Genomic DNA, 69,999 nt, shown 5'->3' with positions numbered 1-69,999 from the left:
ATGTTATAATTTTTTTTTTTTAACAATGACACACACTTTATGTATACGTATATGTGTATGTGTATGTGTGGGACACTTCATTTACAGCGATATCGTTGACTTGATTGCAAATTATTGCACAGATACCATTTAAACTGAACTGAGCTGCATGATGACATCACTGAATTCAATGATGAACTGCCTTTATATTTAACTATTTTGTATTATTGACACACTGTTTTCCTAACAGTTGCTTTGACGCAATCTTTTTTGTTTTTTAAAGCGCTATATATAATAAAGATGATACTTGACTATATATATATATATATATATATATATAATTTTGTATTATAGTGTTATTTCTATACTAACATACAAACTATACAACTAATATATATATGTATATATATATATATATATATATATATATATATAACATACAACTAATATATAATATTAATATAATTTAAATTTAACATAAATCTTTGGCATTTTATTTTTATTATTTTTAATATTTCTATGAAGCTTTATTTTTATTTCAGTTTTAGTAATTGTAGTATTTCAAGTTCAACTTTAATTTCAGCTTTATTTAGTTTTATTTACATTTTTCTTGTAATATTTAAATGTAAAAATAAGTTTTATTTAATTTTATTAACTAATATAACTAATATAAACATACATAATTAAATTAAACTACTATGAAATATTGAATTTGATTTATTTTCCTAAATCAAAAACAAATGCTGTCGTTTGTTCAGTAGTCCATGGTATGATTTTTAGAGGCATCAATAATTGCAGTGACATCATAAGCATATAGCGTGAGTTGCGTGTAAGAGGGTAATGACAGGCACTTCCTTTCAAACTGAAATTACCCTCTGAATATGTTCCACATGATTTATTCTCTGCTGGGACATAAACCAGAGGCTGGCTGTGATAGCAAACACCACAAAACGAATACTTGCCTTCTGAGAATTGCAGATTTGGGGTATTTAGAGAAACCTGCATGAAAGCTTGTCTTTGTTACATTTAGCCTAAATGCATTTTTTACATTCACAAAGCAAGCTTGTTTTAAATCTTTTGCTCACTTTGACATGTAATGCTACCATTTCAGCCTACTTTGTCATTCTCTTTCAATTCGGCAGTATAATTTTAAGCTGTATTAAAAACATTATGATGTAAATTGGAAAATGGTAAATACTAATTGCAAATAGCAACTACTGCAAATAGCAAACAGATCAAAACAGTATTATAACAAAATTATGACTTTACAAAAAATAAATAAAAATTGCAAAAATAAAACAAAAAATATGAGAATGGATGGTAAATAATTCAGTATTTATTTATTTTTTTTTTAATCATTTTCTAAATTTATTTAACATTTTTATTTTTACAAACTGTAAATACTACAGTAATTACAACTTTTCAAAAGTTATTTTATATTTATGCTTTTGGATATGGATCTTACTATACCTGACTAGACTTATTATTTAGCATTTTAGACTCATTTTGACCACTAAGTATACTTACTTAGTACTTTCTGCAAATGTAATTTTGCTAGTGTAATTGTTATTTTTGCAATTGCTAATTATTTTAAGGCTATATTATTCATTCATATGGGAATTGTGACAACGGAAGTTTCATGAATGTATAATATGTACAAAACAATCCCACACGCTTTTATGCCTTAAAGGGTTAGTTCACCCAAATATTAAAATTATGTCATTAATGACTCACCCTCATGTCGTTCCAAACCCGTAAGACCTCCATTTATCTTCGGAACACAGTTTAAGATATTTTAGATTTAGTCCGAGAGTTTCTGTCCCTCCATTGAAAATGTATGTACGGTATACTGTCCATGTCCAGAAAGGTAAACTACCCGCTGGGCCATTCTTCCAGCGGGTAGTTTTAGCAAGCTGAGACAATGAAATGCCACAAGTAATATCATTTGCAGGGTTGTCTTGAGAGTGTATGTACGACCATGACTGTGAGTCAGTAAGATCTTGAATCTCTGCGATTGTAGTTCCCATGAACACTTTAAAGCCAGTTTAAAACTGTGGCAGAATCAGTCCAGTATTTGAATCTGCTGAAGTCTAGTGTGAGCTCTCTTTGCAGAACGGCTACTCGTTATTTAGCTGCCAAGAATGACACCTATATTTGACCTTTGTTATCTTCAGTGCAGAGGTAGGCTATAGAACCATATTCCCGGTCCGAGGTATCACAGAATATGAGCACAATTATTGAACTGGACAAAGGATCTACCTTTGTATTTTTGCATCTGGGCACATGACATTAGAAAGGTGTGGAAGCTCATCTTCCCACGTGAACCATGCGTTTCTGAGGTCAGTGGGCAATATAGGGCCATCCAATATTTTTTCTTTTTTTGTCCCAGAGCCTTTGTACTATGATCTTTGATTGGTAAATGGGGTGATGAATCCCGAAGGGTCATACTGACTGCAAAGGATGCAATATATGTGTTGCATAGTCTGCTTAGCTTTTACGACATGGCCATGTTTGTATCAAAATGTGTCAGATCTGCACTGCATTGGTGCCGTACAAACTCACCCTCGGCTAGCAGATGTTGAATGTCATCCACTAAATGCCTGGCAGTATCAAGAAAGGGGATATTTGCAACAAATTATCTACATAGAAGCAACGCTCTATTGATACACGTACCTCACTGTCTGGTTGGCTGGGATCGGCAAAATGTTTCCAGAAAGCAAAAGTTGCACTGCACAGGCTGCAAGTGGTACCAAAAGGGAATACTGACCATTGGTAGACATCAGGTGGGTTGGTTGTGTTCAGGTCTCGCCACAGGAATCGCAAGAATGCTTGGTCTTCTGACAGGAGATGGACCTGATGAAACATCCTCTTTATGTCACTGCTAATGGCTACTGCATGCTTTTGGAAATGGAGAAAAAACTCCCATCAAGTTCACACCCAGAGTCAGTCCTGGAAGAAGGTATTCATTAAGATTTGAAGGAGCAATTGAATACAATCCTGTTCTTTCCATTGTGGTGGACCATGTGGTGCGGAATGTACCACCCTTGAGTCTGTACGGCTGTGGATTGGGGGATTTTCTTTGAATAGCCTGCCTCTAGCAACTTGCTTATCTCAGACTTGTACACAGCTGATTTTCAGTCCATCGCAGATGACACAGGACTGCTTCCTTTGGAGCAGCTAGAGGTGGAGGACTAGTTTTCCACAGGAGGGGGGTAGCATATCTTTGCACACGAGTTTCTACTGTGGTGCTGGCAGACTGGGTGATTTCCTCTGTTGCTTCTGCTTCTTGCTTTGATCTTGTCACAAGCTTTTCATTGCAAGCTTTCTCCTTGACTGAACAGATCATTATGTGCAAGGCTGATGGATGTGAAAAAGCATTGTTTCCTGTGGAGGATGAGTTTGAGGAACTTTGATGGGCCTTATAGTTTTCACCACTGCCAGACCTCCAGGGGGTCCCAACCAGACTGGCTCAACAGGTGTGATCAGTTGTGGGTAATCTGACCCAATGAGCAGTAATGGCCTCCCATGGTCAACTGACTGAAAGTGACTGAGTTGCTGAGCTACCTCATGAAGAAGTATGGTGCACTCTGATCCATCATCTAGCAGGGCATATGTATCCAACGAAAGGTCCCCATTGCATATGATGACTCTGCACAATTTCAGGAACACTTTTCTTACTGCTGCCTGATTATCCTTTGACACTTCTTACATTTCGCCACTGTGGTGCTGGCAGACTGGGTGATTTCCTCTGTTGCTTTGGTAGCATTAGCACTTCTTTCATTGTTGACCTCAAGCAGAACTTCTAGGTGTATCCTTTGACACTTCTTACATTTCGCCTGAAAGAGTACCTGCTTGTTGATCATGCCCACATTTCCAGCATCTCTGATTCAATCTGATCCAGGTCAAAATCTGCTCTTTGGTCAGCAGCTTAAATTTAAACAATGATTGAGACAGTGTTGTGTTGAAAAAGGTGCAGTATTTGTTTGGTTTCTCTTGTAATTTCACCTCAGAAACTACACTTTGCCGAGCCGATTCTTCCTTGACAAATTGCCTTTGCTCACTTCGATGGAAGATGGCAGTAAGTTTGTGTGAGACTTTCAGTACTCTCTGTTGTTCTTTGTCTCTCTCTACTTGAGTCAGTACTGAACTGGGTACCATCCTCTTACACCCTCACCTCATATTCCAGTTATTCTGCTAAGTCTAACAAGGTTAGGATAGGTGTCTTAAGGGGATTGACATGCTTTACAAGTTTGCTCGGAGATTGTGGGGCAATTCAGCTATTAGTCAGGAGATGTGAGACCCACAAGTCAGTTCTATACATCCGGGAATTCTTAACTGATCCAGCATTCCAACCAGGGCCCGTATCTTCAGAGCAAAAAGCATGAATGCTTTGGTGTCACCATTTCTTATGCAGTGTCCATATATCAGCCCAGCAATGCACTAAAGTTCTGTTACAAGTTTTGTTAGAGTTCTGAGAACCTGCATGGTATGACTGTAAGGGTACAAACAACAACCAACCACAAAATAAAGCCCAGGCCTGGTCCTCTCTCATCCTTCACTGTCGTCGCTCCTCTTTTGTATCCTCCCAAACTCCTCCGTGGGACTCGAGACTGGTGAGTGGAGCAGGTGTCACTCCATTCCCACGGCTCTCGGCCCCGCCCCAATCGCCACAGTGAGAATTAGAACTAGGAAATGATCTCAAATATTTCCACAGCTGCACTGTATCCGAAGTAAGGCCTGCAGTGTAACTACAACAGCAGGCTCACATTGTGCTTTCACAATGAAAGCCTTTCAACAGAAATGAAGCTCTGTACAGAAAACAGCATTACACAGTATTTCTTTTCATAATGCAGATAAAATGTAAAATAGTCAGACCCTCTGGAGTCGATTAACGCGTATACGCGTTTTGGGGTATTTACCCCATATAAAAAAATATATAATTTACACTGTGCATTGATTTAAACAAGTTTCCCTAACATAAATCCTGTCTGGTTTTATGTATTTGTTCAAACTTGGATTTTTTTTTCCCTCTGATACCGGGACCTTTGAGCTGATAGAGACTGTGTTTGGGAAATATGACTAATATATGCCTCTATGCAGGGTCAGGAATCAGTTCCCTTTCAGTCGGTCAGTTTCAATGTCACATCAGTGACCGACAAATGGGGATCTTCCTTAGAGAAATCAATCTACTTCGAGTGTAAACTCTAGGGAGCTTCTTGTGTTTGCGGACGGTGCTTCAGCGGTCGTCGTTCCTGTGTCGAGTGGGTTGCGCACCTCAGGCTGCAATACCCCCTGTCGTGCTGCAAACGGCCATTTCCCCTGTGCGTGTCAGCACCTAAAAGAGCATTTCCCTGAAAGAGCCTATTTATCTAAAAGAGCTTACACGGGTGCATCTTTGTAAAACAAGGTGACCCAGAGAGGGACGAAGCTGCTCTTTGGGGGATGGTGAAGGCACCTCTCCCTCCCCTGGAGGAGGGCCGGGTGGAGAATCTGGAAAATTTAGACAAGATAGCGGTTTTCTCTGTGCCTGGGTCCCGGGAGGGCAGGGAGAGTCGCAAACAGACCGACACCAGACCACATTCATCCTCCTCCATCGCCAGCAGGCAGCAGCGGGCAGTTAGAGAGCGTCAACAAAGGCCCTACTTATGCACCCTCTGCCAACCTGTGGAACCAGGTAAGCATTGCACCGCACACTCATACCCCTCTTCGGTCCACTCACAACCCACCCGAGTTAGGTCCCTGCGTTTCACCACGCTGCCCCACTCCTGGTACGACGGTGGTTCTGCTGGTCCCGCTTGCACCGTATCTGGGTACCTGGCTAGCGCCACCCAGCCCATCTCGCTGGCTTCTGCGGGCCATCAGCCTTGGCTATGCGATTTAGTTCACCCGCGTCCCCCCAAGTTCAGTGGCATCTGCTTCACGACAGTGAAGGCAGCCAATGCTCCATTCTTGCATGCGGAGATTGCAGTCCTACTGGTGAAGGATGCGATAGAAAAATCAACATTCCATGCAGGAAGGGGTTTGAATACACATTGCAGAAGTACGTAGTTATCATATCCTGAATTCCAACTGTTTCTCACATGGTTTTCTATGTATAGTTTTCTGTTAAACTTTTCTCATTTGCGCAAATGGTTTGTTCAAAACACTACATTCATCCAGGAACAAAACATTGCTTGCCTGGAGATGAGTAATTGGAAAACATTATCGTTACTGACGGAGCAAATATAGACAAATTTACAGTCATGTCTACAATGTATCATCAACATTCCATGCGGGATAGATTTTATATACAAATTGCAGAAGTACATAGCTATCATATCTTGAATTCCAACAATATCTGACATGTTTTTTTTCTTTTGTATGTATAATTTTTCTGTTTAACCTTTCTCAGATTTGCTGCATTGCCAACACTCTCTAAAAATGAATTTAGAGAATGTGAACAACCCTTACACCAGTATAAAATAGTTCCACCACATAAGAATGATTCACTTTGTTTTGCCAAAAAGAAGATTTTTGCCACACTTTAGAAAACACATGGTTTAGTGTTCGACACAGTGTTCTCTTGTTTTAGGAATGGAGGGGAAAAATGACCAGAATGAACAGCAGTCTAACTCTTGCAATGATAAATAAATAAGAGTAATTTCAGTCAAATATATTTGAGTTGTTTTTGAACAACTGTCAAGATTTCTTGCTGCACAAATTGTCCTTGACCTCTTAAAAAAGTGTGCTTTTTTCCACTGTGTGGCAGAAATAGTCCAGACGCCCTCACAGCTGTCCACTGACACTGTTCAACAGCACAAAAACAGAGGAATAGCTGGAGGCCAAACGGATTAAACTACCAATCTCATAGATTGAAGACATTTCATTGCAGAGCAGAAAACAGAACACTAATAACAGCATAATTTCTGGAGCTCTGAAAACAGAATGAATATGCAAGACCTGCATTAGCATCCCTGCTGAAACAACAACAACAACAACAACAACAAAAAACTGTTAAAACCAGCCTAAGCTGGTTGGCTGGTCATCCAGCCTTGTTTTAGCTGGTCATAGCTGGTCAGCAGGCTGTTTTTAGAGAGGCCACTTCTTTAGGTGGCCAGGCTGGGAGATCAGCTAAAGCCAGCTACTTCCAGCTTAAACCAGATAAGACTGGCCAACCAGCCTAGGCAGGGTTTAGGCGTTTTTTTTTTTTTTTTTTTTTCAGCAGGGATATGGACGCACATATAGGTCGTTTAGATTAATATGATCAAATATAGGGATACGGGGATTTTGTAATGACACTTTCTTTAGGTTATATCATTACACCAGTAGGTGGTGACAAAGGACTGTCTTTATGAGTGAGTCACCAATCATGCAAACGAATCATTTAAAATACTGATTTGTTTAGAAACAAAAAAAAGAAAAAAAAGTTTAAAAAAGGTCAAACTGATTTCGAAATAGTATCACTCTTTCTATTTTTGTCATGTCTTTATTTGACAGAAATAGTATGGTACTATGTTATTTCGAATTAAACCACGTCAGGAATCATTCACGGAAACAATTAGTTTATAAACACTTACTGCATTTGATTGTCCTATCGGGCATGCACACATCAATAATGTGTCTTTTTTGTTAGGGATGCATGATAAATATCGAAACGATATTTAATGCGCATCTCGTCAGTAAAGCCGGTTCTGTAATAAGCGTAAATCTCTACATGTGCGTGCTTTCCCATGGAGCAGCATTTACTACACAGAGCTGTTGTTCACTGACAAGCTGCGCAAAACATGCACACAATATGATCGTGGTCCCTAATTTTTGTCACTAAACAACGATTAATTACTGTATTTGCATTATTGTAGGTTGGGGTAGATGTAGACATTAATAAAACACAATCTTATAGATAGCTAATTTTATTCAATGTTATTTTTTGGCTGTAACTGTATCCCTTTTAGCAGGGGATAGACACTTTACTATCCCATGAAGCCACAGGAGAGGATTTATGAATGACAGTGAGGTCACATGATAGTAACAACATGGCAAATGTAATATGTCCGAGTTTCATTCATACTACCCATCTGCATACTCAGGGAAGGTTACTTTTAAAATGTATTTCACTACAGATTGCAAAATACATGTTTAAAAAGTATTTTAATAGTAATGTATTTCATTAGATAACACTAGTTTTGTAACTTAATCTAAACACATTGGAATACTAATAAGGTAAAGTCATTTAATAGTAATGTATTTCATTAGATAACACAAGTTTTGTAACTTAATCTAAACACATTGGAATACTAATAAGGTATGAAACACTATGTCCTCTAGTGAAAAATGACATCCGCCAAACATAGGACAAACATAGGTTTTTTCTCTGCATATAATTTTTTAACAACATCAGTTTTCCACAATATTTATTGAAGGAAAAAAATGACGTGAAAAAAAAAATAATTGGATGAACAGGGTAAATTGTACTTAGTTTGTGTCCTGGGAAACAGTACTAAATGAAAATATATGATCTTTCAACAAACTAAGAAAAAATCACACATCATCCTCTTCAAAAGTTTACACCCCCTGCTCTTAATGCATCGTGTTGCCTTCTTGAGCATCAGTGAATCACCTTTTTTTAACAGTGTACCTCAATTGTCCTCAGTACAATAATTATTATAAAAAAATCAAACATTCATAATAAGAAAGAAAACAAAAAAACATAAGATACCTGAAAAACAAATAATGAGAACAAAACTGAAGATTTTTAGGATGCATATCAAAACAAACATATGTCAGAGCCAGAAAATCAACAACTGATGTTTACATTAATTGTCCAACACAGTTTAGATTAAAGGGATACTCCACCCCAAAATGAAAATTTTGTCATTAATCACTTACTCCCATGTCGTTCCAAACCTGTAAAAGCTTTGTTCGTCTTCGGAACACAATTTAAGATATTTTGGATGAAAAGCTGGAGGCCTGTGACTGTCCCATAGACTGTGTATGAATATTCGTCGTCAGAATACTCCATCTGCGATCGGACGTGCAATCTGGGTTATATGAAGCGACGGGAACACTTTTTGTAAGTGAAGAAAACAAAAATAACAACTTTATTCAACAATTCCTTTGTCAACAGTCTCCTCTGTGTCTCTCCATATCACCGTATGCTCTTCTGTATCATCCGCGCCACAAGGATACGCTGTTTTCTTTCAAGTCAAAGCTAAATACAAGTAGAAACAGTGCATTCTTGTGGTGCAGATGATACAGAAGAGCATACGGTGATATGAAAAATACAGAGGAGACTGTTGACAAAGGAATTGTTGAGTAAAGTCATAGTTTTTGTTTTCTTTGGCTAAGTATTGGAGTATATGGAGTATTCTGACGACGACTTTCATACCATTTATGGACATGGAGTATTCTGACGACGACTTTCATACCTTTTATGGACCTTGACTCTGTTATTTGCTAGGCAGTCAATGGGACATCAGAGGCCTCCCCAGTCGTGAAGTAAGTTAAAATTCAAAAGTACTAAATTACACAACACAAGTCTTATTAAACTACTTTGTGATGCCTACAGGATTTATAAAATAGCCTTGTTCGTAGGTTGCAGGAATATATTCATGTTTAAATGAAATAAATGACATTAACATTCAAGTAATGTAAAATACTTTTCAGATGTAACTGTAATTTGATTACCGCCCATTTAAAATGAAACTATAATGAAGTACAGATACTCTTTAAATAGAAGTAAGTTAAAATTCAAATGCTCCCCAGTCGTGAAGTAAGTTAAAATTCAAATGTAGTGCTGTAGTGTAGACAGTACACGATTTTGGATGCACCGATGGATTCATTCAGAGCGTTAGAGTGAGTCACTGAATCATTAAACACTAGATTCCTTCAGAAACAAAACAACACCACTGGCGTGGAGATGAGTAACAGGAAAATATTATCATTACTGAAATAGTAAAAATAGACAAATTAACAGATAATGCAATACTCTAAATATTTTTATAAATATATTAGTCTGTTATTTTGTACATTACGGTAGTAAACAAACTGCCGTATGTCAGCTTAAATTAAATGTCAATAACAGTCCTTGTTGGTCAAATTATTTTAGTTTATTTACTGTGTAATTAATATAAAAGTTTTTAAATGGCTTGAATAATATAATGTAGGCTGCTGTGGGTAATTGTCATAACGGAACATAATAGCTACTACATCAACATCCTAGGTGGAGGCTTACATGATCGCTTTTCTCTCTCTCTTTCTTTCTTTTTCCTCTGCCCACCTCCTTTGAGGAGTCGCCTTGTCCCTCCTGCCTGCCCATAAAAGTGGAAACCATGCTGCCTGAAGCCTTTAACTGCATTTCTCCTTCTGTCTTCTGGATCTTCTTTCCTCACTTCTCAGAGATAAACCGAAGACAGAGACAGAGAGAGGCCAGGAGAGAGAGAGGTGAGTGCTGTACATATGTAATGCGTGCTGCAGGGGGAAAAATAAATAAAATGATGAGTAACTTGAAATACTGCTCTAAGTCTTGATATTGATCTGAATGGGAGTGCACACTTAAATTCTTTCTTTCTTCTTCTTTTTTTTTTTACATTTGTATTTTTTAATCCATCATTTTGGATTTGATTCTTTCATTCATTCATTCATTCTTTTTTGGATTTGCCTATATTTTTCAGTATTTCCACAATTTTAAATTGCCTATATTGTGCAGTAGGTGCACAATGTTTCAGGGTTTCCATTGTTTGAAAAAAAAAAAGTAATATTAAAGAAGAGGCCTGACAAAAATAAATGGTATTGAATAAAATAAAAAATGGTGGTCATTTTTATTGTGAATCATGGAGTGTAAAATATGTTGATGTTATTAAAATGTTTTGGAGATCATTTCAATATTAGATTGTAGTGTTTGTGTGTATATATGTATATATAAGATTGTAGTGATTGTCAGCTCCAGTTCCTTAATGATTTCATTACTGCTTCTTTTAATATTTGAACAATAATTGGTCCTGAATATATATACTAAACCAAACAGAAATTTGTCAGAAATGTATTATTATTATTATTATTATTATTATTATTATTATTTAATGAAATATCTTAAAATCATGATAAAGCATAGGGTTTATCATTTTTCTGGCATGGAAATCACAATATACATATATATATTTGAGTATATTATATAATAATATATAATAAATATACTAAAACAGTACATTTTTAAGTAAATTTCATTCTTTTTTAAATAACTTCCAATTGTGAAAAAGTTCGGTTATTAAATAAAATATAAAAATATGACAAAATATGAAAAAATATTGGTCAAATAATTAAAAAAAATATAAATATATATAAAAATAAAAATATAAATATATAAATAAATATATTATATGGTATAAATTAATGTAATATATATATATGTTTCTTTACAGGAAAACCATTCTGAACAAAAAACTGCTTACACAGTGACATTTTCAATACATGTTGAACAAAATTAAAAAACCAATAAATTTGTTTTTTTTTTTTTTTTTTTTTTTTTTTTTTTTTTTTTTTTTTTTTTTTTTTTTTTTTTTACACAGTGACATTTTCAATACATGTTGAATTACAGTGAAGAACTGCTTATGATTCAGTCAGTGAATGAATCATTAGACTAATTCAATTCAATCATTAGACTCATTAGATCGTTTTCCATTTTTAGAGTTGTTTCTCTGCAGAGCATCTTTTACCTCCATACATTAACCTTATGACCCTCACAACCCTGCTGTGTCTCTTTCTCTTTGGATCTTTCCTGAGTAGCTTGATTCATTAAACAGTCACAGACGCAGCCTGACCTGTGAATGTTCCTCCTTTAGTTCCCTCCAGCTTTTAACAGATTGATGTTTTATAACTTTGTTTTTGATCTGAATGAAGGTCATGCACTCTTACACAAATAGGAAAACAAGGGAAATCCAAGGAAGGCGAGTCTTGCTTGCGATTTTGTAGGATTTCAGATGGATTGGCTTGCTTTATTTCCTAGAAATGTTTTGTGACAAGTAAAAAGTAATTATTATTATTTTTTTCTCAATAGCACGTACTGTAGTTTGGATCCCGAATGCAGTTATTGTCCTGACCTTTATCTGAAAGCCAAAAGCTGTACGTACAAATCTTCCCTTCGTAGATTATAGAATTACAGGTCTTCCCTGGCAGTAGTTTCTCATGTCAAATCAGCATCATACTGAAACAAGAACACCAAAATGTGGCAGAGCAACGGTCCTCTGTTTAAGGAGAGGTTTGGCTCGCCGCTTAGATTTGGTTTCTAAGACGCCAGATATTTGAAATCTGACAAGACTCAGGGCTAATCAAAAATCTATACTTTGTCTGGAAAACTAGAAAAGCCCAGAGGTCTATCACAATGATAAAAAAAAACAAAAACAAATAAAAAACATAAAAAGCAGTTTGATCTTGTTTTTTTTCACTCTCAGAATTGAGTGGTAAAAGCTAGATATTGCAACTTTTAAAGTCAGAACTGTGACATAAACTCACAGTTTCAAGTCCAATTCTGAGGGAAAAAAAGACTATTTTCTTACAATCACGATTACTCACAATTTTAACTTTGTAACACAATTAAGTATGGTCAGAATAGAAAGATATAAACTCTTAATTCTGAGAAAAAAGTCAGAATTGCAAGATGTAAACTCACAATTGCGAGAAAAAAAGTCAGAAATGTGAGAAACAAGCTTTCATAATTACAATATCACCACCAAAATAAAACATTGCCAGTGAGTTAATTTAAGGAATTGTACTGGTCAATCCTTTTTTATCAAAGAATAGCTATTTAATGAACCATTTAAATTGTTGTTTGAAAAATGTTTGTACATTTCTAATTGTGATTTTATCATTTACATTTGAGTTTTGACTTAGAAATACTCTACAACAGACTTCACATCTGCATCAATATCTCACTTAGACTATTTATTTTTCAAAGCACTTAATAATCACGTTAAAGGGGTCATATGATGTTGCTAAAAATAACATTATTTTGTGTATTTGGTGTAATGCAATTTGTTTATGCAGTTTAAGGTTCAAAAAACATTATTTTCCACATACTTTACATTATTGTTGCTCCTCTATGCCCCGCCTTTCTGAAACTTGCCGATTACAAAGCTCATCGTTCTGAAAAGCGAGGTGTGCTCTGATTGGCCAGCTATCTAGTGCGTTGTGATTGGCTGAATGCCTCAAGCGTGTGACGGAATTGTTACACGCCTTACCATACTGTGATCCCGTGTGTCCCTTGACGAGACAACACTAATAAAACCCATTACAAATGAAGCATTAGTTGCATCCAGTGGGGACATAATTACTTATTATAATGACTTATACTGTCTTTTTACGTGTTGCATTGCATATCGTGCCGTGAAACATAAAACCATGTCTGCATTTGTGATTGGAGAAACGACAAACAACAAGCTCTACTTTACACTGCTCAAAACTCGCGTTTGAATCATCAGTGGCAAATTTTTTAAATATGAAAAAGTACTTACAGGCTGTGAGTCAGAAGCACCAGACTGTCCTTGCAAAGGCAGAACTGCCCCACTTTATAGAAACAGCCTTTGCGTGCAGACGGCATTGTAGGCTACTTTCCCAGGTTCATAAAACAGTCCTCCATAAAATGTGCTGCACACACTTGAATATTTGGTTTGAACAGTTCTGGAACAAGGTTTTTAAATACAACTTAACCACTGATTTGTAGTTGTGTCCTCTTTTGGAAGACCAAACAAAGGAGTTTCACTTTCTTAAGGTAATGCACAGCATCTCCATGACATGACGGCGGTGTTGGCAAGTGGAAATATTGGTTTAATTAAGCCATACGTGTTTGAACCAGAAACAAGCTGGTATGCTCAATTTAAGCAAGGAGACTGATGGGTAACTTCATGAGGTAATATTATCTGTTTTCTCTGGTTCGTACACGGATAATGACTGATAAAACTGTTTTTACTAGCGGACAATTACAGTGGATACTGTAACATTCATTAAATTTACTTACTTGACGATGTTGTGTCCTCAAAATGCCTTGAAGACTCAAATGCAGCCAATTTTGCGATTCCAAATCGTGCCTGCGATCATACGTGTATGATATGCGGTTGTCAATGCAGGAGAGGTGCGTCTGACACCGGGCTACTTTTACACTGCTGTCATGGGTTATTATTCAAGTTAGTGGTTCTAAATACAAATAAATAAGCGCGAACAGCACATGACATCGTGAAAATAGGGGGAAATATTAACAGTTAGCGAAACATCTACAGAAAAAATATAACTGTTACCGGATAAACCTGGCTGCCTTCTCACTAGACCCTCTGCTTTGCAGCACAGTTAATGATATGCTAAGGATAGGATCCCTTGACGCGATTGGTTTATAAAATTTTGTGACATAGCAACAACAACAACAAAAAAAGGCTGTTTCAAACCGCATTTCTGTGACTGCCTTTGGGAAACTACAGTTTTAAGAAAATACTCAGCAATGGTGTTAATAAATGGATTGGCACATGGTTTGTCTAAAAGCATGTTAAAAACACCACATAGACAAATAAACAACATAAAAAACTTGATTTTCACCACAGGGGGACTTTAAGTACTAAAATAACAAACCAAAACTGAAATAAAATTAATAACAACTATGTAGACATTAAAAAGCTAATAAAATTGACAAAACACACAAAAATATAATCACAAATTTGGGAAAAAATGGAAAATGGAAAATACAAAAGCAGAAACTTCAAAATATTAATATACATATAGTAATGTATTAATGGTACCAAAATAACACTGATAAACAGTAGATTCTGTCTTAGTTAGTTTTACCCCCTTAAACCTGTGGCTACATATTTGTTAATATACAATCAACCCCAAAAACATTTTGAATGTAGTAGAACTGAATGATCATTCTATAAAATGTGTGGAAAGAGAAATGTCATTGGTGTTATTATTTTATTTTATTCTTTTATTTTTGATTTTATTTTCACAAGAATCTTAGTGATACCAGAGTCTGCTGGTAGAAAAATAAGTTTTGGTACCAAGTTCCTGAGATGGAAAAATATGATTTTCTCAAAAGGTCAGCCATAACCTTTCCAAATTAAATGATGGGAAAAAAAAAAAGTTTAAAAACTTTATTTTTTTCCTGTCATTTTCAGGCACAAATGGCACCCATTCCATTTTTCATAGAGCACTGTAAAAAATGCAATTGCAGATTTTCCAGTTTACGAACCATTTGTTGGTTGTTACCATTCTTGAGGTTAGTGTGTCTAGTTTTGAGGCCTAGAATATGTTTCAACCACTTTTTTCCTGAATATCTTAGTCTTGTAAGTTGTTTTACAAGTAAAGACAATGTTGTCTACTTATTTAACTAAGTTGCCCATTAACATCAGCATTTGTAAACAAAAATAAATTTGATTATGTGATTAATTTTTACACTTTTTTTTTTCATTCAGGCAAAAAATAATAATAATAATAATAATAAATCCCCAATGACAGTAATGGTTTTTCAGTTGCTGTGACAATCATTTTTCTATTAGCAAAATAAGATAATCAGCATTGCATGAACAAACAAATTTACATTGATTGACAAAGTATCTTTACTGAGCAGAACTAAAAAACTATTGTTGAAAAACTCAAGTCTTACTGCATCAAGTTGCCTTATTTTACATTTTCTCAACTATTTCTTTTTTACAGTGAGGAGACAGAAAGGATTTCTGCTGCCTCATCATGGCTTAAACTGCCCAAAATCTCTGCCCAAAATCCCCATAGACTAAAACATATGGTTACATGAAAAACTTCCCTTCTACCTGAGAGAGAAAAGCGAGTGTGTGAGTTGCTGAGTGAGTGAGAGAATGTGTTTTACAGCAGGCATCAGTTCTGGCTCACCATCCATTCTCTTAGCTGATTCTGCATTCCGCTGTCCTGAGGAATAATTGCAACTCAACCTCAGTGTATTTCAGCTATATCACTGAATATCAGTACAATGGCCAGTTAATATTGTGTAACTTTAATATAGCGACTTCTTTATAAAAAAAGGCAAAAAGTTTTCTTTATGGTGCAGGGGTGTGGTTAGGTTTTGGGTTTGAGTTTAATATAAAACAATACTATGTGGTTTATGGTCATTTAAATTAATAAAGGAAAAATAAAGGTTCCAAATCATTTACATTCATGCATTTAGCAGATAGTTTTATTCAAAGCGACTAATAAAATTGGTCAAGGAGCTATCAATATTCGTTATATACAATGCTTATTTGACAATTAGATTAAAGCAAGCTAAAGTAGAAAAACATAGTTTTGTTTTTTTTTTAGTGTGAAAGTGCGTTTAGTGGTGAATTGATTTCAGAAGAGGTGTGTCTTCTGCTGCTTCCTGAAAGATGTGATGGTCTCAGCACTTCTGGTAGAGATTGACCACTCATTCCACCAGAGAGGAACAGAGAGGGTGAAAGTATTGGAAAGGGGCTTTTCACTGCGATGCCATGGATGAACAATTTTTGTGCCATTAAAGATCCTTTAAGTGAATAGTTCTTAAAAGATTTTTTTTTTTTTTTTTTTTAATTTTCAACATTTTAAATAAACCAACTTTGTTCAACTTTGGTGCATTTGAAAGTTTCCATGGATGTTAAAAGTTCTTCATGAAACCATGGATGCCAATACAAAACCTTTATTTTCAAGAGTGTAGGTAAACTTGTAGCTATGTGTGTGTGCTTCATGGGAGAAATGTCTTGAAAAACTTTCTCACTCTTCCCACTTTCAGAGAAAGCTTGACCTGTAGTAATTGGTAGGGTGGGAACATAGAATGGTCTGCTGTTTACTGTCAGCACGTCATTATCACTGTCATGGTGACTGTTCTTCTAATTCAGTAGCCAGATCCGAAACAGCAGCTCCGCAATATTGCATCATGAATCCCTTTGTCAGCATAATGGAAAGCAACACCCTATATTTTGTCTCTCTCTCTCTCTCTCTCTCTCTCTCTCTCTCTCTCTCTCTCTTTAATCATTTAAATATATTCATTTTTGCAGACACTTTTATCCAAAGTAACTTACATTGCATTCAAGGTATACATTTTATCAGTTCAAGCATTCCCTGGGAATCAAACCCATGACCTTGGTTTTGTTTGTGTAATGATCTACAGTTTGAACTATGGGAATGCATCTGTACTAAATTAACATTATTATTAAAAAAATAATAATTAATACACATCCATTCCATCTCATTGGGTTTCACTTGGCATGTTACAGATGCTTTTTATCCAAAGTGTCCTCTGATAATTTTATTACATTGACTATCACCCAAAGTGCAGAGATTCCTTTAGTCATACAGGCAGTTGCAAAAAATGAATTTGATCATGCTGGCTTGCTTTTGGGTTTGACACAAATTAGCAATATTTAGCCGATTCAATTTTTTACAGCATAGCAAGTAGATCAATGTATGTTCAATATAGACACATTCACTCTATATGAGGTTTTGTTAATTAATTTATTAATTTACCAAAAACTGTTGTTTACAGCTGCTTTTTAATTTAATCTAATAATTTATTTTATTTTTTGAACATAAGAACCCTGAAAGTGTCTCAGTGCAAAAAGCACTGGGTTCCAATCCCGGACGAACCCCCAATTTAGGTTTAACATTTGGACACAACTTTGGACAATTTAAGATTAAAATGTCTAAATTTCATGACAAATCTAACCAAACTGTGCTTTATTGAAAAACAAAGATGATTATAATAATTTTACTTTTATTTAATATTTATTATTTATTATAATATATAATATTTATTTTTAAAATTAATATATATAGACACTGCTGGCAGAAATCATAGAAAAGCCCTAACTAATGTAGAGCTGAGCATATAACCTTCTTTCATGCCAGCAATGATTATATGGTTGACACCCAGCATGCTCTTCTTTATTTGTTTATTGTGAATTGAAGTGAAACATCTGGAAGCAGTCAGAAAAGCAGGAATGGAAATTTGATTATATTAGAATCGGGGCAGGGCGATAACAGAGCTGTGGCATGAAACCAAGCAGACAAACGCTGCGGTTGTAAATTTTGGCCAAAAGAGTGGAGGAAAACATTGGTTCCTGCTCTCTGCAGTGGACGTGTAGGGTTGCTGTTGTTCTGTCATGCTTGTCCTTGTGGTTTTGACCCTCACCTGTCAACATATTTCACATTTGACCTTTGGTTTCAGCATTGAAATCTGCAGGATTTTTTTATTTTTATTTTTATTTTTTCTGGCATGCCTGAACATCCAACTGTAGGCCAGAGGGAACAATGTGATAAGCTTGTTTCAGCCTTGTGAATTTAATAAATATAAGCATAGATATTCAACCAAGCCAGGTTGTGAAGTTGTTGGTTTCAGAATTAAGCTTTGGGAAGCCATGTTTTTTGTCCCATGACCTCTCCTGAATTACTTCTCCTGAGATTGTTTTGGCATCTCCTTGGTGATTTATGCTGGGTAGGTACCATGAATGCAAATAAGAGCTATTGATTATGGCATTCTGTATCACTTAATATTTTTCAGACATGGCCAGCAGTAATTGAGAAATTCCAAAATAAAAAGACACATTTTATACCCACAAAACATTTAAAAATATAGAACATTATATACACCCACACTTACACTCCACACTCACCAAACAAACACAGTGAATGAGTTGTTTTTCCAAAGTTAAGAATTCTAGGCTGAGCGTAGTCAGCACTAATAATGACACAAGATCCTCTGAAAACAAATCACTAGGTGGAGTTATAAATTAGGGAGGCCTGAGGAATTAAATTAATTTCTGAGGAATGAAATGTTTGTTTTGTGTTCGGTGCCCAATGGATGAGGGAACTAAGGAATGAATGAATGTGATGTAGCCTATGGAAAACTAGGAATGCCCCTTAAAAATAACTATCTATTGAATAAATTATTTATCATTTCAAAAATAAAATGTAAATAATCACTAATGACAAATTGTTTCTGCATAAATGAGTGGACCAAAATTCCTCCACAGCACTGTAACAGACTCATTGCAAGTTATCACAAATGCTTGATTGCAGTTGTTGCTGCTAAGGGTGGCCCAACCAGTTATTAGGTTTAGGGGGCAAACACTTTTTCACACAGGGCCATGTTGTTTTGGATTTTGTTTTCCCTTAATAATAAAAACCTTCATTTAAAAACTATATGTTGTGTTTACTTGTGTTATCTTTTACTAATATTTAAATTTGTCTGATGATCTGAAACATTAAAGAGTGACAAACATGCAAAAAAAAAAAAAGATATCAGGAAGGGGGCCAATATATATACAGTACATACAGAACTTTTAAGAGGAAATGTTTAAAATTTAGCACTAAATAATACATTAATGAATTGCATTTTTTATAAATTGCATTTCTGCTTGCTTAATCCATTTTCCATAAAAAAATGCAAATATGCATTTTTTATTGATTAATAAAAAAAAAAGCTTTATACTGTTGCATAATATATTGATAATTGTTATTGATAGTATATTTGATTGAAACTCTGTCATCAGTTTTAAAGTGTCCAAAATTATTCAAAGATAATGTAAAAATTCAAATAAATACAATTAAAAATTGTAAAAATGTATTAAAAATTTGCCTTTTTTGTGTGTGTGTGCTGTAAATGGTCATTCACGATAGTGTATTTTTTTTTTATTCATCATCATTCTTCTTCTTATTATTATTTAAATACATACATTACTGCCTTAAAAAGGTGTATGCTCTCCCTTATAGAAACTAAATACAGAATAAGGTTTGAACAGATGATACTGGAGTAGGTTTAGAGATGTAAAAGACGTGGAAAGTACCTTTGGAGTCACAGTTAACCTGACTGGCAGCATCCCAAGAAAAATGGTTTATGTGTTACTTTGTCTTTTTGGTCTGTTCATGTGGATCAGTCGAGATCTCCATTTACAGTAGCTCACAAAAGGAAATCAAAGCTCTGGCATCCAACCCCCACACACTGATCCCAATACATCTGTATGTATTAGAATCAAAACCCGGCTCACTAAAAAGCATTCCAGCTTTTAAGATTTTTCCACACTCAATCAAATCAGGATGCCTCCTCCATTCTGGGGTCGGTTTTGGTTTAGGCTCATATTTTGTATTTTAGCATAGCTATCGGTTGGGTGCGAAAAATGCCAACGCTTTGTATCTGAGTGGTTGGGTTTCCCATTCATCACAGCTTCAGGACAGACCTGAGAGGACATGGTTCTAAAGACAACAGAAAGAATAAGAACAAAAGTAAAAAAAAAAAAAATAGATTTGTTTGTGCGATAATGTTCTGATAATTAGACAGCATGATAATGTGTGGACTTTTTTGCATTTGTGTTACTTGCAGGAAATAAAGTTTTGTAAAGATGCCATCATGTGGTAGCAGTTTACATATTTATGACTCATCAGCTGATGATTTTTAAGGTTTATGTCTGATGCAAAAAACAATGAATAATGGGTTAAGGAACAATGCTAACAGTTTGCTTTCTCTTCTGATTTGAAGAAAGCAAATTGTTAGCATTACCACTAATTTCAAAGGCAGTTGCTCAGGATTATTTGCAGTCAGATGGTGTATGTGTAGTTAAGGCCCCTTGATCCACACACACAAACTTCCAAACAGTATTCATATGTGAGCAGTTACTGACATCTAATGGTCATGTTTAAGTATAACAAATGTTTTGCTATGTTAGTGCAAACAAAACTCTTTTTAACACAGAAATAATTTAAGAAACTTCAAACATTATTAACTTAATTGTGCTATTTTTTATATTTTTGTGCTGAACTTTTTGCATAGAATATATAAGGAATAATGTAAAATCAGTTGGTCATTATTTTAAGATCCTATCTAGAGCTGAAAATTAATATTTCAAGTCATAAATGAATGTATTTATATGTTGCTGTTCTAAGATAAAGTAATGCAGTCCATATACTGTGCCAAGTCGAAATATTACGATAATAAAGTCAAAAAATTATGAGAATAAAGTTGAAATGTTTCGTAAAAAAAAATAATAATCTAAGATAACGAGATAAAAGTTCATAATATTTCAAGAATAAATAATAAAGTCAAAAAAAAAAAAGTCGAAATATTACGATAATAAAGTCAAAAAATTATGAGAATAAAGTTGAAATGTTTCGAGAATAAAGTCGAAATATTACGAGAATAAAATCAAAATTTTTCAAGAATAAAGTCGAAATATTATGAGAATAAAGTTGAAATGTTTCGAGAATAAAGATTAAAGTTAAAATATTTTGAGAGTTTATTCTGGCCTTTTGCACATGCAAATGGCCCAGATTGGGAGCACCGGGAGATATTCCAAAGTCAAAATCTGTCAGTTTTATAGCAAAATAATACAATTCTCAGCGCTCTTTAATTACAGATCACTGTATCGGTTAGAGAGGTTGACTCCTAACCCTAAGGTTGTGGGTTCGAGTCTCGGGCCAGCAATAGCACGACTGAGGTGCCCTTGAGCAAGGCACTGAACCCCCAACTGCTCCCCGGGCGCCGCATCATAAATGGCTGCCCACTGCTCATGGTTTAAATTCACCTCTGTGTGTGTGCACTTTGGATGGGTTAAATGCAGAGCACAAATTCTGAGTATAGGTCACCATACTTGGCTGTATGTCACATCACTTTCATCACATTTTTCTTTCAGATGAATTCAGTCGGAGTTATATAAAAAATTGTCTTTGGTCTTTCAAGCTGTTTAATGCCACTCAGCGGGTGTTGCATGCATCAGTCCTAAAGAATTAAAATAAAAAGCACCCATCCATCCGGGTGAACAAAGGCCTCCTCTAGCGAATCAATGTGTTTTTGTAAGAAAAATATCTGTATTTAAAACGTAAAAATCACTTTAATGTAGCTTGCGCTCACTGTTGTAAACAGAAGCAGTTCCGGGTGGATGACGTATGAGTTCGGCTTTGCGCATACGCAGCTCAGAAGTCATGCACACGGAAGCACAGGGGAGAGATCAAAACAAAACAACAGTCATTGATTGGAAGTAAAAAATGAGTATTTGTAAAGAAGAATGTCAGAGGATTTTGATATAAGCGAAGAGGAGACTGGTTCTCCTTTGCTAAAGTAAGGAAACTTTGCTTCCTTTGCTCCTGTTAACAAACGTTGGTTTTCACGAGACTCCCCGGTGCGTGAGCAATGCCGAGCTCATATGTCATCAGCCCGAAGCTGCTTCCATGTACAACTGTTGGTGCAAGCTACAATAAAGTGATTATTACGTTTTGAATATGGATATTTTTCTTACAAAAACACATCAATTTGTTACAGGAGACCTTTGTTCACCCCCTGGAGCCGTTTTTTTAAATGGATGGGCGCTTTTTATTTAACTTCTTTTGAAATGTTGCATGCAACACAAACTGAGTGGCATTAAACAGCTTGAAAGATCAAAGACAATTTTTTATATATATAACTCCGACTGGATTTGTCTGAAAGAAGAAAATCATATACACCTAGGATGACTTGAAGGTGAGTAATTTATGGGCTAATTTTCATTTTTGGGTGAACTAACCCTTAAGGTGTCCTCCCAAGTTCAAAAATACCATTTATTTATTGTTCTCCCATAACTTGATTTGAAACAAATTAATACATAAGTGTTATTATGAAGTTCAAGTTCAAGTTCATTTATTTATATAGCACATTTAAACAGCCGCTAGACAGACCAAAGTGCTTTACAGAACAAGCATATAAAACAGCAGCAAAACACACATAAGCACATAGAGAACAACTAAGCTAAGATTAATTATAAATCAATAAAACAAATGTAAAATAATAAGAACAGTCTAAGAAAAGTAATCAATATGCTAACGAGAATAGATAAGTTTTGACCAGAGACTTAAAAACCAGAGAGGTTGGGAGCCGTTTCTGATCTCTAGAGGCATGGTGTTCCACAGACAAGGTCTTGCCACCGCAAAAGCACGCTCCCCTCTACGCTTAAGTCTGACACGAGGGACTACAGCAGCGCCTGGCCATGGGATCTGAGACTTCTAGACAGAATGTACGGATGAATAAGTTCAGAGAGATAAACCGGTGCTAGGTTGTGTAAAAGATTTGAAGACAAAGAGAAGAATTTAAAATCTATTCTCTGCCGGACTGGTAACCAATGTAAAGATTCTGAGGATGGGGAGAGATATGATCATATTGGCGACAATTATGGATGAGTTCTGGCCGCCCAGCATTTTGGACTAGCTGAAAGAAGCGGGAGATTTGAGAATCTGATATACCGCAATATAGTGAGTTTGCAATAATCCAAAACGTCCGACACGTGATGAAGGCATGAACCGCCATTTCCAGAGTTATTGGAGTGAGAAAGCCTTTGATTTTATAGTAAGCGAAGTTGGTAGAAAAGGAACTGACTACAGATGAGATGTGTTTATCAAACTTTAAAGACTGGTCAACAAGAACACCTAAGTTCCGTACTCCTGTAGATTTAAAGCCCATGTTGCAGGTTAACCACCACTGTCGATTAATGGGTACATAAAATCACTCAAGATATGTATATCATTTTTAAAATGTCCAAAAATGGCCTTAAAGACCAGTTTTTTTACGTTTTTGGTATTAACGGGTTTTTTTTACGCAATTCGGGTGATGACGTCACGTTGGGGAGAAGTCGAGGAAAGGTAGTCGCAGCCTAGTATGATGCCGCGTTCCAGGCAAGCTGTAACCCGTGTTTTTCCAACCTTAAACCCGTGAAAGTGCACTGGAACGGCAGTCAAACCCGTGACTTCCCACCCGTGAACTCGTACTAGATCGATGTACTCCGAGTTCCGACGTCACACAGGACGTGAAACAACAATGACTATGGATAATACTGCCTACGGACGCAGTGTTTATGCAAGTGGTACATGTTGAAAAAACGATTTTAGGACAATGTAACGTTGCGATAAAAAACTGGGATGAGGAAGAGGTGGGCAAGAGCCAACATGTATGATGGCCCGCAGCCCTATAACTTTGAACCAGCCAGACGTGAGAGAGCAAATGAGGAATTGCCAGAACTGATGGCCGTCAAAGCCAATTAAAATGCATGGTCCGAGGAGAATGAGTGGAGAGTTGGTGAAGTTGTCCCTGGTGAGTTGCTATCATTTAGCAATGCAGCAATGAGCACTGGAGCTAGTCTACGAGCAGCAGTGTACAATAAACGACACACACACATATATATATATATATATATATATATATATATTATATATATAATATATATTTATATATATATATTATAGAATATATAATATATTTTTTTTTTTTTTTTTTTTTTTTTTTTTTTTTTTTTTTACTGTCATTGGATAGCACCGAGTTGACAAATAAACGTTTTCTTTATATCTAGTGGCAGTGAGTCATCATGACGTTAGTTCAGATAAGTACCAGTAACCTAGGGCTGGACAATATATCGAACGATATGACCATGTTGCATCTCGTCAGTAAAGCCGGTTCCATGATTAGCGGTAAATCCCATCACCTGCTTTCAAATGGAGCTGCAGTTAATACACAGAGCCGTAGTTCACTGACAAGCTACGCTATAAATCGAGTTTATTATCAAAGGCGATCATCTCTTCAATAATGAACTCGATTAGCGTAGCTTCTCAGTGAAACTACGGCTCTGTGTATTAACTGCAGCTCCATTTGAAAGCAGGTGATGGGGATTTACCGCTAATCATGGGAACCGGCTTTACTGACGAGATACACATGCGTCATATCGTTCGATATATTGTCCAGCCCTACAGTAACCTTTGTCATAGTGTCGTACTGGTGAACTTTGTCTTTGTCATCTAGAAATAGAAAGCATCATACTAGCTATATGGGCGTTTCTAAGCGTTTATTATCTCTTCCTCCTAGTGAAAATGTTGTTGCAAACGTAGCCGCGTGTCCTGTCGCTATGTTTTGGCTGGTGCTTGTGTGGAAACTGCGTTGGAAAGATGGTGCTGTAGGAAGTGAGTGCGTTTGGTCGCTGTTGGTCGATATCTATCCATCGATCTATCTGTCTGTCTATCTATCTATATCTATGTATTTATCTATAATCTGCGCTATCTGTCTACTACTCGTCTCTCTAGTCGCTCTCAAGGCGGGCTTTGGTAAATTCTCTCCCCAATGTGACGTAATGCAATGCATTGTGGGGGAAAGGAGAATCGTTGCAAACCGCTGTAAGATAGTACCTACTTTTTGGTATTTTATTCCATTTTGTGATACCCAACAACATAAAATACAATGGATAACAGTTTAAATGTTCATTACCAACAAGCAAATTGCACAAATTCGTTGAAAAATTAACCATGCAACACGGCCTTTAAAGGGATATAGACTCCCCAAGTCTGGGCATGTGCACTGGGACCATTTCACTCGGGCTGAAAAAACAATGACCTCGGTCTTTATCATCATTAAGATATGTTAATGACACCTACTAGTTGTTTGGAAACTACTGCTGACCAGTCAACAATGCAATTTTATTATGTTAATGACACCTACTAGTTGTTTGGAAACTACTGCTGACCAGTCAACAATGCCAAGCAGTAGTATAGATGCTATTAGTACTAAACAAATGTATAAAGAAGTTCACCAAACATTTCTCTGTTCCTTGTTGTGTGTAGTATCGCATATACATTTGAGCATTGGAAAATGGTTTAACATTCATAATTCATGGTTGTTTTTGTTGCAAACAATGATTTTCTGATAAGACTTATTTAGAAAAGTAACAGAAATTAGTAACAGAAATTTTCCAGAATTAAGCATTGACTATATTGACATTTTAGGCACTGTAAAATTAATAAAATTATTCAGCAATCTGAAATGATAGTTGATTGGTCAGTTATGGAATGGACAATGACCACATGGGTGTCAACACTTTAACCTGACTTCTCTAAAACAATAGAAGTCCTTTCACTACACTTTGGTGTCAGCCCTTTATTGCTAGCTTTCCTGTCATTTTCCAAAACAATTAAACTTCTCTCCTATGCTCCATTCCACAGGACATGGCTGGGCCTCTCCTCTCTGCCCGCTTGTTTGTACTTGTGGAGCAATTCTGTCTGCTATATCATATCCATGCAGGGGCATTTTATGGTCACAAGTCACCCCCCCAACAGCACCAGCCTCTGCCACAGTTACCTCTTCTGTCACATGGCAATGAGGGGATACCCCATCAAACACCCCAATACCATTACCATGGAAAGGAAACGGCACACTTACCATATGGAAATGAGATGCCTTTGCTTCCACAGTATGCAAAAGAACGTCCACAGATACCCATGCACATGGGTAAACCTATTGTAGGAAAAGGTTGGTAATTTATCAAATTCCTTTATAATTATTTTGCTTGCAGCTTTTATAAAATCATATTCATTTAGAGACTACATGGAATCTTGGTACTTTAAAAAATTCACTCCACATGATCATTTAAAATGAGCTGTAAAGCACTTCAGTTTCCGCGTTCTGTCTTGCACACAGCTGCATCCGCACAGCAGATGAGCGCAGATGGACAAGCTCAACACATGTGCAGTACCACCTAGACTAGTTCTATCTCAACATTCAGCTCGCACCTATGCTGCTGTACACAGCCCGTCTGTGCAGTCACAAAAATTGGGCTGTACACTGACATTGTGTGCGGACATCTGCAGACACTTCTGGTGACAAAAATTGTGTCATGCAGACAGTGTGTGGACCATTGTGGGATGAGGATGTTGATAGTATACTTTGGGCTTAAAGCTGCAATGTTGACAAAAGCTAGTTGACAGAAACCATTTTTAATCTTTCTGATAAATTAACCTCATGAATACACCTGCCATCAGATTTTAATGAGGTTTATGAGGGTGTTTTTGAATGTATGTGTGTGTGTGTAGATTATTTGTAGTTATTTTTTTGTTTATTGTAATTTTAGCTCTGTTGTATTCACTCAGTAGGTAAAATTCATACAATTGATTTATACTGAACATATTTTTGGTCCAAGAATACATTTATTGACTTTTTATTCATTATTTTAACTTTCAGAAAAATAATGTGTGTGTGTGTGTTTATGAACAAGTGTTGACCGTTATTGTGACCATGACTGTTACTTTTTTGCAGGTGAAACCATTCCAAGAGGAGAGAAAGGTCCTCCTGGTGAGCCTGGTCCTAAGGGACTTCCAGGGCCTCAGGGCCCTCCTGGACTTCCTGGTCATGGTATCCCAGGACCTACAGGTAAACCTGGTCCTCAGGGTCCACCAGGACTCCCAGGAATTGGAAAGCCAGGAATGCCGGGTTTACCAGGAAAACCTGGAAGTATAGGTTTACCAGGACCGAAGGGTGAGTTGGGACCAATTGGTGGCGAAGGGCCAATAGGAATGCCAGGACCTCCAGGTCTTCCCGGGCCACATGGCTTACCAGGTGTGTCAAATCCAGGTGCACAAGGACTTCCAGGACAACCTGGACCTCGTGGAGAACCTGGACAAAAAGGATTCCCTGGTAACCATGGTCTCCCTGGGCCAAAAGGTGAGAATGGGATTGGCCTCCCAGGACTGCCAGGAGTAAAGGGACATCCTGGACCTCCAGGACCTCCAGGACAAGTAGGACTACCAGGAGTTGGCAAACCAGGACTGAATGGACTACCTGGTGCTCCTGGAGGGCAAGGTAAACCTGGTGCACCTGGAGAACCAGGATTGGCAGGAGACCCAGGGGAGAGAGGACCACCAGGACCATCAGGACTACCAGGCTTTGGCAAACCTGGTTTGGATGGCTTGCCAGGGAAACCAGGTCTTCCAGGTGGAAGGGGCGAGCCAGGTCCCTCTGGTTTACCTGGAAATCCAGGCTTGCCTGGTTTTGGCAAACCTGGATATCCTGGCCCTAAAGGGGAAAAAGGGCATGGTGGTTTACCTGGCCCCCAAGGCCCTAAAGGTGAAAAGGGTCACGGTGGTCTTCCTGGAATGACTGGACCACCAGGGCCAAGTGGCCTTCCAGGACCTCCAGGTCTCTTAGGACAACCTGGAGGTATTGGTTTCCCTGGTCCAAAAGGAGAGGTTGGTGCAGTAGGACCTAAGGGACAACTTGGTCCAAAAGGTGAACCAGGGCCTCCAGGATTTCCAGCCAAGCCAGGATTCCCAGGAGAATTGGGGCAACCAGGACCTAGAGGCTTACCGGGTCCCATAGGACCTAAAGGTGAAAATGGACATAAAGGCTTACCTGGCCTACCTGGAGCCCTTGGAAAGCCTGGCGCAAAAGGAGAAATTGGATTCCCAGGAGAGAAAGGTCACCCAGGGTCTATGGGAATCCCAGGATTAATGGGTCAAGCAGGACCAATAGGCCCACCTGGTCTACCAGGCCCAAAAGGGGAATATGGACCACCAGGAAAACCTGGAATGCCAGGCGAGGGAAAACCTGGGCTTCCAGGCCCATCAGGCCCACCTGGTATACCTGGAGCTGGTGGGCCCCCAGGTCAACCTGGAATACCTGGTCCTCCTGGCCCACCTGGCCTACCAGGACCTCCTGCTCAATCTCCATTTATCGGGCAAATCCTTCCTGAGACAGGTCCTGGGCTAGATGGGGCAAAAGGTGGTTACAAGAAAGAAAAGCCTGGAAGAGCCGATATTGATAGTAATGGCATAGAGATGCCTGCTTTTACAGCTCAGCTGACAACACCATTTCCTCCAGTTGGGCAACCTGTTGTCTTCAACACGATTTTATATAATGGTAACCAGAATTACAACTCTCAAACTGGCATCTTCACTTGCAAAATACCTGGAATTTACTACTTTGTTTACCATGTTAATTGCAAAGGAAACAATGTATGGGTGGCATTGTACAGGAACAATGAGCCAGTTATGTATACATATGATGAATACAAAAAAAGTTACCTGGATCAGGCATCAGGGAGTGCAGTGCTCCCCTTACAAGTTGGAGACACTGTTCATATCCAGTTACCATCAGACCAAGCTGCAGGACTTTATGCTGGTCCATATGTCCACTCATCATTCTCTGGATATTTGTTATATCCCATGTGAATTTGTGAAAAAAAGTCACTCGTATAAAATCAGTGCTACATTTTTCTAACGTTAACTGTATGTGCCATCAGTACAGAGCCAGTTGTTATGTTTGAACTGAAAAGGTAACTGACAATTAAGTCACATAGATTCAGTGATTTTTATAGCATATTGTGGTACAGTGGCAAAGGAATATATATTAAAATAATGTTAAATGTATGTTTTACACATACACATACTTACATTATTTGAAACAGTCTTACATTATCCATTCATCCATATGGTTAGTACTTTGTTAGAACTCTTATCACATTATTTATTTGCATATTTTGTATTGTTTGATAGTATATTGATTGTATATAGATGGGGTCACATTGACTACATATCAATGTAAAATGATGTGATATTGATATATGTCATATTGAAGAATGTTCAGATTGTTGGATATGCACTATTTTTCTGCTGTCTTAGTTTCTCATTTTGCCATCTCAATGAACTTAAAGAAAGTATGTGAGCACATAAGTGTTATGTTTTTTAGATTTTACTTTTTTTTAGTGATCTCATTAACTAAAAATGTCAGTAAAATACATATCAGAAATGTCCCGAACCTTACATTTAGGTTTTTTCATACCCAACTGATTTGAGTAGACTACATCAGGTCATTGTTTATCAAAACATACTCAAAGTACAATATTATTATATAAAAGTTGATAAGGCCACATGGACACTCTAAGTTAAATTCAAATAGTCTTAGGAACCTCTCTGTAATTTATTTTTAGTTTTACTACTGATTGACTAAATTTGTATATGTGCAAAAAGATGGTGGGGCACAAAAAAAGAGGAATTTATTCTGTTATTTTTGACAATGGTGCTAAACTGTTAAACATATATGGAGTAAAGATTTAATGTCGTTGTTGTTTTTTAATAAATTGAATTGACTGAAATTGTGTGGATTTGTAATTAGGGAGTTCCACAAAAAATACAGAATCCCTGCTTTCAGTCTTTATGTTGACCTAAGGAATTCTGGATATTATACACTTAGCCAGACACTGAGCTGAAGCCCTCCATATCCCCTAGTCCACCAGTCAAGACAGGCAGCAGAATACTAGCTTCACTGTTCACTGGATATAGTTGAATTGTCACTCCCCTGCAATTAAACCAATTAATGTTGTAGTTTTAAAGCTGGTCCCGCCTTCTGAAGGTTTGCTGTGTATGAACACATCCATCAGGTGCTAGAAGCAAAAGGCTAATTAGGCACGTAAAGAACAGCTCCTAATTCAGGTGTGAGAGTTGTCCTTATCTATTTTGGAGAGATTGCAACGTATTGTAAATATAAAGTTGTTCTGTCGATCAGCGTCATTTCTGGACAGAACATTCACTGCTTTATTACGAGCGCCACTGACACGCCCACTATTCTAGACTGTTTATTCTGCCTCTAAATAGTCCAATCAGTGTCGAGTCGCATTTTGTGTAGTACCACCTCTTTTTTGGGCGATTTCTGTCAGACTAAGAATCGCCCCGAGTACTCTCATTGACTACCTTTTTTTTTTCTAACTGCAGGCACAGCAATGGTATCTCAATAGGCGCTTTTCCACTGTCTGACCAATGCTGGCCAGTGCTTTAAACGGGCCGGACGGGGCTAAGAGCCTTGGACCTGTAGCACCGAGGCCAAAATAGCTCTGCATTTCCACAGTCGGACCGGAAGTTCTACTGCACTTCACCAAAACCCGCCCTTTACACGCCTCTCAGAAAACCCTACCATTTCACCAACAAAGAGAAGTTATCAGAAAACTAGTAAGAAGTCGTCACTGGAACTAGTGCGATCATAAAAAAGAAAATGATAAAAGCGGCCCTTAGTTTGAATGCTTTGTTAAATATTTAAATTAAAAAGCATTGATGTTTTACTATAATAAGTGATACATTGATCATAATTAAGTTATCATGATTGAAAATTATTCACACAGAAATAAAGCATTATGAACATAACCTGCTTATTCAGTCGAGTCTGTTCCTGTTTATTTGTAGCAACAGTAGCCTATATAGATCACATTTAGAAAGAATGATCATTTCTATATTTTTATTAAAGCTCCCGAACAAAAAACATGATTATATTTTTATGACATAGGCTAAGTGGAGATAAAATGTTACTAAATAAATACACGATTGTGATAGAGAATAAGAAGCTGACGCTTATAAATATTTCTGCCTTGTATGGTTCTGATTTCTTTCATATGGTTCCCATTTACCTCATGTATGGTGTTGTGACGTTAATAATCCATAGTCGGATGCATGTAATGCTTATAAATATATGGTGAGTCTATATATATATATTTCAAACACTCGCTGCTGACTGAAAGTGAATTTTGAGCATAAATAAATTCACCCCATGCACAAAAGATTCAACTTATTTTAAAAAGTTTTTAATGCTGGTGTTATAGCTGTTAGCTTTATGAAATTATCTGCGGCACTGACGCTGACGCTCTCCAGACGTGGAGAAATAACGCCTTTGTTCATAACCACTCCTCTATCCCCAGGTGGCCCGCTTTGGCCCAAGGTTTTCGTTGGGCCAAAAAACCCAGGCCGTTGGCCCAGAGGAAGCACCGACGAGGCACAATCAAGCCCCAGAAGCGACAGTGGAAACGCGACTGGCCCTGGTACTCACTAGCATGCCCGCTTTTGGCCTGACAGTGGAAACGTGGCTAATGAGTTCCGGGAGGGCTCACACTAACGTGCTTCCGTCATCATGCGTAACCTTAACTTGTGCAAGGATTGGTGGAAACAGTGGCATCCTATAATGTGCCTCGGGCAACAGCCCTCGGGCACCGCCTTAAAAAACTATTTTGAATTTTTAACAACAAGTCCTCCTGGACGGCAGCGGCCCGAAAAAAAAAAAAATCAAAACACCTAAATATAAATAAAAAAAAAAAACAAAAAAAGAGAAAAAGTTCATTAAAATTAAGCCAACATAAAAAAATAAAAGACATCAACACCAAAGCCAACTTAAATTCAGAATGTACAGGTCCTTCTCAAAAAATTAGCATATTGTGAAAAAGTTCATTAGGCTGGGGGATGTAAAAAACATTATACGTGGATCTAAGTTGTGACAGTCCTTCTGTCAACACGCACACAAAAAGGTGTAATGTAAATCAGAAAACATGGCAAAGGTAATCAGTCCATCAGCAGGAAACACGATATAATACACAAGGACTGTGACACAGACAGAAACAACCAGGTAATACAAATGAGCTGCGTGCATGATTAATGACGCAGGGGACAGCTGAGTGCAATGAGCAGTGATGAATATAAGTAATGTTGTAAATAGTGAGTGTAACACCCATAAGTGATCATTGTGTAGAATACACAGTGATTTCTGAACTTCAGTTATGTTCCCAGAGTGCTGTATCAAGTCACCTCAGTGGGAAGTCTTGAAGTTGTTGGCAAAAAACGCTGCACAACGAGAATTGACCGGAAAGATTGTGGAGAAGGACCGATTCCAGACCTTGGGGGACCTGCGGAAGCAGTGGACTGAGTGGGGTTGGTTTGCTTGCGTATAGAAACATTGCACACGCGTGTGCTGAACGCAAAACAGCGGCAGGAAGCGCCTGACCTGGGCTACAGAGAAGCAGCACTGGACTTCAGTCAGGGTCCAAAGTAACTTTTTTCGGATGAAAGCAAAATTTTGCATGTCATTCGAAATTGCCAGAGGTCTGGAGGAAGACTGTGGAGAAGGAAATGCCAAAATGCCTGCCAGTGTACAGTCACTGTGGATGTCTGGGGTGCCATGTCAGCTGAAAATGCAGCTAGCTAAGGAGCTTCCAGCTGAAAAGCTTTATGGAGATGAAGATTTCAAGAGACCTGGCAACCTTGGGTAAAATGGTTTACCCCATAGAGAATTATTGGAAAGTTGAGAGACGCAAGACCCAACACTCTGGATGAGCTTAAGGCCGCTATCGTAACAGTTTGCCTCCATATTTTTGAGATCAAATAAATCAGTATTAAAACAAAAGACCTGAAATATTTCAGTTGGTGTAACAATTGAGCACATAAGAGACTTCTTTCAAAAATGTAAGGGAGCATGTAATAAAAATTAAATGTGTCCAAACTTTTAATGAATATAAGTAATTGTAAATAAGTGTAATGAGTGTAAAAATGTCTTCACTAAATTGATCTTGAAGTAAAATGTTTTTTTGGAAAAACCACATCCTGGCTTCAAAATTACGCATATAGTATAAAGAGATTGACTGTTGGACAGTTTATTTTTGATAGGTAAATGTTGAGCATAGGACTTCTTTCATCCAAACTTTTGATATTGAGTGTTTCAAAAATGTATAAACAGATTTTTTTGTTTTCAAATGATTGTGCGGGAGGCCTCCAACATGAACTTTGTCAAGGGCCTCCAAATGTCTGAGTATGTGTATAAGTTGTATCAATCCTCTCAAATCAAATGTTTAGGAACTCTTTTCCTAATCGTTAATTGTTCCCACTCCGCGCCAGTGAGGGCGATATTGCATTGTGTCCAGACGAACGCACATATAGAAGAACAGCTACTTTTGCTCACGCTTCTACTATGTTCTACTGTAAGCTTGCTGGTTCGTGTTGAAATAAGGTAGGTATAAAGTTGGGGTGTTCATAATTATGATGTATATGTGTATGAGAAATGTGCGTATTCTTATCTGTAACACCGATTATGACTGTGAATGAACTTCTGTGGTGTCTAGTAGAAAGCATGTTGTTACTGGACCTGTAGGAAGCGTCAGCAAAAGCCGTAGAAGTTGGACTGAGTGACTAATAACTGTGATCTGAAAATTCATTGTATTAGAATCGAAAATGCATTCTCAAGCAAAGGTTATTACGTTATTTGTAAACTCTAATAATTAAATCATGCCACGACTGGGTGAATATAGTATCGACCAGCTTTTTTTTTTTCTTCGTTACAAGGACGTGAACAAACAAAAACTACAGCGATTGCGTCTAATATTTTAAAAGCTTTTGCATTTAACTGAAGTAGGATAAACATTAACGTTAGGCAGCTTCGCTTGCGGAAACGGAGGCTTTACAGTTTTGCTTGCTTTAAGTCAACATATTATACAAAATGGAGAGTATTTACGGAAGCGTATAAGATTGGTCTACTTGCACGCATTGTGTCGTTATAAGCTATTCAGATGTACTTATTTGTGCAACTGTTTGGTCAAAAGCAACACTTATTGTACAGTTCCACGGTAGAAATATTTAGCAATATATGCTAATCTGTGGTGAAATGGTTATTTTTTAATCCACATATGTGTTTATATTGCCTCATGTATACTTCCACAACGAAAAAAGTGAGGTAAATTTCGAGCTTACCTTTACCTCAGGTTGTCGACGGAGGTGGGTTGCCATGGCATCACGATCAGGACCGCGCGCTACCGGAACAGACGGCAGCGACTTTCAGCACCGCGAGCGCGTGGCGTCACACTATCAGATGAGGTATGTGTTGTGAATTGATCCTAAAATAAAAATATGATTCGTAGCAGTGTTTTAGTCTTGTATTTACAGTGTCCCGTGAGTAACATTTCCCATGTAAGATTAAAGGGATACTTCACCCCAAAATGAAAATTTTGTGATTAATCACTTACCCCCATGTCGTTTCAAACCCGTTTGTCCTCGGAACACAATTTAAGATGTTTTTGGATGAAAACCTTGAGGCTTGAGACTATCCTATAGACTGCCAAGTAAATAACAGTGTCAAGGTCCATTAAAGGTATGAATGTCGTCGTCAGAATACTCCATCTGCCATCAGACGTGCAATCTGGGTTATATGAAGTGACGGGAACACTTTTTGTAAGCAAAGAAAACAAAAATAATGACTTTATTCAATAATTCCTTTGTCAGCGGTCTCCTCTGTGTCTCTCATTATCACTGTATGCTGTGTATGCTCTTCTGTATCAGCCGCGCCACAAGGATGCGCTGTTTTATTTCAAATCAAAGCTAAATACATGTAGAAACAGTGTATCCTTGTGGCGCAGATGACACAGAAGAGCAAACACAGCATACAGTGATAATGAGAGAGACAGAGGAGACTGTTGACAAAAAAAACAAAATTTTCGTTATTTTTGTTTTATTTAATGATTAATGACAAAATTTTCATTTTGGGATGGAGTATCCCTTTAAGTCCAATAAGTGAACTGTTTTAAAATCCACCATTATGTTCACATGACTGTGATAGTATGATAAATGAAAATAAACTTGCATGATCATTAACCTGTATAATTATATCTTATATATGTAATATATTAAGACATGAAGTGGGTATATATATGGGAAGGACCCCTTCAAACTACTTATTCCATGGTCTGTTGGAATTCTTGATTCTTATTGGCTGGCAGGTATGCATTAAAACCGTTTAATGCACAGGTAGTTCCAAGTCAGTTTAATCACAGTTAATGCACTGCTTTAATTGACACACAAATGCACACACACGCCACTCACACACAGAGAGAGATCCCGCTGCACACACAGAAGCGTTCAGGAGTAGGCCAATAAACTTTTATTAATAAAACCGCTTAGATAATGGATCTCTGCATTATATTTCTCAGCAACCAGGCGGTAAAATCTCTGTTTAAGTATCTAAACACACAATTTCAATGTTTGTAGAGAGAGACTCACAAACGCAGGTAATTCACACACACAACTTTCATCTTTCTCTCTCTTGATCAAATTATCAATAATAAATTCAAATAAATGCGATAATTCTTTCAAATAAATGTGATCTAACTAGGGATGCTCCGATCTGAATTTTTGCAGCCTATACTGAGTACCGATTTCTTGTCATGATGATCGGCTTATACCGATTCTGATGCTTCAAGTCAGAGATGGGCACTCAAGTTAGTGACTCGGATTCGAGTCGCATTTTTATAGACTCCAGACTTGACTCGAGAAAAAGGACTTATGAAAATTTTAAAATCAACTCGAGTCTTTTATCCTTAAATACTTATATAACTGATATTCAGAAGGCGGACCGTATTCGAACCCCGGCATCCATCTGGACCGCGAGCCATAACACAGCACCGGTTTAAGTGAGCAGCACGTCAAAACAGCACAGCGGTTCAAATAACAAGCGCTCAGGTAAATATCTTTCAGTGCTATATCTTCTAATATTTTTATTAAAAGCCAAATGCGCTTTATCCAGGCTCTTTCAGCTCCATTCGCTTTCTCTCTCTCTCTCCACGATCAGCGTATTGTATTACTGTTACCCTTTACTCCGACGAGGTTTTGTACCGTCCTCCATGCTGTGACAACTCACGAAAGTCTATTTTTAGCCAAGCAGCGCTGAGAGCCACTTCAGAAACGTGCCGCGGCTTGCTGGTATAAACACAAGCACTGACTAGAGCAGCTGCGATCAGGTCTGGTTCCCGTTGAGCCTTAAGTCACCGCAGACGTGTGCAGTGATGCGCAGATCATCTCTAACGTCACTGAATCTGCCGTTAAAAATGAACCATCCATTAATCATATCATCATACCAAACATACAGGATAAATAAATTTTTCATTGTTTCTCGAAACGTCATAGCATTTCCACACCGCGATGACATGACTGCAGCGCTAAATCATTATGTCCCCATGCATCATGTATGTCATCACGCGTTGACGTCATCAAATTGCGATCGGTTCGTGAGATGTGTAGTGAGTACCGATTGAGTCATAAAATGTGATTATCGGCCGATACCGATCTCCGGCCGATCGATCAGAGCATCCCTAGATCTAACTGCACTATTTCATCTCTGTGCCTGATTTGAAGCGGGCAGAATGCTAGAGCTAACCCTGATAGCACACGTACATCTCAGAGACGTCTATTAGACATCTGCATTTACATCTGCAAGACGTATTTTTTAGAGTGTTTGCTCATGTGATACGTCTATAGGATGTCAAATAGACATTTAGAAGATGACTTTAAGATGTTTATGATTTAGAATGCATATAAAACTGACATCTTACAGACATCTTTTGGATGTTTGTACACATCAGATGCTTTCCAGATGAAGCAATCTTTAACAGACATCTTATATACATGTGCTATCTGGGAACGAGCCATAACTGATGAAAATAACCGTCACTTTTACCCATTCAGTCAAATATTGCGCTGCAAAGAGCAATACTTTTTATAACTTGGCAAATGACCATGGAATAAGCAGGATAATCAACGCCTTGCCGTGCATTAAAGAATTTTAAATGCACTTTGCTTTGGGTGGTTCTTTGCCTCCACATCGTGCATTTAAAATCCTTTAATGCACATCAAATAGTTGATTATCCCTTACATAAAAAATGCAGTTCCTCTAACCCTGTTCTCAATCCCCTCAGTGTGGCTCTGAAGTCTGAGATCAAGAAGCTGAACATCGCTCATGCAGTGGTCTGGTTGCTTGTAGCAGCACAGGTTGTGGTCAGTCAGCTGAACTTGGTATCCCATAAAGTGGTGGCCTCTCCTTACCAATGGGAATATCCATATCTTCTGAGCATCATACCTACCGTCTTCAGTTTCATGGCTTTGCCAAAAAACAACATCAGTTACCTGGTCATCTCAATGATCAGCGCCGGGCTTTTTTGTGTCGCTCCTATTCTTTATGGAGGGATGGAGATGTTCCCTGTGGCTCAGCAGCTTTATCGGCATGGCAAAGCTTATAGGTTCATCTTTGGCTTCTCTGCTGTCTCTATAATGTACTTAGTTTTGATTATTTCACTTCAAGTACATGGCTGGCAGATCTACTACAGCAAAAAGCTGCTGGATGCCTGGTTCACTAGCACACAAGATAAGAAGAAGAAATAAGAGACTGCTGGAGAATAATAGTTTGTCAGCTGCTTATGTGTCTTTATTTTCTCTCCCCGAGGGCTCTTCGATCACATACGTGTTTATGATTACCTGACTAAGTACTTTGAGCCTAAGAGGAGATCAGATGCATTAAACCAGGATGTTCAGTGTCAAGCTTCTCATCCACTGGCTCTCGGCCCAGATCAAGATGTCACTGAAGTCCGTTCCTACTTAGGTTTGAACTGCTGGCTTTGTAATCTCTCTCTGTTTCCACCACAGTTCCACATGCTGTTTAACAGATACCTCAAGTCATTAAGGGATTCATCGGGATCTAGGTATATCTGGAAAATGTAAACTCATTGATGAACCAGGCGGTGTGTGAAGAACCACAGCAAAAGTCTATGTACTAAAATAGCGTATGTCAGATATTCTGTTCTTTTCCACTAATCTGCTATCAATAAAATTCAGAAAATGTTAATGATTTTTTTTCTTCCATTTTTTGAATAGATCAACACATACATTTGTTTGAGGTTGTAATAATATGTAATGCATCTAAACAACAAATATATATTTTTTGAAGTAATAATAATAAAATAAATGAATATGTTGTAACGTTGTCAAGCTGCTAGATGGCTATTGTAATTCCACAGTTCTTTATAGATGGTAACTTTGTATTTGCTCCGGATTAGTTCTCTGGTTTGGCTTTATATAAAGATGAAAAACACAAGTTCATAAGTATAAATATTACTTTTTTTCTTTTTTTTTTTTTTTTTTTTTTTAAAGCTTGTAAAAATGCCTTTCCTTTTTTCTTCAACTGAATGAAACAATCCAAGAGTACTGTTTCATAGAAATGCTCAGCAGATAATTAACTAAGGTTGGCGAGTTGTTTAAAGCGACAGTTGCCTAAAAATGAAAATCGTGTCATCATTTACTCACCCTCAAGTTTTTCTAAACATGTATGAGTTTCTTCTGTTAAAAGCTAAAGAAGATATTTTGAAGATTGTTGGTAATCAAACAGTTGATGGTAGCCAGTGACTAATATTGTATGCAGAAATAAACAAAACAAATAATAAAAAAAAAAAAATACTGTGGAAGTCAATGGCTGTTGTTACCAGCAGCTGTTTGGTTACCAACATTCATCAGAACATTTTCTTTTGTGTTTAAAAGAAGAAAGAAATTCATAAAGGTTTGGAACAACATAAGAGTGAGTAAATGACAACATTTTCATTTTTGCATGAACAGTACCTAAAGATTTGACCTTAGTTTTACTGTATGTGTTTGCTTGACAGAGCTCTTTATAAGAAAACATGATCTGTAGATGTTGTCAGTTATTTAAAATAGATACTAGAACTGTACTGCATACAGTAGGCTCTATCCACAAGCTACAACGATTGATAAAAATAAATAAATAATAAATAATAAGAAATTGTCTGTTCATTAGTAAACTTAAAGTAGTTCAGACAGGATGCTGAGGAAAAACCTACTGACCTCCCGGCATGAAAATTCAGGTCTTGCTGTCTGAATGTTCATTTATTGTCGTCAACCGGTGTCCAGCACGTGCACGGCTGCATAGTCTTAATATATTTATATACAATAAAGGCAGAAGCATTTCTTTATCATAATAGTTTTCTGCTTTTGGCCATTAGTTTGCATTATCAGTGCTAAGATGTGCTGTTAATTTGCCTGTTGTTCAGTGGCGTATCTGGAATGACAGCAATTTGCATCTACTACAAGGCTCACTTTGAATAACAAAATGAAGAAGAGCAATTTATCTTTAAACGTGTGACACATGCCAATCTTTTACATATAATTTGCAATACATTTAATGTGGGCCGTTTACTTGGACGTGAACGAATATATCAAGATTATTTGAGTTTTTTTTGAACAATTTCTTAACACAAAAATAATAGTCTCACAGAGTTATAACAACCATAATAATAATAATAATTAGCCGCTTCTTTAAACCTAATTACAACAGCAGCCCATGTAGACTGCACATACTTTTTTACTGCACAACAGATGAATGACGAGAAGAGGGGAAGGTAGTTTCAAGTATTTTTGACAAACTTTTTTGAAATATTATTTAAGTAATTATGTCCAATCACATAGAAACTATAGCTGGATATCCGCCTACCTAGCAAAATACGGTGGTGGACCAGGGCTATCAGCCAGAATGCACAAAATATATTAAATCATACCTAGCAAATTTTGATCTGTGGTGGACGTGCGCGCGCCCTGCTTAAAAATAGAATCTCTCCAGAATATTCAACAAAGATTTGATCTTATGTAAAATAGATATTGGGTTTTTGAGTCAAATACAAATGAATTACAAATGATATTCACATAATTTTTTTTTTACTACTACATTACTTATCTAAACGCAGCGGATTAACATGATTAGCCTAGGTTAATAAATTATTAGTGTATCAAATCATAAATCAAAAGCTTAAATATGTTACAACGAGGGAAAACGAAACAGCGCGGGGGCGCACCTGTATTTTTCTTTAGTTGTTGTATTTTTTATAATAGTTATTAAAATTTTTGGATTAAAACGGTCGGCAGACCCTTACACCCCAAAATTTTTTGTAGCTAAACGGAGCGCTAATTTTTCCTGTACTATCATGCCATCCCCAGATGTACAGTACTGCACACGGCTATTCTTGTAGGATGAGGGTGTTTCTTCTTCAAACATCAAAGAAAGTTTGAGCCTTTATAGATCTGGAATGAGTAGGTTATTCAAATTTTAATTTTAACCCTTCGATTTGCACTATCCATTAAAATAGCATATCAGCTTATGACAGCTTGTCAATAATTACACAAGCTCGTTTTACTACACTTATTTTCAAAAACGACTAGTTAATAGCATAAAGCACTAGATAAGGGCAAAAAGGGTGTTCTGTCCTTATACAGATCTGCCAACAAGTAGGAAAATGATACGGTCTCTCTATTTTTATTTTTTTTTGTAGTAAGTTTAATGATCTGTGTTCTTTGATATCTTAATTTGCCGCAGTCACCGCTGATGCTTCTCTGCAAGCTTGCTTTCTTAGGGGGGGTAGGGGGGCTCTTTGACGACCTGCCCAAGAAAAAAATGGCCATTTTTGCTGTATCCGTAGTGTCTCTCATCCCCCCCCCAACATGTTTCTTGTCATTTTTGCAAAACATTGCACATTACCGTGTCCATAGCATTCCATCCCCCCCACTTTTTTTTTCTTCTTAAAATGCAAATATATCATGTCAAACTGGACATATGAGATCCTCCTACATAAGTCATAACCAGACATTTTCAAGAACCAGATCTGGATCATTAATAGGATGATGATGGATCGCTTCATGCTGCTGCTCATATTTCTTTCAGGTAAGGGTTTATTGTAACATTACAGATTAACTTTCAGAAAAATATTTTCTTAAATTAATTTTTTTAGATGTAGGACAGGTGATCTGATCAGGTGATATATATATATATATATATATAAAATAATTCATATTATATATATATATATATATATATATATATATATATATATATATATTATATATATATATTGTGTGTGTTGTTTATGTCAATAGTGATGAGACTGTTATAATAGATTTTGATACAATTTAAAAAGTTTATTGTGTTTTAAAAAATATATTTAACCAAAAAAATGTTAGTGAACCCTGTTGTTTTGACTAAAATACCTGATTTATTATTATTATTTCAATTTATATTCATATATATGTGACTAAGCTTTATATTTAAACATAATATCACTACACTTTTACTTTATTGTATTTTTTTGGCTGCCAGATACTTCAGATTCTCCAGTTTAGACTGATTTGCATGTGTCACAGTGATTTAAAGAATTATGTGCTGGAGTTTCACTTGCAAATGATGTCTATGTGCAGAGTTTTCATCAGGGTGGTCTGTCTTTATGGTTTGCCATACTTATTATGCAGGGAATAGGCAGCCCACCCATAAAATACTGTCTTAGCCCTGTTTTGGGTGCAGAAATAAACTGCAAATAAACCCACTACACCCTGTAGAAGAACCATTTTGGTTCACCAAAGAACCTCCCAGTGAAAACTCTTAAAAGAACCATTAAAGTGTGAATTAAAATAATAATAATAATAATAATAAAATTATAATCTACACTTTTAAAAATATAAGTTCTTTATTGGCAGCTTTGTTTCCATGGAATCTTTCGATTGCACAAACTGTTCTTTAAAGTGGAAAAGATTCTTTAGATTATTAAAAATTTCCTCACTATAAGAAAAAAAATTAAACAAAATAGTTCTTTTAAGAACTGCTGACAGAAAGGTTCTTTTGGGAACAAAAAAGGGTTTAAAAATGTTCTCTGGGTTGCGGAACCCAAAATGGTTCTTCTATGGCAGTGGTTCTCAATTCCAGTCCTCGCGTACCACCGCTCTGCATGTTTTGCATGTCTCTCTTATTTAACACCTGATTCAGAAAACCAGCTCGTTAGAAGAGACCTCCATGAATGAACTGTGTTCCGATTGACATGAACATTCATTCACGAATTTGCACTACACCATTTCCTGCAGCGTCTTCACACACAGATGAAACTTACTAGAGAAGTGTGACATAATATACCTATGTAAATAAATAGGATTTAAATTCACATCATGCACACTTTAATGCCCTTTGAATGGAACATATACACTCCCTTTGAATTGGAATCATGGAAGAATATCCTGTGACGTCCACTTCGTAGGGCAATAATTATCGAATAGAACAAATGTCTGAAGTGATAAGAGAAACATACAAAATGTGCAAAAGGGTTGTACACAAGGACTGGAACCACTGTTCTATAGCATCACCACAAAAACCTTTTGTAATTGTAAAAATCTTTTGGAATTGTAAAAATCCTTCTTCTTGTATAAAGATACTTTCGTGCAATGGAAAGGTTTCATGGATGTTAAAAGTTCTTCATGGAACCATGGATGCCAATAAAGAACTTTTACTTTTAGGAGTATTATTTAAAGTGTTTAAAAACAATATATAAAATCATATTGTACCAAAAATATAGTGCTGATCTAAACTGAATAGCTTTCTTCTGTTTGAACAGCATTTATAAATGAGAGGTTACTGTATGTCAATGGACAAACATCTGCTACTACTACGCTGCTTACTACGACTGAGGCCACTGATCTAAACACCACTACATCTGCTCCTATGACCACCGTACCAAATACTACAGAAACAACTACCAGCCCTATTACCACTACTACCAATCCTACTACCACCCCTGTTATCACTACAACCACCCCTACTACCACCCCTGTTATCACTACTACCACCCCTATTACCACTACTACCACCCCTACTGCCACCCCTGTTATTACTACTACCACCCCTATTACCACTACTACCATTCCTGCTACTACCTCTGTTATCACTACTACCAACCCTATTACCACTACTATTAATCCTACAACCACCCCTACTATCACTACTGCCACTGTTATTACCACTACTACCATCCCTATTACCACTACTACCACCCCTACTGCCACCCCTGTTATTACTACTACCACCCCTATTACCACTACTACCAGTCCTACTACCACGCCTGTTATCACTACTACCACCCCTATTACCACTACTACCAATCCTACTACCACCTCTGTTATCACTACTACCACCCCTACTGCCACCCCTATTACCACTACTACCAATCCTATTACCACTACTACCAGTCCTACTACCACCCCTGTCATCACTACTACCACCCCCACTACCACTAATACCATTCCTACTACCACTCCTGTTATCACTACTACCACCCCTATTACCACTACTACCATTCCTGCTACTACCTCTGTTATCACTACTACCAACCCTATTACCACTACTACCATCACTACTACCACACCTACTGACAATACTACCACCCCTACTACCACCCTTGTTATCACTACTACCACCCCTATTATCACTACTACCATTCCTACTACCACCCCTGTTATCACTACTACCATCTCTACTACCACCACCCCTACTACCACTACAACAACCCCTACTAGCAACCCTACTACCACGACTACCAGTCCTACTACCACCCCTGTTATCACCAGTACCATCACAACTAGCAACCCTACTACCAGTCCTTCTACCACCCCTGTTATCACTAGTACCATCACAACTAGCACCCCTACTACCACTACTACCAGTCCTACTACCACCCCTGTTATCACTGCTACCATCACTACTACCACCCCTACTACCACCCCTGTTATCACTACTAGCACCCCTACTACCACTACTACCAGTCCTACTACCACCCCTCTTATCACTACTACCATCACTACTACCACCCCTACCACCACCCCTGTTATCACTACTAGCACCCCTACTACCACTACTACCAGTCCTACTACCACCCCTATTACCACTACTACCACCACATTAAGTGCTATGACCACCAGATCAACCATAACTACCACTTCAACCACTTCATCAACATCAACTACCGTCCCTAACCCGCTTTTGACCACTTCTCAACCTACAGGTATTTTTTTTCTGAAGAGTTGTCTTAAATTCTGGCCTGTAAAATAAGTAAGACCATTTCAAGTTTTGGTCGAGGATGACTTATTAGTTTCATTGCAGGTAATACCTGTCCAGAGGAAACACTCAACGGTTTGACCTTCCCACTCACTGTGATTGGTCAGACTAGCTATTCAACACAGCTTTGCTCTCCAGGAACAGCCAGTGGTATGTAGTATTGCAAAGTAAACAGTCATAAATACAAAAATATTATATATAAGCATTAGTGAGAGAGAATATATATATATATATATATATATATATATATATATATATATATATATATATATTATTCTTCTCTAAATAGTAATTTAACTTAATTTGTGTCAGGAGTTGTTTGACTCAGAAATAGATAAAATATGCTAAACTGCAACTGTTTAATTTTGGGTTTGATATTTTTTGGTTTGTGTTCTTGAAGCAAGCATGTACAACCAGTCTTGTGTGTCTTTTATGTCTTCTGTAGCTGGTTTTCCAGTGGCCTCGGCTCAGTGTTTGAATTTACCACTTTTCCACGCATTTGGTGGAGTTAAACATCTGGACTGTGGCTTGAACCTGGAGGTGTTAGAACGCAAATTCAACGTCTGTATTTATATCTTTGAAATTCAATAGGGGGCACTGGTTGACAATTTTAACAGATTCACATTCATTTTGAATGACAATAGTTGATGCAAGTATTATTTTAGTATCATTAGTGTTTATTAATGTTTTGAATAAGATTGATTCCATTTTATTTTTCACATTTAGCACTGTTAATTATTTTATTATATGATATTATATGTTTAAGTGTTAAAATTGCAGCCCATTCTATACAATTCTTGTATAAAATGTAATTATTTATATATTAATATTTTGAGTTTGTGACAGTTTAATGGTGTAATTAAGAGTGTGATTACTGTCGGCAAACACATTTCTTATGCCAAAAAAAAAAAAAAAACTGGTTGATTTATCTGTAGTAAAAAAAAAAAAAAAAAATCGTTAAATATTACTACTGCCTCGGGTTTACTGTATAGTCATTATTCAGTCAATGGTTTGAACTCTGGCATTTTGAGTTCTTTTGATTAAACAAATATTGGCACAATGGTTTTGGTCATTTTGTTTAGGATACTCTGGAACAGAATATTTACGTTGCCTCCAGTGTCCAGATGCTCACGTCCAAACCTGAGCAGCTGACGTCCCAGAACATCACCTCAGCTGCTGTGACTGTCAATAACCTGCTGTCCGCCAGCATGTTAAATAAGGTAAGAATGTACAGACAATACAATATATTAATTTGTTTGTCTGACAGTGTGACTTCATCATTGTGTAGAAATGTAATAATATTGTAATAATAATAATGATATATCTTTTATACAGTCAGTTGCAGAGTCAGTGGTGGCCACCATCAGTCAGCTCATGCACACTGATGAAGACCGATACTCTGAAGACACTTACGATGCTCTCGAGAAGTATTTACAATCCACACATACCTGTCCCACACAAACACAACACACTGTGAATGTTTTATAATAACAAAACCACACATTTCTGTGTAAATCAATTACAAATCAAAATAATATATATATTATATAATATATATACATATTTAACAAATGTAAAAAGTTAATTTAATTTTAGTGGCTAATAAATAATAATAATAATAATAAAAAAAGAAAAATTCAAATGATCACCAAACTTTGAAAAAACAATAGTTTCCATGGTAACATTAATTTATTTTTGTGCAAAACATTATTTATTTAGTCAAAACACACACACACACACACACACACACACACACACACACACATATAATTATATGTAATTATTTTAACTTAATTATTATTCTAATTATTTGATTTTAAATTAAATTACTCAACAAAGATTTGGATACAAAAGAAACAAAATGGAAAATGGATCAAAATTGAAACAATAGTTACCTTGTTTTTTTTTGTGTAAACCTTTTTTTTACTCAGTTATTGTTTATATATATTTGATTTCATTTTCAAATTATTATGAAATTACAAAATTACAAATAAGCTTCTGAAACAATAGTTACCATTCTAAAATTCATTTATTTTGTGTAACATTTTGTGTACATTTTTTTTCTTTGTTTAAATAAAAATTTTAAAGGGGTCATATGATGCAATTTCAAGTTTTCCTTTCTCTTTGGAGTGTTACAAGCTGTTCATTAATAGATAAGATCCCTAAAGCTGCAAAGACTAAAGTCTCAAACCCAAAGTGATATTCGTTATAAAAGTTAAGACTGGTACACGCCCTCCTAAAACACCTCGTTTAAACACTCCCCCACATGTCTATGTCATAATGTGGAAAGATTTGCATAACACCGCCCAAAGGTTCATGCAAAGAAAGAGGGCATTACTTTGGTTCTCGCTGTTGTCACAGCGCCATGTTGTGGAGACGCTGTTTCATTATGAAAGCGAAAATACTTAGTTTGGCCTTCCAAAAGAGGACACGACTAGAAATCAGTGGTTAAGTTGTATTTACAACACTGTTCCAGAACAGTTCAACCCAAAATATTCAGATGTGTTTATGGAGGATTGTTTCCTGATCCTGGGAGAGCAGACTGCAATGCTACAATTCCTGACTCTCCAACCCAGTAAGTACGTTTTCATATTTAAAGGATTTATCACTGACGATTCAAACGTGCGTTTTGAGCAGTGCAGAGTAGCGCTTGTTGTTTGTTGTTTCTCCGATCACAAATGCAGACATGGTTTTATGTTTACGCAACGCGATGCAACACAACTCGTAAAAAGACAGTATAAGTCATTATAATATGTAATTATGTCCCCACTGAATGCAACAAATGGCTCGTTTGTAATGAGTTTTATTGGTTTTGTCTCGTCACGCCGGTGTTCTGACCGGAACACCAATCACAATATGGTAAGTGGCGTAACATTTCCGTCACACGCTTTTAGGCATTCAGCCAGTCACAACACACTGGATAGCTGGCCAATCAGAGCACACCTCGCTTTTCAGAATCGCTCGTGTTTCAGAAAGGCGGGGCATAGAGGAGAAACAATAATGTACAATAATCATTACACCAAATACACAAAATGTTCTTTTTAGCAACATCATATGACCCCTTTAAGAAGTGAAAAAATTTATATATACAGTACAGGTCAAAAGTTTGGAAACATTACTATTTTTAATGTTTTTGAAAGAAGTCTCTTCTGCTCATCAAGCCTGCATTTATTTGATCAAAAATACAGAAAAAAATAAGAATATTGTGAAATATTATTACAACTTAAAATAATAGTTTTCTATTTGAATATACTTTAAAAAAATAATTTATTCCTGTGATGCAAAGCTGAATTTTCAGCATCATTACTCCAGCCTTCAGTGTCACAATGTAACCATCCAGTCTATCACATGATCATTTAGAAATCATTCTAATATTCTGATTTATATATGAGTGTTTGGAAACAGTTCTGCTGTCTAATATATTTGATGAATAAAAGGTTAATACAAAAGAACTGCATTTATTCAAAATAATAAAAAAAATTATAATAATAATATATTCTAATAATATATTTTCTTTACTATCACTTTTACAATCAATTTAACACATCCTTGCTGAATAAAAATATTGATTTTATTTAAAAAAAAGAAAGAAAAAAAAATTACTTGACCCAAAATTACTGACCAGTAGTGTATATTGTTATTATAAAATATTTATATTTTTAAAACATAGCTTCTTTTTTTTTTTTTTTTTTTTTTCTACTTTTTATTCATCAAAGTATCCTAAAAAAAATCACATGTTCTGAAAAAATATTAAGCAGCAGAACTGTTTCCAAACTTTGATAATGAATCATCATATTAGAATGATTTTCTAAAGGATCATGTGATAATGATCCTAAAAATTCAGCTTTGCATCACAGAAATAAATGATAATTTAAAGTATAATAAATTTAAAAACAATTATTTTAAATTGGAATAATATATCACAATATTAAATTTTTTTCTGTATTTATGATCAAATAAATGCAGGCTTGATGAGCAGAAGAAACTTCTTTCAAAAACATTAAAAATAGTAATGTTTCCAAACTTTTGACCTGTACTGTATATTAAATACTACTGCATATATATTTATTTCTCCCTTTACAACATTTACATTTAGATATATTAATTACTCAACAAAACTTCGGAAAAACAGATACTGTGATAAATTACTGAACTTTCTTCATTACTGAAGAAAATTACTAAGAATTGTATTATTATTATTATTATTAGGCAACTATAATCATTGTTGTTGTTGTTAGGATGGATATGTGTAAGTTTTTTCATGTGTATAATTTCTGTAGTCTCACAGAGACTTTGGAGGATTTTGCCTTGAACATGGGTAACTCTAGTGTACTGGTGCAACCAAACCTAGCGGTGCAAAGCATCAAGTTGTCAAAGTGGACCCCACAAGTACAATTCTACTCTACAACGGGTCAGTGCCGAAACCTCATATAAAGCTCATATAAAGTAATTATTATACGTCTGTGATGATATCAGAAAGACATTTCTATAGACTTTCTTATAGACTAAGAAATTTCTATTTCTAAAGACATTTAAACTAAACTAAGCTGCATTTAACTACTGTAGGACTGTCAGAGTATTCTCCTGAAAGAATCGGTCTGGGTGCAGATGCTGCTAACATGGCATCCTCTTCCGGACTTCCTGTTGATATCCAATTAAATATCAAACTGCAGAAAGATTCCCAGAAAGACTGGGGTACTGTTTATGTTTCTGTTCTCATTTTGAGGGACATAATTAAAAGTCAAATTTTGAATACCTTTTCCTTCTGTTTCCCCATAGGGAACAAAAATCTCGGTATTGGAGTTGTGCTTTATGAAAATGATAAGTTTTTCAACTCAAAACAATTTAATAGTGAACTCGATACCAAGAGAAGGGTGGTGTCGACCCGGCTGTCAGACAGAAGCTTGCTTGATAACGTGGAGTTCACCATCAGGCCAGAGGTAAAAAAAAAAATAATAATAATAAAAAATAATATTAATAATAATCATGATGAAACAAAATATTGACAATAATGATGAAATATTGAGATTGAAAAAAATTATTATAATTTATTTATTCATATATATTTTTTTTCATATATTTATCTGAATATTTTAATAAATTAATTTAATAAATAAAACAATTCTACACACATTTAAAATCCTAATTGTAATAATTTAATCTGTAATAAGGATATTAGCTAACTAGTTAAAATTAGAGCATTTCTATTAAAAAATTAATTTTTTAATTGTAATTTAATAGTAATAATTTATTATTTCTGTATTTTACAATTTTTGCATCTTTGTTCTCATATAGTTATAGACTTGAAGACTTTGTTTAAAAATAAATAACCCAGTGCATTGTGTGTGTGTGTCTGTGTATATATATATATATAGTATATGCATATATATATATATATATATATATTGTGTCTTTATGATTCCAGAATACATCTGGTACATCTGCATCTTACAACTTTGCATGTGTGTTTTGGGACTACGCTCACAGAGACTGGAGAACGGAGGGCTGCGTCAAAATACGCGATCCCAATGGAGTGCACTGTAAATGTAACCACACCACCAACTTTGCAGTTCTTGTGGTTAGTTTAACATACATGTTTTAAAAAAGCTGCTTTAAAAGCGAGTGAGCTGCCTAGATAGGCATCATAATGGAACATCATTTCCTATAGAAACTCACTATGTGTGCAGTAAATAATGTTCCTTGCATGAAGGGCACAGGAGACACGTTTCGTAACTGATTTCAAGAGAATCTGCCATTAGCATGATGCTAAGCATACTTCATTTGTTATGTTAGCTTACCTTATGTCATAGTTAGTAAAAATACACAGAGCACTTTTAAGGTTTGGTGAATGTAAGTGAACTGTATATATTTATTATAGAGATTTCTCTCTCTTTGTAGAGCTTTAGAGCAGACTACACTTATTCTGAAGCTTTAAACTGGATCAGCATTGTGGGATGCAGTCTGTCTATTGTGGGTTTGGTCCTCACCGCAGTTTATCAAATTAAGACCAGGTAAATGCACTGGATACATTTAAGAATAAATGGTCATTTACTGTACTGTACCATGGTTAAATAATTCTGTCATTGTACAAGTATACTGTGATTTAGGTTACGGATGCCACAATTACATAATCGATCAATTAATCATGAGTCCACTTATGGTATTCTACGTGCTTAAGATTTGTTTTATTTTATCCGATATAGTGGGACCTCATCTATATTAGATCATTTAAAATTCATTCTTTAAAAATACTATTTTACAACACTGTTACATGTAATCTTTTGCAAATCAATGAATGTTAATGTTTCATACTGTACAATGGACCCACCATCTTCGGGAGGAATCGTAAGGGGCTGGTGTATTGTGGATTGGGCAGCGGTCGAAGGCAGGGGCCCCGATGACCCGATCTCTGGACACAGAAAATGGCCTTAGGGACGTGGAATGTCACCTCGCTGGCGGGGAAGGATCCTGAGCTTGTGTGTAAGGTTGAGAGGTACCGACTGGAGATGGGCTCACCTCCATGCACAGCTTGGGTTCTGGAACCATGCCCCTTGAGAGAGACTGGACTCTCTACCACTCTGGAGTTGCCCGCGGTTAGAGGTGGCAGGTTGGTGTGGGGTTGCTCATAGCTCCCCAGCTCAGCCGCCATGTGTTGGCGTTTACCCTGGTTAACGAAAGGGTCGCTTCCCTGCACCTTCGGGTTCGGGGATAGGTCTCTCACTGTCATTTGTGCTTACGGGCCGAATGGCAGTGTAGAGTACCCGGCCTTACTGGAGTCTCTGGGAGGGGTGTTGGAAAGTGCTCCGACCGGGACTCCGTTGTTCTACTGGGGGACTTCAACGCTCACATGGTCAGTGACAGTGACACCTGGAGGGGCGTGATTGGGAGGAACGGGCCCCCCTGATCTGAACCCGAGTGGTGTTCTGTTATTGGACTTCTGTGCAAGTCACAGTTTGTCCATAATGAACACCATGTTCAAGCATAAGGGTGTCCTTCAGTGCATGTAACACTAGGACACCCTAGGCCGGAGGTCGATGATCGACTTTGTGGTTATTTCATCTGACCTCCGGCCCTATGTCTTGGACACCCGGGTAAAGAGAGGGGCGGAGCTGTCAAGTGATCACCACCTGGTGGTGAGTTGGATCCGATGGCGGGGGAGGAGGCTAGACAGACTTGGTGGACCCAAATGTATTGTGAGGGTCTGTTGGGAACGTTTGGCTGAGCCCCCTGTAAGAGAGATTTTCAACTCCCACCTCCGGCAGAGCTTCGACCAGATTCCAAGGGAGGCTGGAGACATTGAGTCCGAGTGGACCATGTTCTCCACCTCCATTGTCAACGTGGCCACTCGTAGTTGTGGCCGTAAGGTCTCCCGTGCCTGTCGAGGCGGCAATCCCCGAAACCGGTGGTGGACACCGGAAGTAAGGGATGCCTTCATGCTGAATAAGGAGTCCTACCAGGCCTGGCTGGCTGGGTGGTTGTGGAGGCAAAAACTAGGGTCTGGGAGGAGTTTGGTGAGGCCATGGAGAAAGACTGTTGGTTGGCTTCAAAGATATTTTGGCAAACCGTACGGTGCCTCAGGAGAGGGAAGCAGTGCCCTGCCAACACTGTTTACAGTGGAGGTGGGCAGCTGTTGACCTCAACTGGGGATATCGTCGGACGGTGGAAGGAATACTTTGAGGATCTCCTCAACCCCACTGACATGTCATACATTGAGGAAGCAGAGGCTGAGGGCTCGGGGGTGGACTTGTCCATCACCCAAGCTGAAGTCACAGAGGTAGTTAAGAAGCTTCTCGGTGGCAAGGCACCAGGGGTGGATGAGATCCGCCCTGAGTACCTCAAGTCCCTGGATGTTGTGGGGCTGTCTTGGCTGACACGCCTCTGTAGCATCGTGTGGTGGACAGTGCCTCTGGAATGGCAGACCGGGGTGGTGGTCCCACTTTTCAAGAAGGAGGGTGTGTTCCAACTACAGGGGAATCACACTCCTCAGCCTTCCTGGAAAAGTCTATGTCAGGGTACTGGAGAGGAGAATTCGGCCGATAGTCGAACCTTGGATTCAGGAGGAACAATGCGGTTTTCATCCTGGTCGTGGAACACTGGGCCAGCTTTATACCCTCCCAGGGTACTGGAGGGTTCATGGGAGTTTCCCCAACCAATCCACATGTGTTTTGTGGATTTGGAGAAGGCATTCGACCGTGTCCTTTGCGGCATCCTGTGGGGGGTGCTCCGGGAGTATGGGGTCTGGGGCCCTCTGTTAAGGGCTTTCCGGTCCCTGTATGATCGGAGCAGGAGCTTAGTTTGCATTGCCGGCAGTAAGTCAGACTTGTTCCCGGTACATGTTGGACTCCGGCAGGGCTGCCCTTTATCACCAGTCCTGTTCATTATTTTTATGGACAGGATTTCTAGGCACAGCCAGGGGCTGGAGGGTGTCCGGTTTGGGGACCACATGATTTCGTCTCTGCTTTTTGATTTATGATGTTGTCATGTTGGTTTCATCAGCCCAGGACCTTCAGCGTGCACTGGGACAGCTGAGGTGGCTCGGGCATCTGTTCCGGATGCCTCCTGGACGCCTTCCTGGGGAGGTGTTCCAGGCATGTCCCACTGGGAGGAGGCACCGGGGAAGAGTAAGGACATGCTGGAGGGACTATGTCACTCAGCTGGCCTGGGAACGCCTCGGTATCCCCCCAGAAGAGCTGGAGGAAGTGTCTAGGGAGAGGGAAGTCTGGGCATCTATACTTAGACTGCTGCTCCCGCGACCCAGCCCCGGATAAGGGGAAGAAGATGGATGGATGGATGGATGGATGGATGGATGGACTGTAGAATATAATGTTGTGATGCTAAAATTTACCTTTAGCATTTAAAATTATTTCACTTTTTTTAGTTTTTAGTTTTTTAATTTATTTGGACAAAATAATATAGAATTTTATTATGGTTCATTGTCAGTTATTCACCATAAAAAGCAAATAATTATCAGCATACTGACCAGAATTTATTATTGGTGCATCAATAATATTTTTATTGGAAAACAAAACAAAAATACTTATTTTTTGAAACATTTATTGCAGATCATGTATTTCTATTGTATTATGTCCACCAAACTAATAGTAATTCTATAGAACTGGTTTATGGAACTGTCAAAATTAAAGTGTATTTTTTTTTCTTCTTTTTTTCATAAACTCTACAGGAAACAGCGAGGAGCCAACTCCACTATGCTCTTGGTGAACATCTGTTTGTGCATGACCACCTATTACCTGCTCTTCATTTTTGGGATCAACAACCCAGTCAAGAGCTCAGAGGCATCTGTATCAGAGCAGAACGTTATTCCTTCTTCAGATTTGGAGGAGAATGTCGATCAGGGTCCTTGTACAGCAATCACAGCTCTGTTGCAGTACTCCCTGCTGGCCACGTTTGCCTGGAACATCCTCTATGCGGCTCATGTGTTTTTCCTCATTAGAAATGCCCTCAACGGTCCGCCCCGAGCTTTCCGCACCATCGCCATGACAGTCGGCTGGGGTACATTTAAACACACTGATATTGAAAGTCATGACAGTTTGATTCTGTTTGCATACCTTGTAAATAAAGAATACATGGCATTAAATAGTTTATATACAAAATTCAACTTATAACATATACTGATTTCAATTCTATACTATCATAACATTAAAAAAAAATAATATATAGTGAATATACTACTATAACAGTAAATAAACGATCATTTTAAATGCTATATGGGAATTTAGGCTTCACAACATTATAAAGTACAGTATGGAAGTGGATATTCTGAGATTAGCTGGCATTAAACTGTTATTAATTTATTGTTTATTGTTAAAGATTAACTCTAGGTGAGCAAAAGTAGCCTAATCTTAAGATTTAAAGCATGAGGATAATCATATCATTTATAATAATCATTCTGAAAAATCACATTCATATTTAATATGTCTAGGTCTGCCTGCTGTTATTGTTGGCATCTCACTGTCCACCACCTACAGCTTTAGGAACCCTTTAGGTTATCGACAAGAGGAGTTGTAAGTGAAAAATCGCTTTTATCACTTTATCCACCTTATATTTCACCGCGGAAGTAAGCTGTTTCCTGTGAATGTGCAAGACTTCCACTTGTTTAGCCACTAGAGTTAAAAATAACTAGAAGAATAACATTCAGAAAATGGGAAAAACTCTTCCCAGATAGCACACATACGTCTGCAAGATGTCTGTTAAAGATCTTTAAAGCATCTGCTGTGTACAAACATCTGATAGACGTCTTTAAGATGTCAGTTTTACATTCATTCTAAATCATAAACATCTTAAAGACGTCTTCTAAACGTCTGTTTGACATTTGATAGGAAACGTCCTATAGACAAATTGCAGAAGAGCAAATACTTTAAAAAAATATGTCTTGCAGATGTAAATGCAGACATCAAATATGCGTCTCCTTGATGTACATGTGCTATCAGGGTTTACACTGCAAACCTACAAACCATAGTGTTTATGATTACGAAAAAACATTAAAATAATATGATTGCACATCAGTTTGAAACATCAAGCAGCATAACGGACTGTTTTTGTACGTTTAAACTAACTGTTGTTGACACCGGAAGCTTGCACATTAAGTTTATAACCCAGATAGCACATGCACATCTACAAGATGTCTGTTAAAGATCTTTAAAGCATCTGCTGTGTATAAACATCTGATAGAAGTCTTTAAGATGTCAGTTTTACATTCATTCTAAATCATTAATATCTTAAAGACATCTTCTAAACATTTATTTGTCATCTGATAGGAAACGTCCTATAGACGTATTGCAGATGAGCAAATACTCTAAAAAATACGTCTTGCAGATTTAAATGCAGACATCAAATAGACTCTGTTATGTACGTGTGCTATCAGGGAAGTAATGTGGATATCCCACAAATATATAGCATTTTATTTGTAGTATTGGGTGCAAACAAAATATTTTTAAGGTAGAACATTACTTGCACATTCCCCAGTTTTTCTTGGTCTTTATTTCTCTTCTTATTGTTATAGTTGTTGGTTGGCGTCTCTGGACAAGATGGGAAGGTTTGATCCGAAACGGCCGATGTTGTGGGGTTTCTTGCTCCCTCTAGCGGTCATGTTGTGTTTTAACACATCTCTGCTTGTCTACTTCTCTCAAACCATCTGTTGTGCGAATCCTAACCTCAAGAGGTACGTAACTAAACCGTGACCGAATGGTCCATGTTTAAAACAAAGTTCAAGGTTAATATAAACTTAATCAATGCTGTTAATAACATTCCTTTATTACAATATAATCAGTTTTGCAGAGGTGGAGGTAATGCATTACACCTACTCACATTACTGTAATGAAGTAGTTTTTTTCAGGGTACTTGTACTTAGTGATGGTGAGATGAAGCTTTATGAAGCATTGAAGCCTTTCATCCATCAAGATCACATAATGTTAAATATCTCGAACTATCTTCCCCACAAAATACCACCCACCCACCAAAAACTGTTGCTCACTACAGATGACCTAATGTGATCTATTGCCGCGTTTCCACCGAAATTACCCATTACAATTGTACCAGGAACTTTTTTCCCCAGGAACTATCCCCCCCCACCCTGACCTGTTGCTTTCTGCGTTTCCACCGTGGTCTAAAGTACCATGAGCATTAGGCAAATAGTCTGGTGACGTAGGTCTGCGCTTTTCTCAATACAAAGTACGCAAATTTCAGACTTGCATCCTCCGTAGTTCGGACTTTGCGAGTTCGACTCGGGAGTGTGATCTCCCGTGGATTGGACGACACAAGTCCGGTAATTAACATCAGTCAGCTCACCTTGGCTACTGCAAGTTTCCTCACTGTATATTTACAATAAGACGAAATAGGATATGAAATACCACTGCCTCCTTTCGTTTTCATTTAAACATAATAATAACCGCAGCCTACATGACAATGAAATGAAATATTATATAAATTGCCTCTTTTTATTTTAATTTTAACATATAGATAAATTGAACAAAGACCAAAGATTACCTGTTAGATTTACCCAAAACGAATTATATTTTATGTTTAACCACTAAAGAGACATCAGAGCCAGCGGCAAATGTCAGAAGGACTAGCCGAGTTGAGACTGCTCTAGGCGGATACATGAGCTCTGAGCTCCCGCTGATCGCGTGGAGCTGACCATCTCCGAAATCGGCGAAACACATTTTTAAATAGGCATTGTCTTTATAAGTAAACCACAGCTTTGAGTTTTAAACAACAACATTCTCGCCTGAAATACTTTTGAAACTACATTTCATGACACAATAACAGTATTATTTTGAAAATGATCCAAATAAATGGTTGTTGAAATCACAATGCTGCATGAACTCAACCAATCAGCATGTTTATTGCCCAAGTCCCGCCCCCAAAAGTTCTGGAAATTTGAAAAAGTACTACCTCGCCAGTAGGGACTTTCTGAGGGGCAATTTTTTTACCTGGAACTTTATTTAGATCCTGGTTCATGTGGTGGAAACACACCAAGTACCAGCCCAAAGTCCCTAGTTCCTGGGTAAAGTTCCAGCAGTGGAAACGCGGCTTATGATACACTGTTTTGTGCCAGTTAAGGCTTGGCAATAACGGTAAAGCAAAAAAAAAAAAAAAAAAAAAAAAAAAAAAAATTCCTCATACACTAATCTATTAATATAATATAAATCTATGAATATAATGTGTATTTTATAATGATTGTATAACATAATACAATATAATTGTGTAATAAACGTATTGGCTTGAAATGAATGGGGCTATCAAATGTGTTTTAAATCAAGTCTTTGGAGATGCAATATTATTAGTTTAAAACTGGAAAGTGGCTGAGTTTAACAGGGCAGAGGACTGTGAATTTACAAGATTTGAACCGCTTCCTGAACCAGTCAGGCCAAGCGTGGCTTCGGGCATCATCAATGACGTCATTGCTCTAAATCGATACAAGCCTTGATACGCATTTCACTGAAAGCTGCCAGGATTTCTCAACACAGCCTCGGCACCAGTACTTTTAGTAACAAAGTAATTTAATGTGTTATAATTTTCAAAATAGTAAAGGAATATTACTATTAAAAGAGTATAGTTACAAGCCGAGGTCTCAATACGTTACTGCTGCGTTACATTGCTGACAGAATGCAGTGATTTCAAGTCTAGATTGTAAAAAGGGTGTGGCACACGCACTGTCTTGTCAAGTGCCAGTGGATTGGAGACCTGCTCCCGTGAGACCCGACGAAACAGTGTGCGATAGGCACTACAATGTCATCTGTATGGAACATCGTTGTGTAAAAACGTAAACGTAAAAAAAGAACACAAAGAATGGCCTTCTCAGCTGCCATAATTGCAACTCTTGCGTCATCAGAAAATAATAAAATAAAGTAGTCCTATACTAATACTAAGAGTAATTATGGTTTGAATAGTCTATATTTTAGTAGGCTATAAATATGTGGCTATGTTACAGCTCCCCTTTGAAGCTCTTGTGTTTTTCTCCTTTTCCATCTCTCCAATCCTATTCTGCTCACAGGTGATTGGAGATGAGTTTTGTTCCCACTTTTGTTGCAGTTTGCTGATTTTTGTAAAATAAATTTTGCTTTTGCTTTTCAGATAATAGAGTGGTTTCAATTAAATATGTTGCAGGCTCATTTATTGGTAATAAATAATTGATAATCATCAAAAAAAAAATATTGGGCTTGTTTTTAAAGTTGCGGTTGTTTATTTGTCTTGTGAGAGTTGGTAACAGTGGAGGGAGCTCAGCATAATTTATAGACTCAAACTACATGGTAGTGTTATCATAAATATTTGGAAATTTCGGCGAGGTTATGGTTAAAATGCTTGGTTGATTGCATCAGACAAGACGACGACGAATAAGTGCTGCTGTAGCATCAAGTTTTGAGGGGAGTCATGAAGAGAGTACAGTGCTGGTTTTGCCAAAAAGTTCCCACTTTGTCAGGACAATCTGCTGTATCTGCATCACAGCCTGTAAGTGTGCTGCTTTATTTGTTGTTGTGTGTGTTATTTACGTTTCAAAGTATAAGTTGAATGCCGTTTCTGCGATGTAATACATATTACCATTGCACTTATCTGTACATAGTAAATGCAGATGTTTTTAAGCGGTTGTTGACATCCTATCTAAAACGTGATTTAGCCAAAAAAACAACAATAACATTACCACTCTAATATGTCTTGCAATATCCGTGTGTGCAAAGGTTCTGCGTGATCCTCTTATTCAATATTCTCGGGGGCTGAATCCGGCTCAGATTGATATGGCAATATTGACGGCATCCTTAACTATACCGGAGCAGAGGGAACTTGCTGCTTTGGCAAGGTGCAGGGCAGTACTGAAACACTGTCTAAGCTGTTCACCAATCACAACGCACTGGTACAGCTAACCAATCACAACACATTTTGTTTTTCGGAAGGCGGGCCTTCATCAAACTCGGAACTAATCGAGCCGTTTGTGCCAGGCTTGGGAAAAAGGTATTGTAATAATGTAAATTATTAAAAAAAAAAAAAAAAAAAAAATGCGTTTTTCGAACCACCAAGCATGAGAGCATGTTCTAGTACAGCCCCAAAACAAAATCAAGACTTTGCAAAAAAGCATAATAAGACACCTTTAACCACTCCTATCCAACTGTGAATCTGCTATGAGCAAGAGGTGGAGTGGAGGTGCACCACAATAAAACCCCGCCTTTTATTCAGTATTCTGTTTCACTTGGAAATACATCACAACACTGAAGTCAGTTGCAACTTCTGGTTCACGGGTACTTTGATACTGATATTTTTCAAGGTATTGAAGTTAGAAATTCCTGCATCATGATTCACGTACTCTGCCAATAAGATAAAAGTGGGTTTTGTTCAAAGTAGCTATTATCCACATACTGTAGATCTTTAAAATGAATATTTTGGGTAATTAATTAAATATCACCAGCTAAAAAGTAACTTGTGACTAGTACCCTGAGTAGTTTTTGAGAGGAGTACTTTGTACTTTTACTTAAGTACTGTTTTGACACCAGTACTTTTACTTGTGATTGAGTATTATTTCAGCAATGTAACAGCCCTTGTACTTAAGTAAACATTTTCAGTACTCTTTTCACCGCTGCAGTTTTGGTTTAAAATTAGTTTGAATTCTTTCATGTGACCAGTATCTGAGGTGTAATTCTCAGAGTGGTAACATTTGCTGTTCTGTAATGGTTAATATTTTCTATATTATTAAAATGTTTTGTTTTTTAGCTCACGAGCGACTCCTATGAAGAAGAAGATTTTGAGTAGTTTCTCTCTGGCTGTGGTGCTCGGTTTGTCCTGGATCGTTGGTTACTTTGTGCTCATCACTCATGACAAAACACTTTACATCATTCTCAGTGTGGTCTTCTGTCTCTGCAACACGACACAGGTGCGTTCATACACTATACTTATTATTATTTTGGATAAACTTGATGTTCAGAAAAGATTTTTGTTAGATTTATTCAAGATGATGTTTTAAGATATTATGTATTTCTACGTCTTGCATTGATTGGTGACTGACCACTACATTTTCTGTCCTTCAAAGGGTGTTCAAATTTTCATTTTATTCACACTGCAGTCTTATCTAAGGACAAGGTCTCGAGGTAAACTGGATTCTAAGACTGAATCAAATGGGGAGCCTTATGCTGCCTTCGTGTACTTTTGGAATTATGGTAAATACGAGTTTCCTAATTAAAAAATATATGTGAACGCCTCTTAAGTCATATTTACTACTGGGAAATTCGGAAATAATTTTGATACCAGAGTTTCCGAGTTGGGAGGGTCATGATCTTTAAACCTGGTGGAGGGGACAACCATTGCTGCTGTCAATGCTATTCTCACAACAACTACATCACTTTGTCTTGTCGCTAAAGTAGTGTATTTATAGGCTAGATAAGAACGATCATTCAAAGCATATTGCATGTTTTATAAGAAGTGAAATGAACATGTATTTGACCGAAATTCCAGAGTTGTCAGAAAACTGCATAAGTAGTGTGGTGAATGTTTATGATAGTCAACCAATGGGATGCTACATTATATTCTTTCCGACATTAAAACACTTGAATACACTTGTGCACTTTTAGCATTTGTGAATCAGTTTGAATTAACAATATAATTTTGTTATTGGGAAGACTAATTTAAAAAGTAAGTAAACGACTCACAAACTTAGAAATAACCACCTTCTTACTTGAAAATAAGACTTAAATGTGCTGAAAACTTGATCTGTGGGAGTATTTAGTGAGTAATCAGCTTGGTTAAACTTGAAGTAAATCTCTGTGTCTGTGACCAATATTTACAGAGTTTTGATGACTGATGATCCCGAAAATTAAAACATAGTTAAAAGTTAATTATTAAAAAGAATAGCTGAACATAAGTTCATAAAATATATTGTTTAAATTGTTACTGCCTTGAATTATTATTTTGGAATAAATGTAAAATGCCTAAAAACACTGAATTGATGAGATTCATGTAATATGGCTTTAATAAATGTGACCCAAATTTTTTCCTTTGTTTTTTTTTTTTTTCTTCTGATAGTGTTTAAATAACTAAGAAAATGTGACTGGTACATGAAATTACATTTGATTAAAAAAAAAAAAAAAAAAAAAAAAAAAAAGCCTCATTTCAAAAACACCACTATATATTATATATATATAAAATATTATTGCAGTGTTTTTTTTCCCACTGTATCCTACAAAATTGTATTAATCCCATAATAATGGGTTTCACATTATTTTGTCTAGCCTCTGTATGTGCCGTGTGAATAACACAGAGTAATATGCAATATACTATTATTGTGCAGTGTTGTTGTCTTTTTAATTTCTCATTAACATTATTTTGATTGTAAATGGATGGCTGTTTTCTGATGGACTGATGAACTTCCCACTCCAGCAATGATCCAGCCCTGCCTCTGCTTTATAAACCTGACAGGAACAAGATAGTTAGTTAGTAGTTAGTTTTATAAATGTCATATCCAATACGTGTGAAATGGACTACTCTCTGCTGCTCTTAATTTTTACCTCAGGTAAGGTGTAAAACTTTGGTGTAGGATTCATTTTGAAACTCAGGATTATTTTTTCACTCAGAACCTGCTAGTAACTTTCTCAAATAGTTAAAGAAACTATAATAAGCTTTTTAACATTTTGAAGCAGAAAATGGTATTTTCTTAAAAAAAAAAAAATAAATAAAAAAAATGCTCTCCAAGAATAAATCAACATGTCAATAAAGTTTGAGCAGGGCTGTTCAGAGACCTTTGGAGAGGCAGGTGCTCAAAGTATAAAAGGGGCACATGGAGCATGGCTTTTAATAGGGTTCTGTTTTATTAGTATCGTGATAATTATTTTAATGCTACGTTTTTCAAATAAATACTGTTTTTAGTCAGATAACATAAAAATACAAAATCCCTCGACACCTTTTAAACTTTTCTAATTTAAACACCTTTGACACCTTTGATTATATTGCTTTGTGTAGAACAGCGTTATAGCTGCATTTTTAATATTTATTAAATATTTAATTTTAATAAAATGTTAATCCGTCCCCTGCACTTTATTCAGGCAGGTGTGTTCACACAGAGGTTTCTAGATTTAAATCTAGATTTAAATTCAAAGAGACGGTATTGATAGTCTTTGAATGACCTTATGTTTTATTCATATCCAAAATGAGGAGATGTGAATATCAGGAGTGCTGAAGTCTCTCATGCTGTGTGTTTCATTCATATGTGAAGCCAGAGGGCGCTCTTGCACCAAAAATCCAAAACAGACTCATAGAAGTAATAACTTATGACATACAGGAAGTCCCTAATATGGGCAAAAGCATCCGGCTATCGCTGTAGCTGAGCTGAATAAAACACAGAAACATTACTGATAAAACAGGAAGACAATAAACGCATGGTTTATGTGTGTTTTTTAAGGTATCTCCAGGTCATAAATAAATAAACCATATGAATAATGTAGTACTGATCGACATATCATTAAGTATAGAAACTGCCTTAAACTATTTAGTATAGAAACTGCCCTACCTTATTCTGTGATAAAAATGGGAAAAAGGTGTTCGTAGTAGCCTATATAAACCAATCATAAAATTGTCATTAGGAAAATATTGAACAAAAATATTAAAGCCCCTTGCTGCAGCTAACGTTACTTCCACAGGCTTCACACAGCTGTGCATGCTCTCTTCACATTGTTCTTGTAAAATAATAATAATTTAAAATAAATTCATGCAAACAGAGGTGTAAATTACTCAATTTTTTACTCAAGTTAAAGTACAGATGCTTAGAGTATCTGGCCAAAAACAAACTTGAGAAAAGGAAAAAAGTACAACTTTAAATTGTACTCAAGTATTAAAAAAGTAGAAGTACTTTTTTTTCTAACAGATATACAGCAGTTTTGTTAAAGGGAAAAAAATGAAACAAAATGCACAGGTCAAACACATTCACATACTAGTGCAACATCATGTAAAATGCAGCACAGTGGAACACACACACACACAAATAAAGGGAAAGGGATTAAAAGGAAAATCTATCCTTTCCACCCTGATGCCATCCAATATATATATGACTTTCATTTATCAGATGAACTCCAAACTAAGGTTTTTAGAAAAAAAATAAAAATAAATCATCTCTCTTAGTTTAATGCAAGTGAATGGGACATCCATAAATGAATATGACAGACAATAACTCATACAAGCCCTGTTAATGAATTAGTGTATTCTTAAGTGAAAGGATCATGTTCACTTTGTATGGTTTCTGAAGTGGTCCTGTCCCCTTGCATCATACAGACTAAAAATCATTTCCTGTGTTCATCTGAAGAAAGAAAGTCATAAGCATCTGGGACAACATGAGGGTGAGTAAATGATGAGAAAATATTAATTTTTGGGTGAACTATTCCTTTGAATAGCAAAATATGATGCAGAGGCTAAAACATATTCCAGACAGAATACAAGAATGTGTTGCATTAATGAGGAGAGTCATATAATTAAAACATACTGTACAACATTAACATTTTGAAAGGCCACTTTTTGTGTTGTCTATTCAATATCACTGTCTAAGGATAATTCAACTGTTAATTGTTTATTTGAAGTATTTAGAGTTTTTTTTCTCAGCAAATATTGATAAATAATTATTTGTGACTAATTAGATGAATTAATAAGCAAGTCATATAATTATTAAGATATAAAAAAAAAGAACTCACTGACAAGTCTCAATTTCTACTCAATGTGTCATATAATGACATAATAATATCCACTACCCGGTAAGAACAACACTAAACATAAATTACAATTTATTTAACATAAAATATTAATTTAAACACTTTTTTGGAGATTTTGTAAAATTTAATATATATATAATATATATATATATATATATATATATATATATATATATATATATATATATATATATATATATATATGCAGTTACGTTCTAGTATGTATATGTTTAGTATATGAATGAAAGACTGTTCTCTCCCGCAGCTTCATGATGTATAGTAAAGTGTGAAGTGGAAGTTATAGATCATCCGTGTACTTTTCACCTACTGTTTTTTTTTTTTTTTTTTTACTATGAATGATTTTTTTTGCATACAATATAGTAGTGGAGTATTCGATTTCAGACGCAGTGACAGTGTTAGTCAGACTGAGGGCCCTATCATACAGGCACAACGCAAGTGTTTCAGACAGACGCAGTTGTCATTTTTTTTACATCCTGCGCCACGTTGTTTAAATACCAAATGCGCCCATTTGTGCACCGATGGACGTACTGGTCTGAAAACAAGGTGTGTTCAGGCGCATTGCTGGCGCGTTGCTATTTTGAGGCAACTGAAATAGACTGCACCATTGACCAACAAATTCCTGTTCTAAAGTCTGGCGCAATATTTATATACTTATTTTATATGCGCCTATAGGCAGATGAACACAGGCATACACTTTGCTTATTATACACACAGGAATGCACAGCAGCACACATTTTTAAAAATGAAAAATTAAAGGATAAAAATGTAAAAGATTATTACTGTGTACAGTACATAAATATAAAAATACTTACATGTCATAATGGATAGTCATTGCATATATCAGATTTACGCGCATGAGCAGATCCATTCCCTCCCTAGAGCAGTGCTCAGTTTTTCCGCTTGCAAATTCTGATATGTAAAGAGCGAATCCGCCATGGCACAGATATGAGACTCACATTATGCCCAAAATACACACATTAATCATTAAGAGAATAGTGACAACCCTTTTTGACCATGTTCACAATTGCACAAAACAATCTTCCAATCCTTAAACTATCAAAAAGAAATTCAAAAAATAAAACAAACTTGCAATTCTGACTTTTTTTCTCAGAATTGTGAGATATAAACTTGCAATTGCGAATAGGGGTGTCGCGGTATACCGATGATAACCGTGATATCCAAAGCAACAATTATCGGTATCATGTTAATTTAGTGTGTGACAATATACCGGTATTAGCGATAACTTATGATTCTCTTATGATAACACTACATGTAAATACTCCACCGCCAGTACCTGGTTGAGCTCCCAGATGGCAGTATTGTGCCTTAACGCTGACACCTGTCACACAAGAAGAAGATGCAGCGCTCGCAGCCAGTCAAAATTGCAACTTTATATCTTGGAATTCTGACTTTTTTTTTCCTCAGAATTCTGAGATATAAACTTGCAATTGTGAGTTATAAAGTCCAATTTTGAGGGGAAAAAAGACTATGTTCTCAGAATTGCGACTTTATATCTCACAATTCTGACTTTATAACTTTTTATTCAGTGGCGGAAAGCAGGTTTAACCTTCTGATGCTGTGTTGTCACAATCTAACTGAAAGCTCTTTTTTTTTCTTTTTTCTTTTTTTTTGAGATATCAACCTCAAATTTGGAACATAGCTTGGAAACACAAATAAAATTTAAGTTGGAAATTTAATTTTCAGGTCTATGCTCTAAAAGTGGTTAACAGGTAATACATAGATTATAACTATTCCATAGCGGACCGTGCCTTTGCCTCCCTGAACTTCTCGATCAGTGCCTCAGCGAAAGGAGCTGAAAAGCCCGGAAGGCAACAGTGGAGCATCAGGAAGAAAGTTGGTAACACTTTATAATAACTGCACACTATGAGTCATTAGTTAAGCATTAGTAAATAGTCAGGCATCACGCCCGATCTGTTTCCTGTTGTTGTGATTTGATCTGAACGGAAGCAGCATATCGACGTGACACAGCTGACACAGAACAGCATACGTCCAGTGGATATTCTCCAAAATGGCACCAAGGTGATGCGGAGGCAAATTGTTGAATAAATTTGTTATGAGGGTGAGTAATTAATGACAGAATTTTCATTTTTGGGTGAACTAATCCTTTAAGTTTGTCAGTGTTTTGGCATCATGTAGACAAAGTTTGGTGTGTATAGTATAATTCTCCTCTGAGGAGTATGCATCACAGCTATATTTTTCCTAAAATCCATATTCAAATCAAAATAGCTGACTTCCTGTTGGTCGTAGCTAATTACTGTAAATTAGAAAGTTGTCCGGCTTGATGAGAACAATATATGTACCAATATATGTTTGGTGATTGTAGCTAAAACTAACCCCCCAAGTTTGTTCAAAAGGTGGTGCTATAGAGTGCCTCTTCCAAGCCCTTTTATGAGCTTTTGCCAGTGTCTATCTATCATTGATACTAATATGTGTGTTGAGTTTCATGAAATTCTAAGCATGTTATCCGCCTCAAAATCACCAGAAAAGAATATTCAAGTTTGACACATTAAGTTTGAAATAAATCATCGATTATCCCTTCACAGTTTTTCATTGGCCGTGTTTTGACATTATTCTGATCAAGTTTGAAGCAAATTGAGTAAAAATAAGATGCTGAATTCAAAGCATTAAAAAAATGATACCCTTCCTGCTGCCAGTTGGTGTCACTTTAAGTTTCAGTAATAATAGTCACATCTATGCAACCGGAATCATACAATGAACAAACCCCTGAAGTTTGATCAAAATCAGACAATGTATGCGGATGTTATTAGACACTCCCTTTTTCTTATTTCTCACCATAACTTCATCGCCTCGCCACGAGGAATCTGTTTAAGATATCAAAAATCCTTTCACGATTTTGCATCCCCAATGTCTTGAGATCATGTGCACCGAGTTTGGTGGTAATGGGTTGGAAATCCTCAAAGGAGTATATCAGATTCTGATGTCTGTGCTAATTTTCAAGAGTTTTTGAGCATGTTAAGGCCCCCAAAAAGCCCTGGATAGTCAAAAAAAAAAAAAAAAAATTATAATAATCCTTAGTGCGCCTTAGTGGCATGGGCCCTAATGATGTCGGTATAGGTGCCCTCTCATACTGGCAACCGCCTGTGACATTATGGGCTACGTGAGGACCCCTGAGTTAGCCAATCATAGTAGTGGGCATTTGCTTTTGTTTCTGCAAGAGGTAACACCCCTTTCAAACAATTTTCTTTTGTATTTTTTCCCCCCCAGTGGAGAATGGAAAAATGATAATTTTTACCCTTTATTGTCAAAAAAAAAAACTAACCTTGAAAACTATATAAAAATCTGAAACTGCACTCCATGACCCCTTTAAGAGTGTATAGAAAAATACTGTGAATCTTCCTCATTATCAAATGACATCAGGTCTGTACAAGCCTGTTGAACTGGCTGATTCGATAGTGTCCCTCAATGACTTTGCCTGCGTGTTTTGGAGTTATGATAAATGACCGTTGCACCAAAACTGAGAGTCCCTCGGGACATGCAGTTTGCAGCTGTAAAAAAAAAAAAAAATTCCAAACTTTGCTATTCTGATGGTAAAATATATTTACATCAAGATGTAAATACCATTTATATTTCAGTTAAATGGATCGTTAAAGTCTATTATGCTGTGAATTAAAACCATTTTTTTCACTAGAATCTAATGCAGGTGTCATTTTCTGCAGGCATTTGATATCAGTTATCAATATTCTGAAGCCTTGCATTGAATCAGCATCACCAGCTGTGCTCTGTCTGTGGTGGGACTGTCTGTCACAGCATTGTACCAAATCATAACCAGGTAAAAGTTTACACTGTTAAGCACAGCTTTTTTTTTTTTCATGTTCATACACATGCCACAGGCAGTCAAGAGGAGACAGCCCTACTTTGCTAATGGTGATCATCTGCTTGAGCATGACGGTTTTCTACCTTCTCTTTATCTTCGGCATAAACAACCCTGTCCAACATGTGAATGTAGCAAAGATGTCTGGCAATAATATAGTTCCTGAGTCTGATCATCACAAGTACTCAGATCAGGGACCCTGTACGGCATTTACAGCTTTGCTTCAGTACTTCCTGTGCTTATGTTCACTTGGAACACTCTGTATGACATTAATGTGTTCCTGCTCTTCAAAAACTCAGTGACTGGAACACCTCCATGGTTTCCACAGGTCGCCATGGCTGTTGGATGGGATGGGGTAGGAGAAATTGAACGTGCACAAAACAGTAATGTGTTATTTAATTTGACTAACTTTAAATAGGATACAGTATGGGTTAAAATAATATATGGGTTATTAAATGTATTAAATGGTATAAATATTCACATTTGTATTGCTGTTATGCCAGTGTTGTGTGTGGTCCGATTCATGAGCAAATTACTCTTATGAGCTGGTTCTTTCAAAGGATCATTCGAAAAAACCTCACCAGCTGAAGAGTTATGAGTCTTCATTGAATGAACTGAATTCAGTCAAAGCAGTTACTAATTCAACATCTGGCCCATTTACAGAACTGCAAGTTATTGTTACTTTCAGTGATGTCTATAGTGAAATGCAGCAATATTTGTGTCCTGAATGTTTATGAAACTCTGCCTTATTACCATCTGATTGTGTGGAATTGAATCCTGTGGTGTTTTCCTACCAGTGTGATAAACCAACCAATTTACTTCTATGGCCAAAAGTGAAATTAAGCAAACTGTGACTGAAGAGGCTTTAGAAATCACTCATCGTGCTCAAATTAAATTAAAATAGTCTTCTATATTGTCTTCTTCTTTAATCACTTCTATATTGTTATTAACCAACATTTTAAGGAATATTGCAAAATATTGCTTAGTTGGTAAAGCTTTAGATTAAAGCCTGCAATGTACTGCATAATTAAACAGAATTTACAGCGTACCTATTTGTAACTATAGAGTACCTCCACAGTACCTACTCATAGGTATAAGGGAACAATATGCAACGTTTGGGGAATAAAGAGGTAATAACCTGCGGAATTATAAGCATTTATACTATAAGTATTTTATAAAGGGCACCTATTCTGAAATTACGTAGTATGTATGACACACAAAGCGCAATTTTCCGTGTGTGCATAACTGTAACTACAGCTATATGTACGTGTAGGTAAATGGAAACAATGTGCAAAAATTGGGGGATAAGGGGGTAATGACTTGGAAATTTTAAAGTATTTATACTGTTAGTATTTCATAAGTAATGTGTAACTATTCTAAGATTATGAGGTATGCATGACCTACTGTGTCTGGCAACAATATTATGATTTAGAACAAGTGAACACAAGTTTGCCTCTATTGTAAGTAGTTGTCACCTAAAATAGTGAGTGCACGGTAAATAGGTAGACCAATAAAATACTGTACATACTGGGTACTATATCTTACATGACATTGATACAAATAGTAAACTGTAGTAGGCCTATACTATACTGTAGTATAATTTAGTAATTATAATAAAGTTAAAAAACACCAGTCCAGATTACTAAAGTATGGGGAAATTTTGTATTGAGTTTCTGCTATGATTTGGTTTAAAAATTGATATGAATATTTACCTGACAAAAGAGCATTGCATATGGTCATCTCAGCAGCGAGTCATGTACGTTGAGGTGCAGTACAATTGAAAGCTACATTAACTGATTCCAGCTGCTCCAAGGATATAGCATATAACTACATAATACACATGTACATTTACTGAATTGATGTTTTTTTAATAGCTGTATTGCTGTTGGTGCACTTGAGCTTCCGTATGTGGTTTGAGGCAAGTAGAATAAAATGTACTACAACATTTTCCTAACTACTATGCAAACATACACCCTTGTTACATGTAGTTACTGTGGGTACACTTACACAGTAACTACACGTAACAAGAGGTTAACAAGGGATCACTTTAGATTACAGCCCACGGATGTTACACTTACACAGTAACTACACGTAACAAGAGGTTAACTAGGGATCACTTTAGATTACAGCCCGCGGATATTACACTTACACAGTAACTACACATAACAAGAGGTTAACAAGGCATCACTTTAGATTATTCAATTCAATTCAATTCAAGTTTATTTGTATAGCGCTTTTTACGATACAAATCATTGCAAAGCAACTTTACAGAAAATTAAGTTTCTACAAAATTTAGTAGTAGCTTATTCAGTGGTGACTGTCAGTTTAACAGATGTGTATACGGCAGAATCACTGTTAGAAAAATCAATAAAAGACGTAAACAAACAGACGATTAACACTATTAACAGCAATTATGCAATCAAACTTAGAGCAAAATGTGGTAGTTCTGTAGATTACAGCCCACGGATGTTACACTTACACAGTAACTACACGTAACGAGAGGGTAACAAGTTATCACTTTAGATTATAGCCCGCGGATGTTACACTTACACAGGAACTACACGTAACAAAAGGGCAACAAGGGTTCACTTTAGATTACAGCCCGCGGATGTTACACTTACACAGTAACTACATATAACAAAGGTGTTATGTTTGCACAGTAGTTAATTAAAAGGTTGTAGTACATTTTATTCTAC

General features: G+C 36.8%; 4 protein-coding genes across 5 annotated transcripts; all 4 read left to right on the top strand.

The window, feature by feature from the left end:
* Positions 1 to 10,289: 10,289 nt before the first annotated feature.
* On the top strand, positions 10,290 to 29,081 carry LOC122134910 (collagen alpha-1(VIII) chain-like). 2 transcript variants are annotated; one of them, XM_042712016.1, is made up of 3 exons: positions 10,290 to 10,398; positions 25,915 to 26,221; positions 27,005 to 29,081. In XM_042712016.1, the coding sequence occupies exons 2-3, from the start codon at positions 25,918 to 25,920 to the stop codon at positions 28,912 to 28,914; spliced, it is 2,214 nt and encodes a 737-aa protein (XP_042567950.1). In that variant the 5' UTR covers positions 10,290 to 10,398; positions 25,915 to 25,917; the 3' UTR covers positions 28,915 to 29,081. The 2 variants fall into 2 exon arrangements, with proteins under 2 accessions (XP_042567950.1, XP_042567949.1); XM_042712015.1 differs by lacking the exon at positions 10,290 to 10,398 and having other exon boundaries at positions 25,883 to 26,221.
* Positions 29,082 to 33,346: 4,265 nt separating this feature from the next.
* LOC109101634 (protein jagunal homolog 1-B-like) lies at positions 33,347 to 38,152 on the top strand. Its single transcript, XM_042712014.1, has 3 exons — positions 33,347 to 33,499; positions 34,248 to 34,359; positions 37,230 to 38,152. Exons 2-3 carry the CDS (start codon positions 34,271 to 34,273, stop codon positions 37,690 to 37,692), a joined length of 552 nt encoding a protein of 183 aa, XP_042567948.1. The 5' UTR covers positions 33,347 to 33,499; positions 34,248 to 34,270; the 3' UTR covers positions 37,693 to 38,152.
* A 4,545-nt stretch (positions 38,153 to 42,697) lies between these two features.
* Positions 42,698 to 44,403, top strand: LOC122135026 (mucin-2-like). Its single transcript, XM_042712472.1, has 2 exons — positions 42,698 to 44,183; positions 44,282 to 44,403. Exons 1-2 carry the CDS (start codon positions 42,848 to 42,850, stop codon positions 44,392 to 44,394), a joined length of 1,449 nt encoding a protein of 482 aa, XP_042568406.1. The 5' UTR covers positions 42,698 to 42,847; the 3' UTR covers positions 44,395 to 44,403.
* Positions 44,404 to 44,640: 237 nt separating this feature from the next.
* On the top strand, positions 44,641 to 55,637 carry LOC109102337 (adhesion G-protein coupled receptor G7-like). Its single transcript, XM_042712012.1, has 9 exons — positions 44,641 to 45,456; positions 45,572 to 45,663; positions 48,517 to 48,647; positions 48,803 to 49,176; positions 49,662 to 49,814; positions 50,135 to 50,247; positions 53,418 to 53,746; positions 54,177 to 54,258; positions 55,257 to 55,637. The coding sequence occupies exons 1-9, from the start codon at positions 45,361 to 45,363 to the stop codon at positions 55,432 to 55,434; spliced, it is 1,548 nt and encodes a 515-aa protein (XP_042567946.1). The 5' UTR covers positions 44,641 to 45,360; the 3' UTR covers positions 55,435 to 55,637.
* Positions 55,638 to 69,999: the final 14,362 nt, after the last annotated feature.

Source organism: Cyprinus carpio, chromosome A22, assembly GCF_018340385.1.
Source record: "Cyprinus carpio isolate SPL01 chromosome A22, ASM1834038v1, whole genome shotgun sequence".
Taxonomy (NCBI): domain Eukaryota; kingdom Metazoa; phylum Chordata; class Actinopteri; order Cypriniformes; family Cyprinidae; genus Cyprinus; species Cyprinus carpio.
This window is presented reverse-complemented; position numbering and strand designations above follow the sequence as displayed.

Bases quoted from the DNA above. Each gene is read 5' to 3' on its own strand.
- LOC122134910 (XM_042712016.1), top strand. From the start codon at position 25,918: ATGGCTGGGCCTCTCCTCTCTGCCCGCTTGTTTGTACTTGTGGAGCAA. The intron at 26,222-27,004 runs GTTGGTAATTTA...ACTTTTTTGCAG, and splicing joins TAAACCTATTGTAGGAAAAG to GTGAAACCATTCCAAGAGGA.
- LOC109101634 (XM_042712014.1), top strand. From the start codon at position 34,271: ATGGCATCACGATCAGGACCGCGCGCTACCGGAACAGACGGCAGCGAC. The intron at 34,360-37,229 runs GTATGTGTTGTG...CAATCCCCTCAG, and splicing joins GCGTCACACTATCAGATGAG to TGTGGCTCTGAAGTCTGAGA.
- LOC122135026 (XM_042712472.1), top strand. From the start codon at position 42,848: ATGACCACCGTACCAAATACTACAGAAACAACTACCAGCCCTATTACC. The intron at 44,184-44,281 runs GTATTTTTTTTC...GTTTCATTGCAG, and splicing joins GACCACTTCTCAACCTACAG to GTAATACCTGTCCAGAGGAA.
- LOC109102337 (XM_042712012.1), top strand. From the start codon at position 45,361: ATGCTCACGTCCAAACCTGAGCAGCTGACGTCCCAGAACATCACCTCA. The intron at 45,457-45,571 runs GTAAGAATGTAC...TCTTTTATACAG, and splicing joins CCGCCAGCATGTTAAATAAG to TCAGTTGCAGAGTCAGTGGT. The intron at 53,747-54,176 runs GTACATTTAAAC...TAATATGTCTAG, and splicing joins CGCCATGACAGTCGGCTGGG to GTCTGCCTGCTGTTATTGTT.